General features: G+C 38.9%; 1 protein-coding gene across 1 annotated transcript; it reads left to right on the top strand.

Moving 5' to 3' along the window:
- Positions 1-42,435: 42,435 nt before the first annotated feature.
- On the top strand, positions 42,436-55,035 carry LOC107782707 (putative cytochrome c oxidase subunit 5b-like). The gene is made up of 6 exons (XM_016603637.2): positions 42,436-42,673; positions 42,755-42,840; positions 43,281-43,331; positions 54,208-54,274; positions 54,447-54,526; positions 54,660-55,035. The coding sequence occupies exons 1-6, from the start codon at positions 42,526-42,528 to the stop codon at positions 54,711-54,713; spliced, it is 486 nt and encodes a 161-aa protein (XP_016459123.1). The 5' UTR covers positions 42,436-42,525; the 3' UTR covers positions 54,714-55,035.
- The last annotated feature ends 17,054 nt before the right edge of the window (positions 55,036-72,089 follow it).

The raw sequence follows: 72,089 nt of genomic DNA, 5'->3' as shown, positions 1-72,089 counted from the left end.
TCTCATAATCTGCTCTCGGTTCTGCTGACGTACACCCTCAATCTTGCGGGCTATAACCACAACTAGCTTATAAGAAGTACCCATCTCAACCTCTCGAGCCATAGTGGCCTGAATACCAGTATGTAAACCAGCTACAAACCTCTGCACTCTCTCCGCCTCAGTAGGGAGTATCGTAAGTTCATGGAGAGATAATTTAGAAAACCTTGCCTCATAATCGGTCACTGACATCTGACCCTGCTGGAGCTGCTCAAACTGAAATCGTAACTCTTCCCTCTAGGAGGATGGAATATACCTGTCCAAGAAGATACGGGTGAACCTGTCCCAAGTCATGGGAGGAGAATCTGCTGGTCTGCCAAGAACATAAGACTGCCACCATCTACGGGCCATGTCCTCTAGCTGAAAAGTAGCGAAGTCAACCCCATGAGATTCCAATATCCTCATGTTGTGCAGTCTGTCCCTACAACGATCAATGAAGTCCTGTGGATCCTCATGTCGCTTACCCCCAAAGACATGAGGATGTAGTATAGTCCATCGGTCCAATAGTTTCTGAGGATCGACGGCTACAGCTGGCCTGGGCTCAGGTGTAGCTGCTGCCATTGGCTGGGCTCCACCCACGGGTAGTGCACCCTGGGTCTGATATACAGCAGCTGCCTGTCTATGAGCTTGCGCGGTAGGGGTCTGTGCTCCCCCGCCCGCCTGAGATGTGGCTGGGTCTGCCGGAAATAAACCGGCCTGAGTCATATTGTCCATGAACTGCAGCATACGACCCATGACATCCTGAAATCCCGGTGCAGATGTGAAATCCACCGAAGCTGGCTCTGCCACAGGCACCTCATCCTGTTCCTCAACAATGGGGTTCTCTACTGGACCCACTGGCGACATAACTGGAACAGTCCTGGGACGTACTCCCCCTCTACCACGAGCTGGAGCCCTCCCTCGGCCTCTGCCTCGGCCTCTAGCAACTAGGGGAGTAGCTCTTCCCTGGTCTGGAACCTCATTCGAGCGCGTTCTCACCATCTGTGAGAGAATAAGAGAAAGATATTTATTACTACATTAATTGCACGATGGAATATGAAGAAAGGTAGTTTCCTAACACCCTATAGTCTCTCGAAGATAAGTACAGACGTCTCCATACCGATCCGCAAGACTCTATTAGACCTGCTCATAACTTGTGAGACCTACATGAACCTAGTGCTCTGATACCATGTTGTCACGACCCAGTTCCACCTATAGGTCGTGATGGCGCCCAACACTATAGCTAGGCAAGACAACTAATAAATTAAACATATATCGATAAAATTTAAATCCAAGAAAAATATAAATACCAAATTCTACCAATGTGTGTGCCAAGACCTAGTGTCACAAGTGTATGAGCATCTAGTATATTATACAAAACTTTTAATACTGTCTGAAATAAAAATAGACAGAATGAAAAGTATAAGGAAAGACACTAGTAGTTGTAGAACGGCTCAGAAAGGCAGCTCACCACTATGCCCCTAGATAACGTGAGTGTAAGACGATAGGTCCCCCACTAGTACTTGCCTCAGGTCCTGCACAAAAAGTACAACAAGTGTAGTATGAGTACGTAAACAACGTGTACCCAGTAAGTTTCAAGCCTAATCTCGAAGTGGTAGAGACGAGATGGCCGACTTTGACACTTACTATGGTTCAATAATAATAATTGAAATACAACTAGAATATCTAAATAAGCATGATTCACAGAATTTATAATAATTTATTTAACCAGCAAAAATAATCAAATTCCTTCAAATGCAACAATTCTCAATATATTAATTAAATTCTTTCAATTCAAATAATTTTTAATTTATCAATTAATCTCATTTACAGGAATAACAATTATTTTCTTAACAAGCAGGCATAATAATTCATTAAATTCCAAGGATTCTCCAATTTATCAATTAGCTTCGCAAGCTAAAATAAGCTATTAAGGTATCGTGTAATTATTATTATTAAGCACGATTTCTGCCGAGGACGTACGGCCCGATCCAGAGTATCGTGTACACTGTCGAGGGACGTGCGGCAAGATCCATAGATGCATCTATCCTGCCGAGGCGTTCGGCCCGCTCCACAAGAAAGGAGGACATTTTCTTATATACCTCCGGAATGAGAGTATATTTATTATAAGATAAATTCAGGAGGAAGAATAATTTCTCTTAACAATTAATTAATTTAAACAGAAAATTTATATATCAAATAATATTAATTAAACAAGGAATACAATTTACACAAGTAATTCATGCTTTGAGTCCTAAACTACCCAGACTTTAGCATTAATAGTAGCTACGCACGGACTCTCGTCACCTCGTGCGTACGTAGCCCCCACAATTAGCAACAATTATTTAATTTTTAATCACCTATGAGGTAATTTTTCCCTCACAAGATTAGACAAGAGACTTACATCGTCTTACTCCAATTTAATCCACTAGAAGGCCTTTTCCACGATTATCCAACTCTGTCTAGCTCGAATCTAGCCAAAATAATTCGATACAATTAATAAAAATTATAGGAATCAGTTCTATAGAAAATACTACATTTTTAATAAAAATTCCGAAATTAATTAAAAATCGTCTGTGGGGCCCACGTCTCGGAATCCGACGAAAGTTACGAAATATGAACGCTCACTCAACCACGAGTCTACCCATACCAAAATCACCTATAACAATTCGGCCATCAAATTCTCAAATCTATCCAAGAGGGTTTTCAAACTTTTCCAACTCAATTCACCAATTAAATGATAAAAATAGTGATGGATTCGGGTAATTTAACCAATATTGAGTTAAGAACACTTACCCCGTTATTTTCTCTGAAAATCTCCCAAAAATCGCCTAAATCCGAGCTCCAAATCGTTAAAAATGGAAAATCCCATTTTCAGAACTTAAACTCTCTGCCCAGTGATTTCTTCTACGCGATCGCGAACTTCCTCACACGATCGCATAGCACAAATGTTTTTCTACCCAAACATTAACCCTACGCGATCGCATCAAGTTTCACGTGATCGCAATGCACCAGGTTCTGACTCTACGCGATCGCATCCCTCTTCACGCGATCGCGTAGCACAACGCGTGGCCTAGCTTCCTCTCAAATTTCCCCTACGCGATTGCAAATAATGATACGCGATCGCGATACACACACCGGCCAATCACAGTGAACAAATTCCCAGCTTCCCAAATTAACCCTACGCGATCGCAACCCCATTCACGTGATCGCGTAGAACAAATCCACCTCTGCCTAAATTACTTTACGCGATCGCGTATAAGGAAATCAGAAAAAAAAAATACCAGCAATTATCAGTAGTGTTCCAAAGGACAAAAGTGATCTGTTAGTCGTCTGAAACTCACCCGAGCCTCTCGGGACCTCGATCAATTATACCAACAAGTCCCAAAATATCATACAAACTTAGTCGAATCCTCAAATCACACCAAACAACGCTAAAACCACGAATCATCCCCCAATTCAAGCTTAATGAAACTTAAGATTTCCAACTTCTACATTATGTACCGAAACCTATCAATTCAAGTTTGATTGACCTCAAATTCTGCACACATGTCATAAATGACATAATGGGGCTATGTAAATTTTCGAAACTGGATTCCGACCCCGATATCAAAAAGTCAACTCCCCGGTCAATTTTCCAAACTTAAATTCCTATTTTAGCCATTTCAAGCCTAATTTAACTAAGGACTTCCAAATAAAATTCCGAACACGCTCCTAAGTCCAAAATCACCATACGGAGCTGTTGGAATCGTCAAAATTCTATTCAGGGATCGTTTTCTCAAAAATGTTGACCGAAGTCAAACTTGGCCTCTTAAAGCCAACTTGAGGAACCAAGTGTTCCGATTTCAACCCAAACACTTCCAAATCCCAAACCAACCATCCCCGTAAGTCATATATCATTAAAAGCACATACGAAAAGTTTTATTTTAGGAAATGGGGTTCTAAAAGTTAAAATGACCGGTTGGGTCATTACACAAGTAATGGGTCGAGGGCATCGTATCACAAAGGCCTATTCTGAGCGCTCATGGCGAGAGCTTTCAAAGGGCCGATGGGAGGCCCGTTCGCACGGTGAGATCTCTTTCATGAGTGATATTTGGTTCCCCCTTTTGCATGATTAAGTCCTTACTTGTTTTATTTCTTTTTGCAGGTTTACCCAAGGATGTCCAAATAAGGCCCCCATATGGTAGTGACGATTTCCCCACTAAGTCCCCTGCTCCGAAACAGGGTGAAGAGAAGAAGAGAAAAAGGGCTCCGATTTCTCCGAGCTCGGAGAAAAAGAAACTAAGGAGGAGGCTGATCCGCAAACCAAAAGAAACTTCCAGCTCCCGAATACTTGATTCGGAATCCCTCTACCAGCTCAGGAATAAGTCTGAAGAGAATGAAATTTTAGTGGCCCGGAAGCCATCGGTCCCTGAAGAACGGGTATCAACCGAAAGGTGGACGATAGAGGCCAATCCCTCCCAAACTCAAGAGGTCGATGTATCAGTGAGGGTCGAGAACTCTCAATACATCGGTCCTGCTCCACCCGGTGTCATCGATATAATAGAATTTCCTTCATTCATGGACTCAATGTTTGGTGAAACTCAAGCGGCGAAGGATCGTTCAAATGAGGGGGGTCCAAGGAGCGAATGATCCCCTCCAAAGCGTTTTTGATGGCATGGACTATATTGCCACAGAGGATGTCACCGGATTAGGTGATTTAGAAGTACCAAGAAGAAGTCCGCCCTCGGGGACAGTTAGGTCTAGCTCGAGCCTGAGATTAGTCAACTAATTCCCTGCCCCGAGTGTCGATCCCGGTGAAGCGGTCGATCATGATCTATATTCCGGAGGACGCTCGGGGTCTTTTTCGCGCCTATTGGGGTAGCTAGTTACCTTCGGTGCTTGGTGACTGAAGAAGACCATGCAAAGATGAACGAGGTGGAATCTCCATGCTTGTTCAATGAAGCACATCAGGCATTAAATCGGGTAAGGTGTTACCAAACCTTTACATTTTCTAACTTTGGTTACTTAATGATCTTAATATCTTTCCTTGTATTTGCAGGCCTCGGTGCTTCACCACGAGACCTTCCTCTGATATCGAGAAGAGTTGAGTCTCCTCGAGGCCGAAGCCAAAGAGCTTATTGAGAAATAAGACATGTACAAACTTCTCAATGAGCAACACGAGGGGGAGGTTAAGAGCCTACGAGCTGAGCTGGAGGTGGCTCGAAAGGAGCATGCCGACTTGGTCGAGCATGTAAAAACTTTTGAGGTTAGTAATAAAGAGCTATGCTCGGTGACTAACGGTCGAAATCCGCAGGTCCCAAAAAAAAATCAATCAGATCGATCAACTACGAGCTGAGATGGATGTTGTCAAGGTCGAGACCGATAAATGGAGGGGCAGGATGGATCGTCTGGCCTCGAAAAAAGAGGCTACTCGGGAGCAACTGACTTCGGCTGAGGTCCAGCTTCGAGCAACAAAGGAAAAGGTTGAGGTGCAGGCCAAAAAGGTTGAAGCGCTCAAGTCTCGGCTAAGTTCGGCTGCCTCTGATCGAAAAGATTATGGCCAGGGAACTTGAAACGGCCAAGTCAGCGGCCGCGGTGGTTAAAGACGATGCTGACGAGATGGCGGCCCAATATAAGGCCGATGTCGAGGCGGCCCAGGATCACTTTAAAGACATTGTTGAATACGAGAAGCTGCAATCATGAAGAGAAGCCCTCGGGGAGGTTCATGCTCGGGGTTTTGATCTATCGGCCGAGATCAAAATCGCTAAGGGGCTCGAGGCCGAGGCCAAGAAATTGACTTACCCCGAGGAAGAAGAAGAAGACTTAGAGGGTCCCGATGGATCCGGGGGGTCTCTATTATACGGCTAATATCGATCCATGTTTGGTCCCGGTTCACGATCGATGCCTCTCTTGACTCTGTCAATGGTTCTGACCGGATAAACATACCCCAAAGGGGGCCCGAGTTGATTATCTTCTACTCTGATCTTCTATTGATACCGGTTATGCACGTCGGCCCAAGTAACGGCCGGATATTCTATTAGGTTTTGTTTCAACTACTGTGAAGCCACCGAGCTTCTAACATTGAGCCCTTGGGTGAAAGATTGAATAGCCCAATCATCAGCAACCGGTGGTAGGTCCATTCGTTCCATTTGAAATCGGGACACGAACTCTCTGAACATCTTGTTATCCTTCTGTTTTACTTTGAAAATGTCTGATTTCCTGGTCTCGACCTTGATGGCCCCGGCATGTGCTTTTATCAAAGAATCTGTAAGCATAGCAAATGAGTCAATAGAATTAGGAGGTAAGTTGTGATACAATATCGTAGCCCATTTTGACAGGGTCTCTCCGAACTTCTTCAACAAGACAGACTCGATCTCATCATCCTCCAAGTCGTTTCCTTTGATGGCACATGTGTAAGAGGTTATTTGCTCATTTAGGTCGGTCGTTCCGTTATACTTAGCAATCTCGGGCATGCGAAATTTCTTAGGGATCGGCTTTGGAGCCGCGCTCGGAGGAAAAGGTTTTTGCACGAACTTCTTGGAATCCACGCCTTTCAATATTGGCGGTGCTCCTGGGATTTGGTCTACACTGGAATTGTAGGTTTCCACCTTTTTGTCATTGACTTCGATTTTCTTCTCCCCTGATTATATCTGTTTTGTCAGCTCTTCGAGCATCTTTATGATCTCGGGATTAGATCCCTTCATTTTTATTTGACCTTTCTGCGACCGATTCATTCTTGTGGGTGACTTCCCAGGGCGGATCGGGTTTAACTCAGCTCGGTGCACGACTTTGGTTATGTAACTGAGCTATCGTCGCATGTTGAGCCTGCAGCATTTCCCAGTTGCCGATCGGGCTCCACCTCGGACGCTATTCTCGAGGTCGGTAGGCAAGTTTGCGTCGATAGCCACATGTGAATTAGCGTCAATCGGGCTCGCGGACGGAATTTCGATGGAATCAACGGGCGGTACCTCGTCACCGGGCGCCATGATGTTATTTTTACCGTGATGGCCGGACTCATGTCAACATGTAGGGGTGCTGATTGGAAGTTCGACATATTGAGTTTTAACCTGAAATTAGAGACACTTCAAAGAACAAGTGTAAAGTAGTGTGTGTTATGGAGATTTGAATCAAATAAGCACTATTATCCTTAGTCCCACGGTGGGCGCCAAACTGTATACCCTTAAAATCAGATAACAATTGAATTTGTAAGTGGTTTTAAGGATACGTTGACTAACTTGATACAAAATGATAAATTACATTACAATTCAAATAAATAATGACAAAGTAAATGCAAACCACACGAATTGAATAGTATCAGCCTTGGAAGGTTAGCCACCCTCGAGACGGGTACGCTTCTATCGGTATCAAGATACAGAAGCACAAGAGCTTAAAGAGAAATAATAACAATGTATTGCTTTAGGATGCGTGTTACAATATGTTAAATGAATTATCAGACACCCCTTTATATAGTAGAAGAGTCCTACTTTAGGTACAATTCTATAAAAGGTAAAAATTCCTTGATTAACTGATTGTCGGTTCCTTATTGATACACGCCGAAATTCCCGCCGTAATACCCGATCGGTCACGGATATTTCGGTCTTCTGTTAGTTATGCTAACAATATTTCTTCAAGCTCGATCGAGACTAAGGCCGACTGCGGGATTACGGACTCAATGTTCTCAAAGACAGGCGTTCTGACCCCGGGTTCTACCTCGGTGGGACTTGGAGTCGATCTTCAGTCATTGGTTGTTATGTTCCGAGCCTAACTTCCATGTCGTAGGCGAGCTCGATTCCGACCGTATACAAATAGAAAATCACCTAATTTGTAGTTTAGTTTATGTGAGGCCGCGAGGGTGTTCCCCATGTATACAATAGAGATGTGGGTTCAATCCTCACTATTTTCATTCACCTTTCTTGTCCCCGTGTAATGGAATTTCTTTTGAAAAGAAGAAGAAGATAAAACAAACAAAAATTATATAGTTGAATCCACGGAGGGCTAGTTGAGTAACATTCCAGAAAAAGAAAAGGGACAGAGGAGTTGCTTAATTTGCTCTTGTCACGCCCCAAAATTCAAGGGGCCATGACCAGTACCAAACTAATCCCAACGATATTTAGTGCGTAAAACACTGAGTCTTATAACACGACTGATCTACTATCAGTAACATGCAATGGTAAGAATTTAACGACACGAAATTAATTAAACAATAAATTCACACATCATTACATTCAGAATAAGTCCTAACGTGAGATTACGGGTCAAACACCCTAACAATCCATACCAGGGCCTAAAAAACGTACTGGAGCTTCTAAGAAGTCATATATAAATGGGATCTTCACGCAAATAGCCGGCCGATTTTACTGTTTATTTTTTCTAGCCCATATATATTATACATTTGACGACTAATTTATTTTAAGTAATTAAGTGGGCTGCTATTTAAGTTAGTTCTTTTCTATACATATAGAAAGAGATAAATAATTACAGCCCAATGTGCCAAAAAGGTCGAAAGAATTCGTAAGACACGAGAGCAAAAAGAGTGACTAAGTGGGCGTCTACACATAAGAATATTCCGGAAAAAGGTAAAAAAAAATATTTAACTTAAAATGGTATTTGAAAATTAGAATTGTGTTTGGACGTGAATACAATTTGGAGTTATTTTTTAATTTTTGTGAGTGATTTTAAATGAAAATTTAGAAAAACTAATTCAACATCAAATGAAATTTAAGCCCTCATTTAGCCATACAGTTTGCCAATTTTTTTCCAAATTTATTTTGGCAAATACATGTTGTTTATAGATTTTATCCATATTTTGGAAAATTTCTAAATCCCAAAACCAGCTCAAGAGTTATTTTTGGCCAAAAATATTACCATTTAGTTTTTAAGAAAAATTTAAAAATTGTCCTAAACTTTTATATTTTATTAAAAAAATCCACTTCTGTTATTATGACTCCACTAATCCATAGCTCCCCATTTTTTTCTCATTAAACTCACGCGGTTTTCTCTTCTCTATAAACAGAAAAAAACTTTCGCCAAAGTTGTTGTGCCAATCTTAGGCAATCCACCGCAAAGATAAAATTTGAAGGTAATTTGCTAAAATCTGCTAATGTTTGTATAAATTTTCTTCAGATTTGTTTCGCTTGTTTTGTATGAATTTTCTTTGTTTTGCTTATTTTGTATGAATTTTCTTCAGAGTTATTGGGTATTTTTGATAGTTTTTAAAACTTATGGGTATAAGTCACATTTCATATATGAAATATGTTTTGAAAAAATTATGTCCAAATAGATTTTCATCTTCAAACCAAACTTTACCCAAATCAGAATTTTTTAAAATAAGTTTGAGAGAATCTATGACCAATTGCTAGCTTGAAATTTTCATGACGAAATGTTGATTCCGAAAAAAGTGTAATTTTTTCAAAGAAAATGAAAATTTTCTTATGGCCAAACGGGCCCTAAGATACTTATAGTAAGTGCAATCGACTGTCTAAGAGTTAGGATGATTTACTTTAAATAACGCATGCGCATTTCATGTAAACATGTACGTCTAAGCCATAGTCATTTAAAAGGGAAAATGGTCAAATATACCTCTCTATTTTGATATATTATTTATATTTACCCTTTATTTTATTATTGGGTCATATATACTCTTACATTTAACCAAACTTTTTAAAATTACCCTCCATCTAACGGAAAGCTACCAGATTAAAAAAAATGACATGTTTTCTTTTTTTAAAACCCCCCATTAACTCATAACACATGGCTCTTGAGCTTTGATGACCTATGGATATATGCCTCCATTGCATAGATCTGAAGATAGGCACTCCAAAAACATAATGTTGAAAATTAAAGCTCAATATATGGTGGTACTGAATTTCTATATATATATTAATAAATTGAGGGCATTATCATGCATAAATTATTTCCATTTTGTAAATGGTACTGAATCATGACCCAACTAATTATATATGGGCTGATTATTATCTTATCCATGAGGACTAACGATTTTTCGAATTTAATATTCAGATATAGAAATAAGCTCCTCTCTGGCTCTCGCTGTCACCTCAACATGACGAAGGAAGTTTAGGTGCTTGTAGCATTTTCTCATTGTTACTAAAAGTCTTAATATAGTATACAAAGTTGAATTAGAAGAATTAACCATCTATAACTATGATTAATTTCTAATGTGTAGGTCTATCAATTATGAGCCTGATTCTTCCGACATTGTTCTTGCAAATGTGGTATTTTTTTTATCTCTTTGGCCGAAGTTTCACAAAAATGATATTGATTCAAGTCATTCAGGTTAATGAGTTTTTTTGAAAAAGAAAATGGATCTTTTTTTTAATTCGATAGCTTTCCGTTAGGTGGAGGGTATTTTTAAAAAGTTTGGATAACAATAAGGGTAGATATGACTCAATAGTATAACGAATGCTAGATGTGAACAATATATTAAAGTGTAAGGATAATTTTGGCCCTTTTCCCCATTTATAAAGCACGAGGAAACATTATAAAGCGAATCATTGACCGTACCAACATTTCAAGAGGAGATTCAAGACGAATTAATAAAGCTTTTCTATCTCTTGATTTATTCTTCCATTGTTTCACGTGTGTTTGTTTGGTAATTGTTTTGTAATGGGTTGTAACTAAACGTCATATCTAGAGTTGTTGGGAACCTACTCCATTATTCTTTGATTAATATAATCATTTCCAATATTATATTGGATGTAAGGAAGTGTCAGAGGTTGACATTGAAGGGTCTAGAGGTAGAGGTAGGCCAAAGAAAAGGTGGGGAGAGGCGATTAGACAAGACATGACCTAGCTTCAGCTGACCGAGGACATGACCCTTGATAGGAAGGTATGGAGGTCGATGATTAGGGTAGTAGAGTAGGTAGTCTAGAGTGTTCATAACAGTAGTATTGGCACGCAGTCTCGCTTTCTGTTGGTAGTACGTTTTTATGACTAACCGTTGTTTTCTTTCATTGTTGATCACCTTATTGTCTTGTTGTTTTTGTTATACTTTTATATGTCTTTTTGGTACTGTCCCTTCTTGTCTATATTTTTATTAATGTGGTGCTTATGCTTTACTGAGCCGAGGGTCTATTGGAAACAACCTCTCTATCCTCACAAGGTAGGGGTAAGGTCTGCGTACACACTACCCTCTCCAGATCCCACGGTGTGGGATAATACTGGGTATGTTGTTGTTGTTGTAATTGGTTTGATTTGGTAATTGAAAAATTCAAACTTATATTAATATGTTTTTTACGAGAACACTATCATGATATCTTATCTTCCATCACGAAGATTACCACATATAACCGATTTTAAACCCAATCAAACAGTGAAGATGATTTCGAAAAATCTATATTATATTAAAAGGAGGGTAGTATGCATTGTGGTTAATCCAAGTGGCAAGCTAAGAAGAAGTCACTTGGCAATTTTAGGACAACATTAATAATTAGGAATTATAAATAAAATATAATTAATGAAAGTAATTGAATAAAATAGATCTTAGACAAATCTAATCTATATATCTATATCAATATCTATATTTATACCTATCTATATATTGATTCACTCATAGATTTTCTTATATATTAGCTAGAAATACGGAGGTCAAGAATTAATTAAAAACTATAATAAAAATATGGAAAGACGTAAATTGAGATAACCTATGACTATTATACTTTGGAGTAAGTTAAAATATAAAATAAAACTAAAATTTACTTAAGCTATTAAAGGTTTGATAACTTTAAAAATTAAAAATTTCAAGCACAAATATAAGATTTTACATAAAATGTACAAATTATTTATAAAGTAAGAGAAAAGGTTAAATAATTATTAAAAATATTTTAATAACAAGTATAAAGTCACTAATATATATGGAAAACAAATATTTTATACATAAATAAATATTTCTTATATAATTAAAAAATTAAAACTTACTAAGAACAAATTTTAACCACATGGATAAATGGCAAAAAGATTACTATGCGAAAGAATATTCATAAAATATAACTAATTCTCTCTCTCTCTTTCTCTACTATATATATATATATATATATATATATATATATATATATATATATATATATATATATATATATATATATATTTCAAATCATGCGATTTAATTTAAATTTAAACAGTTTATAGAGAGGATATAGATAACAATTTATAGAAAGGATAAAAATATCTATATCTATATTATATTAAAAGAGGGTAGTCAAGCTTAATACTAAGCTAAGTGGCGTACGGAAAAAAAAGGTCACTTGGTACTTTTAGGACAAAATCTATAAATATTTAGACAAAATCTAATATGAATGAAGTCAAATTAGATTTGATCAAATTTAATCTAAAGTTATAAATCAATTAAGATTGACTCCTATTTTTATAGTAAATAAATTCTAAAACTTTTCAAAAAGAAGAATTTCTATTTTAGTAATTATTTACTAACAACATGATCTATTTTCTTCCATTTCATAATTGTTTTATTTTAAGAAACATTATGTAGAAAACAAATAATAGTGGAACCATTATAGTAATAATTTGAGATAAGATTTTTTTTATAAAAAATATGATAAGAAAAATCACACTTTGAAATATGAGCAATAGAGTCAAAGTTATTATTGAAATATTTCTATATTTATTTGTATTGTATTAGAATGAGCATGGTAAAAATGATTATTAAATTTAAACAAGCTATTAAAAAGCCACAAGACAATGTAGTAATATTAAGTATTGAATAATATAATAGCAAAACTAAGGAACAAATAGGGGAAAAAATTAACAATTTTATCATACAAAAGAAGAAGGATAAAATTTATTTAAATTTGAGATGAGAAAGTTTTGTTTAAGTATGATAAGAAATGACATGCATGTGTATAAGGTCACCTAACTAAAGTCTAATAGATAAAAGAAAAAATTAAAAATATTGAATAATAAAAATAAATTAAAGATAATGTGAGGATATTTATACTAAGAATTACTATAAAAAATAAAATAAAACAAATATAAAATACTTAAAAATTTTATTGAAAAATTTAAACAATTTAAGATTATTTTTTTTAAGCAACTATACCACTCGGCAGCACTTTCCTAGTGGCTAATATATAAATAAAATTCCAAAATGAGTCCAAAGCTTACAAGATGTCCAAACCAAAATAGAAGTTGCATGAAGCTACTAGCTATTAAAAAGATAGAAAAGCTAAAATCTAATGAACTAGCTATTATAACATAATAAGTTGAATGCTTCCTTCTCCTATCAGTGTATGTGAATCCAATTGTCATTGAAAAATACCAAGCAGCACCTATCAAGCTCTCACCAGGCGCCAGGGTATACTGTTCATAGGCTAAAATGAATTCCAAACATCTCCACCACAGAGTTGAAGCCAGCATAGTTTTTCAAGTGTAGCTACTATATGATCTCCATATGCAGTGGACTGATTTTGTCCAAGTATTAATCATGTGCTCACTCATCAAAATTAATGTGTAGAAGAGTAGCATGGCTTTAGGCAGGCTTTGCAAGGCAAAAGCCAGGCTTGAGCTAGTTTTAGGCAGGCTTTGCAAGGTAAAAGCCAGGCTTGAGCTGGCTTTAGGCAGGCATTGCAAGGCAAAAGCCAGACATGAGCTGGCTTTAGGCCGGCTTTGCAAGGCAAAAGCCAGGAATGAGCTGGCTTTAAGCAGGCTTTGCAAGGCAAAGGCCAGGCTTTGAAACTGTGCCTTTTTGTGATCTTGTAAGCTCAGATCCTTCCCTACTAGAACCTTTAATGTAGACATCATTCTAAACATTGCTAAACCATCCTCAGATTGAGCATGAAAGCATGCTAATACCACTGAGAAATGATTCAACAATCTCCAGAAATACCATATGATAGGTTCAACATTTTCCTTAGCATTTGGACATATCAGAAGTAGGATAAATTATACGATCCAACACCTGCTTATCGCATTTTTTCTGTACACTATCAAAGCACCCCAGAATGAGCATGAGACCATGCTAATACCATTGGAAAGTACCTTAATAGCATACTGAATAAGACAAAAAAAACATGCAGGTTTGTGCAGAGTCCAATCCTGTGAAGCCATCAGTCTGGGGTTCTTTTCTTTGCTATCCTAACCCTATGGTTAGGTGATTGAGATTTGTCTAGATTGATCAATCTCCTCCCTGCACTAGGCAGTTCAGAGAATGAATGAAACTCAGATGTACCTGCAAAAGAAAATACAATGTTAGCTATAAAATCCGCCATCGAGTTGCCTTCTCTGAACACATGTTGAAAGATCACATTGAAGTTGTCTTTCATCTCTATGATTTTCTTCACATCCTGTGCAATTACCCAAGGAGGATCCCATTACCCTTCTATCACCTTCTTCATCACCAATGAATCAGTCTCTAATATGAGAGGGTGAAGATCATGCTCCACACAGTATTCCAACCCTTGAAGAATGGCCTTAGCTTCAGCTACCACATTAGTTGTCATTCCTAGGTCTACTGCCCTAGCATACACCACATCACCTTTATCATCCCTCACACAAAAGTGTAGGGAGCTAGGTCCGGGATTGCCCCTTGAGGCTATGCCTTAATATTTTCCAAGCACTGCTAACACTGAACTTGCCTGAAGGAGTTGGCATCCAGTATGGCCTATCCCAATATCCCTCACTTCCTTCATAATGCACATTTAGCATTATATGTTCTGCAATTTCCTTATTGAAAGTTTGATCTAGCAGTTGATCATCCCATGCTTCCCTTTGCCGCAGTTCTGCCACCTCCTGAAGATCTTCATTGATTGGAAAGTCTTCAGGTAATACGTGATGAAGTACACCCAATCCAGTCCAATTTTCATGCCAAATATTAGTGGTTCCACTCTTCAATTCCCATGCGATCTCATGTTCTACTTCTTCCCTAGCATTCAACATTTGTCTCCAAACATGAAACCCTCCCCTAAAATGCACCACCATTGGTAGCTCCTTCTTACAATACTTATTCCACGTGAAATTAGACCACAAAGATTTTATGGTCCTAAACCTCCACCATAGTTTAGCAAACAGTGCCCTTGAGACATCATGTAAGGACCTAAAACCTAGGCCCCCTTCCTCTTTAGGAAGGCAAAGATTTTGCCATGAAGCCCAGTGTCTGCTTCTCCCTTCTTCCTTTGTGCTCCAAAAAAAACTAGCAAAAGTCTTATGTAGATGCTCCAAGATGTTGTTTGGTGGATCAAGGAATGATAACATGTGAACTAGCATACTTTGCAACATACTAGAGATGAGTGTTGCCTTTCCTCCAAATGACAACAGCTTTCCTTTCCATGAATGCAATTTAGCCTTCACCTTCTTGATTAGATCCTCATAATAGTCCTACATCCTTCTAGTGTAAAAAATAGGACACCCTAGATATGTGAAGGGGAATTTACCTCTTGCAAATCCTGTAATAGCTCCAACTGCCTGAAACAATCCATTAGCAACCTTTGAATGCATGTAGTATGAACTCTTATCTTTGTTGATCATCTGACCTGATATCTTCTCATAGTTCCCCAACACTGCCATAATCTTGCTCAAGGAGGGAGGATGAGCAGATGCAAAGATTATCGTATCATCAGCATATGCCAAGTGGTTTAAAGGATCAGACCACTTAGGCATTCCAAATCCCACAAATGACTTGTCTTTAAAGAGCTTATTCAAAGATCTGGAAAGTACCTCAGCTGACATAATGAACAATGTTGGAGATAGGGGTTCCCCTTGTTTCACACCCCTTGTAGACTTAAAGAACCCTGAGGACTGCCCATTCACCAATACTGAATATCAGTTATTTGACATCAAGTTCCATACCATGTTGATGAAGTGCTCAGAAAATCTCATCTTCCTTAGCACATGCAATAAATACTTCCATGAAACCCTATCATAGGCCTTAGCCATATCAAGCTTGATCACCATATTAGTTGGCTATCCCCTTAACCTTATGCCAGTGACAATTTCTTGAGTCAATAAGATGTTCTCAAATATACTCCTACCCTTTACAAATCCGGATTGATTAGGAGATATTAGAGACGGCAGAAAACTCTCCAATCTGTCATGTAACACCCTAGACAAGACCTTGTTAATGAAGTTGCTCAAACTAATAGGTCTTAAGTCAGAGAAGGTCTCAACTCTAGGTTTCTTGGGCAGCAAAGATTGGTGTGAGTGATAGATTTAGGCAATGCTGCTCCTCCACAGAAGTGTAGCACCATGTTGTGTATATCAGCACCAATAACATCCCAGCATGTTTGATAAAACAGTCCAGTGAATCCATCAGGACTACTAGCACTCTCCTCACTAAGCTCAAAATTGTTGCCCTTACTTCTTCAATTGTTGGCAATCTACTAAGTTCCAAATTCTGATCCATAGTGACCATTGAAGATACATTATTGAGAAAGGAATATTCAAAAGCATCACCTTCATTTGTGAACTATTTTTGATAGAAGTCCATTGCAGCTATAGCCAATTGCTCCTGGTCTTCAATCCATACCCCACTGCCACTTTTGATCCTCTTCAGTTTCAATTTCTTTCTTTTCCATTGACATGATTGTAAAAGAAACTTGTATTCCTATCTCTTTCAGCAAACCAAGTCATCCCAGCTTTTTGCTTCCAATACTACTCCTCAATACTCAAGTATTTCTTCAATTCAGATTGAGCCTTTTGAAGCACAATCCTATTCTCAGTTGTAGGCTCTTCTTCAAACAACATCTCTTTCACCCTAACAATGTCCTCCAAAATAGCCAATTGCTTGAAGATATCATCAAATATTTCCCTACTCCATTTTGAAAGTGTTGTCTTTACCCTCTTGATATTCTGCTTGAGCATCAAAAATGGATCCCCTATGAAATCAGCTTCCCAATTCTGCCTCACCACATCCATAAATGTAGCATGCTTTGTCCAAAAGTTCAAGAACCTGAAAGGCTTGACAAAATTAGTTGTCTGCACCCCACATGTCATTAGCAATGATGCATGATCTGATCTAGTTCTGATTAGATGCTCAACTTCAATAGTTGGCAATATGTTCTGAAATGGAAAATTCACAAAAATCCTCTCCAATCTCTTGAATATACACTCAGCATTGGATCTCCCATTCCACCATGTAAATGGACTTCCTTTGTACCCTTGCTCAAATAAACCACAAGAGTTTACACAAAATACAAAATCCTCATATTCAGGAGGGTGTACTGGAAGTCCCCCTATTTTCTCATCTTCATGTAATACCACATTGAAATCCCCTCCTACCAACTATGGTAATTCCATATCACTTGCTAAGTAATACAAGTGATCCCACAATTCCAACCTCTCCATTGCTGAACATTTTGCATAAACAAATGTCATCATCATGTGCTGCCCTAGGTCATGGTGAAACACTCTCATAGTCACTTGTTGCTCAGTATCCCCCACTAATTCCCATTCCACCACTGCATCGAAGAACAACCATATTTGCCCATTAATATTTGCATAAGCAGTCTCCATATTCAACCTCCTTCTATATCTATCAATGAGTTCCTTCTTTTGAAAAGGCTCCATCAATGCAACTACACAAAAATTATTCTCCCTATTCATGTTGATCACCCTAGGAAAGGCCTGTTGTGTATTCACAAACCTTATGTTCCATATTAATATTTTGATCATCATCATTTAGATAGAGAAGATGTCCTCCTGGACATTATTCTTGAAGGTTGTGGTGGATCTTTACTCTGATTTTTCTTAGTTTTCTTACCTCCTTTAGCACTAGCTGTGGATGATAAATCCTCTTCCCTAGCCACTTGTTTGAAGTTTTGTGCAGTTGATTCATCATCTCCTTCATCCTTTATTAGATTTTGTCTCAATAAGTCTTCATCAATTGGTGTCACATTGTGTGTAACTAAATTATGTAAATGTTGTAGAGGAGTCTTAAGTGGAACATTAAGATGTAGCTGCATAATTTGATCAGTGTCAGACTCCATAGGCACTTCCTCTATTTCCCCAGATGCTCTTGGAACAATTGCCCGCTCATCAGTCCGATCATACTCCTTGAATTGTAGCTTATAGACAATGCCTAGCCCAGGAGTTACTGTAGCAGTCTGCTCTGAATGCACTGTTCTAGTGAGATCACCACCCTTCCCATTGCCCTGAAATTTGGTCTGAACCCACTATATCATCCCTAATCTTCACATTAACATATCCATCAAGTTTGTTCTCCAATGCATACACCGGAACACCATCTACATAGGCCAATATCTCTCCAGTTGCACTAAGGTTGGGGTTTACTATAGCTGCCTCATCAGGTGAACCTGGCTTTAGGCCTGGCGTCGCCAGCCTAACGCCTGGGGAGCCTGGATTTAGGCTTGGCGTCACCAGCCTAACGCTTGGTAAGCATGGCTTTAGGCCTGGCATTTCCAGCCTAACGCTTGGGGAGCATGGCTTTAGGCCTGGTGTCGCCAGCCTAACGCCTGGTGATCCTGGCTTTAGGCCTGGCTTCGCCAGCCTATCGCCAGGTGAGCTTGGCTTGTTGTCCTTCTTCACCTTGACTTTTATTGTCTTTGTTGTGCCTAACTGATCATCCTTAACCTCAACTGCATCACTCCATAAGACCTTTGTAGAGTTTACCTCATCAAGATCCTCAATCTGCCTAGAATCTTTAAATGTTTGAGATGGAATCTCATGACAAGATTGGTTTGTGGTCACATTGAGTTGTTTTAGCTCCTCATTGTTAGTCCCAAACCTTATATGAACCCAGTCGATTGTGGATTCCTTATTAGCCCTTTCATCAGTACGTTGATCACTAGGAACACTAGAATTAGCCTAAGCTAATTCTTAATCATCTTTAGGAGCTGAAGACTGAATCCCAGAAGGAATAGGGTTACCATTATTCTCATTTTCCAGCACCTTCTCGACTGCTTCCTTCTTCACACGCTTATGTTCCTGTTGAGTATTGACTTCCTTTTCCTTCTCCCGGCCCTTCTTAGCTTGCTTTTTCCCATGTTCCTTCTTCTTACCATTGCTATGATCCTCACCTTTGCCTTCAGTAATTTGTAGAGTAGGCTGATGAACTTCCTCAACCTCTAGTGCATTAAACTTGTTCTTGGTTGCAACTTCCTCAACTTTGGCCTTCCCTTTACCCTTGTCAGCTTCCTTTCCTTGTTTGTTATCAACAATGTGACCCCTATTATCTCGTTGGTATTTGTTCTTCCTTGCTTGCATCCATTCCTGCTTAGCATGATTAGTAGTAGGCTTACCAACCACCTTTCTACTAGTTAGGACCTTTGTTGAATTTGCAGCAGTCCCAATTGCATCAGAACTCACCACAACTGCCTTCTCCTTGCTTTGTTCCTCAACACCTTCTTCAAATCTCTTGTGTAATTCAGGATAAATTACCCAGCATTCTACCTCACTATGCCCCTGGTTTTTGTAAGGTTTGTAATATTTTGGCATATAATCATACTTAATCCTGATCCACTTGAACTCTTATGGTCCAAATTCATCAGCTTCTTCCACAATCTTAATACGATGAGGGAACTTACTTAACAAGTTAACTTCCACCTTCACCTTAGCACAACTAGGTCTAGTCCCATTTTGAGTGGCTAGGTCTACATGTAGTGGATTACCAACTGCACGAGCTAAGGAAAATACACATTCCTTCCCAAAGAAATTAGGAGGCAGTTCTGGAAAGCTAATCCAAGCAATGGCAATGGGAGTCTCTTCATCAGGTGTCCACCATGGATTCCATTTTGTACAACGCATCTGCCACATGTCTGACCGAGCTTTTAAATAAAAAGCTGGCTTTGAAAGAAGATGAACATAGTCCTCCAATAAAGACAGCCTAATCAACACTTGATTATCTTCAATTAAACCAACTGAACAATGGCCTTTAATCTCACATTGAATTGGAATCACTTTACGTAATTCACTAATAACAGGCTTCCCATTCAAAATATTTTCAAGAACTGCAAGTAGAAGTCCTTATTGTACGATAAATTGCTTCACTTCTTGTTTCTTCCACTTCACAACTGGTTCTCCGTGAAGGAACTCAACTAGTTTCAATGGTAGCGTAGCGAAGGTTTGCATAGGGGCATTAATGGCAGTAGGTTTTAAAAGTTTTGAATAATCCATGGATTGGGGATTGTTGTTTGTTGTTGTAGATGATTGGGCGATGGGCTGCACTGAAGCTCAGGCAGCAGTCATCACATGAGGATTGGTTGATTTGGGTGTTAAAATCTTTGAGTAATCTAGAGTTTGTGGATTGATAGTTGGTGTTGTTTGTGGTTGGGCGATGTTGGAAGAGGAAAGACCAGCCAGAAAAGATGGCTGGTCGACGGCCATCGTGGCCGTTGAAGCTCAAACTCACAGCTTTCAGCGATGAACAGTATCGAATCACTATTTTATTAGATGAACACTAAAGCGATGCTACTGTTCACTACACTGTAGCAGCGAAACAGTAGCGAAATCACTATTCGCGCACTGTTTGGCACTATTCACCGTATTGTTTTGCACTGTAGCGGTTGTTCGTGCACTATTCACCGCTACAGTGACGGCGAAATTTTGAGAGCAAAATTCTAGAGAGAGAATTTTTTTATTTTTTGATCGCATCAATTGATTCGACAATTTAAGAATTTCAATCAATAGTTTAAAAATAAAAAAATTATTTAATTTAATATCAAAAAATCACATATCTATTTATATTATATTAAAAATAGTAGTGGATAAAAATATTAAATAAAGTGAAAAGTTAATAAAACAATCACTTGAAAACGTGATAATATTACATATTAGATAATATTACAACAAAAGTAAGGAAAACCATTAAAATTCAAAAAATCTATATTGAAAATAAAAGGAAAAGACTATTTGAACTTGAGATTAAAAAGTTCTTAAAGTTATGATGAGAACGCTCAAAATACGGATATGATCTTAGAATTAAAGTCTTGCTAGATAAAGAAAAATAAAAATTTGATACTAAATTAAAAATTCAAATATACTAAATAAATATCTCATGTAGGTAAGTTCACAAATGAAAATTAAAAGCCAAATTTGTATCTTGAAACTAAAAGAGAAAATAAAATAAATGCACGTAATACAAAATATAATTATAAGAAAATTCAATAGATTTGAAACATTATAAAAGAACTTATGTATTAATTTTTAGACTTATTCAAAGTTATATTTTAAAATAAAATGTGATATTATTTTGAGTGTATGTAAGATATTTATGTAAAAAGCTAAATAAAATTTTTACTAGGAAAGAGAATGTATAAAGAGGAAAATAGAGATAGTGTGTGTAATAACCCAACCAGTCATTTTGACTTTTAGAACCTCGTTCCCTAAATTAAAACTTCATGTATGTGTTTTTAACTAATTCATGACGTGCGGGGACGGCTGGTTCGGAATATGGAAGTGTTCGGATTGAAATCGGAACACTTGATTTCTTAAGTTGGCCTTAAAATATTAAGTTTGACTTCGGTCAACATTTTGAGAAAACGACCCCGGAATCGGGATTTGACGGTTCCAATAGGTTCGTATGATGATTTTGGACTTGGGCGTATGTTCGAATCGAGTTTTGGACAATCCAGGAGCGTTTTCGGCGCTTAATAGGAACAATTAACTATTTGAAGGTTTAATGTTCTTTAAATTTGGTTTGGAGTAGGTTTTGGAGTAATTGAGGTCCGTTTGGCATTCCGAGCCTAAGAATCTGTATGGTGATTTAAGACTTGCACGCAAAATTTGGTGTCATTCCGAGTAGTATAAGTATATTTCGGCACGTTTGGAGTAAGTTTGAAGAATTTGAAAGTTTTAAGTTGAATTAATTTGGTTTGAGGTATGATCCTTAGTTTTGATATTGTTTTACACGTTCCGAGGATTCGAGCGAGTCTGTTTTATGATTTCAAACTTGTTGGTATGTTCGGGCGGGACCCCGTGGGCCTCAGGGATTAATCAAACGAGGCTCGAACCAAGTTGGAAATTGGGAGCCAAAGCTGAAGCTCCCAGCTGCTGTCAGAATCGCACTTGCACTTGGCTAGCCGCAGGTGCGAGAGATGAGCCGCAAACGCGGCTTGAGCCATAGGAGCGGCAGACTTGCCGCAGAAGCGGGATCGTAGAAGCAGGTCTTCATCCGCAGAAGCGAGCCTGGCCAGCCTTGGGTTCTTCCGCAGAAGCGGACCGTGGTCCGTAGAAGCGATGCCACAAATGCAGCCCAGGCACCGCAGATGCGGAAATACTATATGGGCAGAACCTTAAAAGGGGACGAGGCTCAGTCATTTTTAGCCTGTATTTCCTCCATTTTTGGGCGATTTTGAAGTTTTTTGAGAGAGGCTTTCAACTAGCAACTTAGAGGTAAGTAAATTCTACACACTTTGAGTTAAATATATAGATTATGGGTAGATTATAACCTGTAAATTAGGAAATTAAGGGTTTAAATGGAAAACCTAGATTTGTATAAAAATGAAATTTTAACCACGAAAATAGTTATGGAATTGAATAGAAATTTTATATTTGAATTCTTGAGATTATGGGTAACGTTTGCCTCCAAAAATTTCTGGAATCCGGGCATGTGGGCCCGGGATGAATTTTAAAAAAATTACCATTTTGGGTTGGGTAATTAATTTAATAGCCTAATTTTGAATTATTAAGCATGTATTAATTATTTTATATAATATTTGGATAGATTCAAATTTTTCGGTACCGAATTGGGATTTTTATACGACATCGTGATCGGAAGTGGATTTTGAGACAAGGTAAGTCTCTTGCCTAACCTTGTAAGAGAAAATTTACCCCATGGGTGATTTACATTAATAATTATTGCTAATTGTTGCTAATGTTAATGTCCGAAAAGTTTAGGATTCAAATCATGAATTACTTGTGATAATTGATCATTTTATTTAATTAAATTACTGGAATTATATTGTAAATTATTAAAGGAAATAGTAAAAGATCGAAAATTCATATACTTGAATTTTGTGTAAATTATTGAATTGTTAGTAGAGCTTGAACATCCTACGTGGTAATATTATAATAACTTCTCATTCCGGAGGTTCATAAGAAAATGTCATCCTTTCTTATGGAGCGGGCCGAATGTCTCGTCATTATAGATGCATCTATGGATCGCGCCGCAAGTCCCTCGGCAGTGGACACGACACTCTGGATCGGGCAGTACAACCTCGATAGAAATCATGCCTAATAATAATAATTACACGATACTTTGATATTTTAATTGCAGCTTGTGAAGTTAATTGATAAACTAGATTATTGAAATTTAATTAATTAATTATTTCTTCTTGTTAATAAAATTATTGTTGTTCACCTGGAAAATCATGTTTAATTAATTATATTCTATTATGATATTATTGACCCTTAGTGAGTGTCAAAGTCGACCTCTCATCACTACTTCTTCAAGATTAGGCTTGATACTTACTGAATACACATTGTTTACATACTCATGCTATGCTTGTTGCACGTTTTGTGCAGGATCTGAGACATGTACTATCGGAGGACCTACCAGAGCATACCCCAGATATTCCGAGACTTAGTGGTGAGCTTCTTCTTGAGTCGTTCTGTAGCCCTTGAGTCTCCTCTTATATTTGTATTCTATCTATTTTATTTCTGTAATGACCCAACCAGTCATTTTTCTTTCAGAACCACGTTCCCGTAAATAAGACTCGCCGTATGTGCTTTTACTATTTTATGACTTGCGAGGATGGTTAGTTCGAAATTTGGAAGAGTTCGGGTTGAAATCGGAACACTTGGTTCCTTAGTTTGGTTTTAAAAGGCTAAGTTTGACTTCGGTCAACGTTTTGAGTAAACGACCTCGGAATCGAGATTTGACGGTTCCAATAGGTTCGTATGATGATTTTGGACTTGGACGTATGCTCGAATTGGATTTTGGACAAACCGAGAGCGTTTCGGCGCTTAATAGTGAAAGTTAGCTAATTGAAGGTTTAAAGTTCTTCAAATTTGGTTTGGAGTAGGTTTTGGAATAATTGAGGTCCGTTTGGAATTTCAAGCCTGGGAATAGTTCTATATGGTGATTTAAGATTTGCACGCAAAATTTGGATTCATTCCGAGTAGTCTAAGTATGATTCGGCGCGTTCGGAGCAATTTGGAAACTTGAAGTTCATATTTTGATTCAATTCTTTTTTGGGGTGCGATTCTTAGTTTCGTTATTGATTTACGCATTTCGAGAGTTCGAGCATTTCTGTATTATGTTTATAGACTTGTTGGTGCATTTAGATGAACTCCCTCTAAAAAACAAAAGATCCAACCCTAGCCGCCACACTTTTATTTTTTCTCTCATCTTACTCATCTCTCACTCCTCTGATCTCACACACACCATTCTGACCAGACTCTCTCTAATCTCCTTCACAATTTACACACTAGAAGCATAGAAAAATTTGGAATCAAGTCCAGAACTAAGATTTTCAAAAGAACTCCAAAATAAAAACGAAACGAAAACAGAAGAAAAAAAAGGGATTTCAAGGCTGTTTTCAACTTCTGTTTCTTTGGCTTCAAAATTTCTGGGAATCTTAGTGCTATTTTAACGATAGAATTTCTGCCCGCTACTGTTCTGCTGTCCCTGTTCCATTGATTCACATATGCCTTTATTTGGCTATTTTGAGATCTTCATTTGGCTGTTGAGGTATGACCTTGATTTCAGTCATGTAATTGTTTGATTGGATGATGTAATGCTATGAATTTGCAATAATCTTCTCTGTTTCATGTGTTCAAAATGTTTTCCAATATCACTTGCCAAACTGATTTATTTTTGAATCACTTGAGTGCATGAAAGTAGTACAGATCCATGTAGAAAAGGTGCTTTGATGTTGCACAAGCATTCATATTGTAATTAATCCGTGCTCCACATGAATATGATGTTTATTCAAAGTAGGATTTGAAAGTGACATTTTCAGGCTAATTCGAGAATCTAAATGCAGTTAGTGTCAATTTAGGAATTTGATTAGTGTTAAACGGGCTTGGAATGATAAAATAGTTGTGAAAGAAACTATTCATGCAACAGTTGCTTCCAAATTGAATCCGTTTCTAGTCTAAAGTTCGATTGTCTCTATTGTGTAGTCTTGACCACAATTTAATAGCCTAAATGTCCATGACTTAAAGCCATTGGTAACTAACCTTTCCTTTTCCCCATTAGCTCTCTTTACGTGACTATGACAAATTGAGGCTTTAGCGCAAAACTGTGACCGAGGAAGTGAGCTTTGAGACGAGGTAAGTCTTTTGTTTAATCTTGTGAGGGGGAAATTACCTCATAAGTGATTAAATTAATAATTGTTACTAATTATGGGGGCTACGTACGCAGGAAGGGCGAGTTATTGCATATGCTTCACGTTAGTTGAAGCCCCACGAGAAGAATTTTCCAGTACATGATTTGGAGTTAGCTGCAATTGTTCACATTCTTAAGATTTGGAGGCACTATATTTATGGGGTGTCTTGTGAAGTATACACTGATCATCGCAGTTTGCAGCATTTGTTCAAGCAGAGAGACCTAAATTTGAGGCAGCGCAGATGGCTGGAATTACTGAAAGATTATGATATTACTATCCTATATCATCCGGGCAAAGCAAATGTGGTTGCAGACGCCTTGAGTAGAAAGGCGGAGAGTATGGGTAGTTTGGCTTTCATTTCAGCAGAGGAGAGGCCATTAGCTTTGGATATTCAGTCCTTGGCCAACAGACTTGTGCGGATGGATATTTCAGAGCCCAGTCAAGTTCTTGCATGTGTTGTAGCTCAATCTTCACTATTTGAATAGATCAAGGCTCGCTAGTATGATGATCCACACTTAATGGTTCTTCTAGTAATGGTACTACGGGGTGGTGCTAAGGAAGTTACTATTGGAGCGGATGGTGTTCTGCGACTCCAGGATCGTCTATATGTTCCTAATGTGGATGAACTGAGGAAAAAGATCCTGGAGGAGGCACATAATTCTTGGTATTCTATTCATCCAGGTGCTACGAAGATGTATCATGACTTGAGGCAGCATTATTGGTGGCGACAAATGAAAAAGGACATAGTTGAGTATGTAGCTAGGTGTCTAAATTGTCAGCAAGTTAAATATGAGCACCAGAGGTCAGGTGGCCTACTTCAGCATATGACTATACCAGAGTGAAAATGGGAACGCATCACTATGGACTTTGTAGTTGGGTTGCCGCGGACCTTGCGGAAGTTTGATACAGTTTGGGTCATCATCGACAGGTTGACCAAGTCGGCACACTTCATTCCGGTTCTGACTACGTATACTTCAGAGAGGTTAGCCGAGATTTATATTCAGGAGATAGTTCGGTTGCACGGTGTGCCAATTTCCATCATATCAGATAGAGACCCTCAGTTTACTTCATGTTTCTGGAGAGCAGTACAGAGTGAATTGGGGACCCGTGTAGAGCTCAGTATAGCCTTTCATCCGCAGACCGACGGGCAATCAGAGCGGACAATTCAGATTTTGGAGGATATGCTCAGGGCATGTGTGATTGACTTTGGAGGTCAATGGGATCGTTTCTTGCATTTGGCCGAGTTTGCTTATAACAACAGTTACCAATCTAGCATAGAGATGGTTCCATTTGAGGCTTTATATGGTCGGCGATGTCGCTCGCCCATCGGATGGTTTGAGACCGGTGAGTTTAAGTTATATGGTACTGATTTGGTGAAAGATGCCTTGTAAAGTTGATTCAGGAACGACTTCGTACAGCACAATCCAGACATAAGAGTTACGCATATCAGAAAGCACGTGATGTATCATTTATGATGGGTGAAAAAGTTCTCTTGAAGGTTTTACCGATGAAGGGAATCATAAGATTCAGGAAGAAGGGCAAGTTGAGCCCAAGGTTTATAGGCCCATTTGAGGTGTTGAGACGAGTTGGGGAGGTTGCTTATGAGCTTGCATTGCCTCCCAGCCTATCGGGAGTTCATCCGATTTTCCATGTGTCTATGCTCCGTAAGTATCATGCCGACCTATCACATGTGCTAGACTTCAGCACAGTTCAACTAGATAATAGTTTGGGCTATGAAGAAGAACTAGTTGCAATTGTTGATAAACAGGTTCGCCAGTTGAGATCCAAGAGGATTTCTGCAGTAAAAGTCCAGTGGAGGGCCCAAACAGTCGAGAAAGCGACTTGGGAGGCCGAGGAGGACATGCAGAGCAAATATTCACACTTATTTAGCGCTCCAGGTATTATTCTAAACCCGTTCGAGGACGAATATTTGTTTAAGAGGTGGAGAATGTAATGACCCAACCGGTCATTTCTACTTTCATAACCTCGTTCCCCTAAATAAGATTTCTCGTATGTACTTTTACTATTTTAAGACTTGCGGGGATGGTTAGTTCGGGATTTAGAAGAGTTCGGGTTGAAATCGGAACACTTGGTTCCTTAGTTTGGCTTTAAAAGGCTAAGTTTGACTTTGGTCAATGTTCTAAGTAAATGACCTCGGAATCGGAATTTGACGGTTCCAATAGGTTCGTATGATGATTTTGGACTTGGACATATGCTCGAATCGGGTTTTGGACAACCCGAGAGCATTTCGGCGCTTAATAGTGAAAGTTGGCTAATTGAAGGTTTAAAGTTCTTCAAATTTGGTTTTGAGTAGGTTTTGGAGTAATTGAGGTCCGTTTGGAATTTCGAGCATGGGAATAGTTCTATATGGTGATTTAAGATTTGCACGCAAAATTTGGTATCATTCCGAGTAGTCTAAGTATGATTCGGCGCGTTCGGAGCAATTTAGGAACTTGAAGTTCATATTTTGATTCAATTCGGTTTTGGGGTGCGATTCTTAGTTTTGTCATTGATTTATGCATTTCGAGAGTTCGGGCAGGTCCGTATTATGTTTATAGACTTGTTGGTACATTTAGACGGACTCTCTCCACAAAAAAAAAAGATCGAACCCTAGCCGCCACACCTTTTTCTTTCTTCTCTCATCTCACTCATCTCTCACTCGTCTGATCTCACACATACCATTCTGACCGGACTCTCTCTAATCTCCTTCACAATTTACACACTAGAAGCATAGAAAAATCTGGAATCAAGTCCAGAACTGAGATTTTCAAAAGAACTTCAAAAAAATACGAAACGAAAACAGAAATAAAAAGGGGATTTCAAGGCTATTTTCAACTTCTGTTTTTTTGGCTTCATAATTTCTGGGAATCTTAGTGCTATTTTAACGATAGAATTTCTGCCCGCTATTGTTCTGCTGTCCCTGTTCCATTGATTCACATGTTCTGCCTTTATTTGGCTATTTTGAGATCTTCATTTGGCTGTTGAGGTATGACCTTGATTTCAGTAATGTAATTGCTTGATTGGATGATGTAATGCTATGAATTTGCAATAATCTTCTCTGTTTCATGTGTTCAAAATGTCTTCCAATATCACTTGCCAAACTGATTTACTTTTGAATTACTTGGGTGCATGAAAGTAGTACCGATCCATGTAGAAAAGGTGCTTTGATGTTGCACAAGCATTCATATTGTAATTAATCCGTGCTCCACATGAATATGATGTTTTTTTAACGTAGGATTTGAAAGTGAGATTTTCAGGCTAATTCGAGAATCTAAAAGCAGTCAGTATCAATTCAGGAATTTGATTAGTGTTAAACGGGCTTGGAATGATAAAATAGTTGTGAAAGAAACTATTCATGCAACAGTTGCTTCCAAATTGAATCCGTTTCTAGCCTAAAGTTCGACTGTCTCTGTTGTGTAGTCTTGACTTGAATAGCCTAAATGTCCATGACTTAAAGCCATTGGTAACTAACCTTTCCTTTTCCCCATTATCTCTCTTTACATGACTATGACAAATTGAGGCTTTAGCGTGAAACTGTGACCGGGAAGTGAGCTTTGAGACGGGGTAAGTCTCTTGTCTAATCTTGTGAGGGGAAAATTACCTCATAAGTGATTAAATTAATAATTGTTGCTAATTGTGGGGGCTACGTACGTATGAGGTGACGAGAGTCCGTGCATAGCTACAATTTATGCTAAAAGTCCGGGTAGTTTAGGACTCAAATCACGAATTACTTGTGTAAATTATATTCTTTGTTTAATTAAAATTATTTGATATATATATTTTGAATTGTTAGGGGAAAATATTAAAAGATGAAAATCTCATATGTTTAATTTTCTGTTTAAATTAATTCATTATTAAAAGAAATTATTCATCCTCTCGAATTGATCATATAACAAATATACTCTCCTTCCGGAGGTACATAAGAAAATGTCATCCTTTCTTGTGGAGTGGGCCGAATGCCTCGGCAGGATAGATGCATCTATGGATCGTGCCGCACGTCCCTCGGCAGTGTACACGATATTCTGGATTGGGTCGTACGACCTCAACAGAAATCGTACTTAATAATAATAATTATACGATACCTTTTATTTTAATTGTAGTTTGTGAATTTAATTAATAAATTAGAAATTGTTGCATTGTAAGGGATTTAGTTATTTCTGCTGGTTAAATAAAATTATTGTTAACTCTGTGAATCATATTGATTTAGATATTCTAATTTTACTTCCATTATTATTATTGACCCTTAGTGAGTGTCAAAGTCGGCCATCTCGTCTCTACCTCTTCGAAATTAGGCTTGATAGTTATTGGGTACACGTTGTTTACGTACTCATACTACACTTGCTGCACTTTTTGTGCAGGACCTGAGACGTGTGCTATAGTTGGACCTATCGGCGCGCACCCGCGTTATCCGGAGGCTTAGCGGTGAGCTGCATTCTGAGCCGTTCTGCAGCAACTAGTGCCTCTTCCTGAATTTTTATTCTGTCTATTTCATTCCAGACAGTATTTATAATTTTTGTATAATCTACTAGATGCTCATACACTTGTGACACCAGATCTTGGCACACACATTGGTAGAATTTGGAATTGGTATTATTTTCTGGAATTTAAACTAATTGGTATCTTTTATATTCTCTTTAATATTACTAGTAAAAGAATAAAAGTTACTTAGAAAATTATTTTGAAAATAATTGATATATGTTTAATTTATTTGTTGGCTTGTCCAACGGCGACGTTGGGCGTCATCACGACCTATAAGAAAAATTGGGTCATGACAATATGGTATCAGAGCACTAGGTTCACGTTGGTCTCACAAGTTATGAGCAGGCCTAATAGAGTCTTGCGGATCGGTACGAAGACGTCTGTACTTATCTTCGAGAGGCTATAAGGTGTTAGGAGACTATCTTTCTTCATATTCCATCGTGCAACTAATGTAGTACCAAATATCCTTCTCTTATTCTCTCACAGATGGTGAGAACGCGCTCTAATGAGGTTCCAGACCAGGGAAGAGCTACTCCCCCAGTTGCTAGAGGCAGAGGCCGAGGGAGGGCTCCATCCCATAGTAGAGGGTGAGGACGTCCCAGGACTATTCCAGTTATGCCGCCAGTGGGTCCAACACGGAATCCCATTATTGAGGAATAGGGTGAGGTGCCTGTGGCAGAGCCAGCTCCGATGGATTTCATATCTGCACTGAGATTTCAAGATGTTATGGGTCGTATGCTGCGATTCATGGACACTATGACTCGTGCCGGTTTATTTCAGGTAGACCCAGCCACATCTCAAGCGGGCGGGGGAGCACATACCCCTATCGCACAGGCTCATGGACATGCAGCTGCTGTATATCAGACCTAGGGTGCACTACACATGATGGAGCCCGGCCAGTGGCAGCAGCTACACCTGAGCCTAGGCCAGCTACAGCCGCTGATCCGCAAAAACTATTGGACATATGGACTAGACTACATCCTCCTATCTTTGGGGGTGAGCGACATGAGGATCCCCAGGATTTCATTGATCGGTGCAAGGATAGACTGTACAACATGAGGATATTAGAGTCTCATGGGGTAGACTTTGCTACTTTTCAGCTAGAGGGAAGAGCCCGTAGATGGTGGCAGTCTTATGTTCTTGGCAGACCAACAGATTCTCCTCACATGACTTGGGATAGGTTCACCCGTATCTTCCTAGACAGGTATATTCCACCCTCCCAAAGGGAAGAGTTGAGGTTTCAGTTTGAGCAACTCCAGCAGGGTCAAATGTCAGTGACCGGTTATGAGGCGAGGTTTTCTGAGTTATCTCGCCATACACTTATGATACTCCCTACTGAGGCGGAGAGAGTGCGGAGGTTTGTTGCGGGTTTACATACTGGCATTCAGGCCACTATGGCTCGAGAGGTTGAGATGGGTACTTCTTATGAGCTGGCTGTAGAGATAGCCCACAGGATTGAGGGTGTACGTCGGCGGAGCCGAGAGCAGGTTATGAGAAATAAGCGGTTCAGGTATTCTGGAGAGTTCAGAGGTACTCCGTCTGGGGGCAGAGATCAGTTCGTGAGAGGGCAGTCCAGCAGGCCCCCATATCCAGCACCACCGCCTCCTCGAGGTGCTCCAGTGCGACCCTATCTCAGTGCTATACCAGAGAGTTCTTATCGTCCACCAGCTATTCAGGGACCTCCCAATGGGTATTCAGTTCCCCAGGGCCAGACTCTTAGTCAACAGCCCATCGTACCAAAGAGTTGTTACGAGTGCGGGGATCCCAGTCACATACAAAGATTTTGCCCTAGGTTTCGGGGTAAATTAGTGCAACCGGGTCAGCAGCCTATGATTACTGGACCAGTTGCTCCACCAGTAGTCCGACCACCAAGAGGTGGAGGACAGGTGGGTAGGGGCCGTCCTAGAGGTAGAGGCCAGTCAGGTGGAGGCCAGCCAGTTGGCGCTCCATCTCGGTTCTATGCTTTTTCGGTCAGACCAGATGCAGAGGCCTCAGATGCCGTGATTACAGATATTATTTCTGTTTGCGGCAAAGATGCCTCAGTATTATTTGATCTAGGATCTACGTATTCATATGTGTCATCTCTATTTGCTCCATTCCCGGGTATTTCTCGTGGGTTCTTGAGTACTCCTGTTTATGTGTCCACTCTTGTGGGCGATTCTGTTATTGTGAACCGGATATACCGGTCCTGTATTATTACATTCCGTGGTTATGAAACTAGAGCAGATCTTAAACTGCTCGAGATGACCGATTTTGAAATTATTCTGGGCATGGACTGGTTATCTCCATATCATGCTATTCTAGATTGTCATGCCAAGACTGTTACCTTGGATATTCCAACATTGCCTAAGATAGAGTGGAAGGGTTCGTTTGTTAGTTCATTTAATCGAGTTATTTCTTTTATAAAGGCTCAATACATGATTGAGAAAGGTTGTTTGGCTTATCTAGCCTATGTTCGGAATACTACTGCAAAGACTCCGGTTATTGATTCAGTGCCTATAGTTCGGGAGTTCTCCAATATATTTCCTTCAGATCTTCCAGGTATGCCACCTGATCGTGATATTGATTTCTGTATTGACTTGGCTCCAGATACCCAGCCTATATCTATTCCACCGTATGGCATGGCTCCAAAGAATTGAAAGAATTGAAAGAACAACTTGAGGAGTTACTAACCAAAGGGTTCGTCAGACCGAGTGTATCGCCTTGGGGTGCACCGGTGTTATTTGTGAAGAAGAAGGATGGAATGATGCGAATGTGTATTGATTATCGCTAATTGAACAAAGTCACTATTAAGAACAAGTACTCGTTGTCGCGTATTGATGATCTATTTGAACAGTTGCAGGGTGCTAGGGTATTCTCTAAGATCGACTTGATGTCGGGGTACAATCAATCGAAGATTCGGGATTCGGATGTTCCGAAGACTACTTTCCGAACTTGATATGGTCATTGTAAGTTTCTGGTAATGTCCTTCAGCTTGACTAACGCCCCATCAACGTTTATGGATCTGATGAACAAGGTATTCATGCCATATATTGATTCATTTGTCATTGTCTTCATTGATGATATTTTGATCTACTCGTCCAGTAAGGAGGAGCATGAGCAGCATATGAGAGTAGTGCTTTAGACGTTGCGGGAACAAAAACTATATGCTAGGTTCTCTAAATGTGAGTTTTGGCTAGAGTCTGTAGCATTTTTGGGGCATATCGTATCGGGCGAAGGTATTAAGGTTGATCCAAAAAAGATTGAGGCAGTTCAGAATTGGCATCATCCCACTTTGGCGACTGAGATCAGGAGTTTTCTGGGATTGGCAGGTTATTATCGTCGATTCGTGGAAGTTTTTTCATCTATTGCAGCACCTTTGACCAAATTAACCTAGAAGGGTGCTCCGTTCTGATGGTCTGATGATTGTGAGGTGAGCTTTCAGAAGCTCAAGATAGCATTGACTACATCACCAGTGTTAGTGTTACCTTCCGGTTCGGGAATGTATAAGTGTATTGTGACACTTCACGTGTTGGCTTGGGTTGTGTATTGATGCAGGAAGGGCGAGTTATTACATATGCTTCACGTCAGCTGAAGCCCCACGAGAAGTATTTTCCAGTACATGATTTGGAGTTAGCTGCGATTATTCACGCTCTTAAGATTTGGAGACACTATATTTATGGGGTGTCTTGTGAAGTTTACACTGATCATCGCAGTTTGCAGCATTTGTTCAAGCAGAGAGACCTAAATTTGAGGCAGCGCAGATGGCTGGAATTACTGAAAGATTATGATATTACTATCCTATATCATCCGGGCAAAGCAAATGTGGTTGCAGACACCTTGAGTAGAAAGGCGGAGAGTATGGGTAGTTTGGCTTTCATTTCAGCACAAGAAAGGCCATTAGCTTTGGATATTCAGTCCTTGGCCAACAGACTTGTGCAGCTGGATATTTCAGAGCCCAGTCGAGTTCTTGCATGTGTTGTAGCTCAATCTTCACTATTTGAACAGATCAAGGCTCGCTAGTATGATGATCCACACTTAATGGTTCTTCGAGTAACGGTACTACGGGGTGGTGCTAAGGAAGTTACTATTAGAGCGGATGGTGTTCTGTGACTTCAGGATCATCTATGTGTTCCTAATGTGGATGAACTGAGGAAAAAGATCCTGGAAAAGGCACACAATTCTCGGTATTCTATTCATCCAGGTGCTACGAAGATGTATCGTGACTTGAGGCAGCATTATTGGTGGTGACAAATGAAAAAGGACATAGTTGAGTATGTAGCTAGGTGTCTAAATTGTCAGCAAGTTAAATATGAGCACCAGAGGTCATGTGGCCTACTTCAGCATATGACTATACTAGAGTGGAAATGGGAATGCATCACTATGGACTTTGTAGTTGGGTTGCCGCGGACCTTGCGGAAGTTTGATGCAGTTTGGGTCGTTATCGACAAGTTGACCAAGTCGGCACATTTCATTCCGGTTGTGACTACGTATATTTTAGAGAGGTTAGCCCAGATTTATATTCAGGAGATAGTTCGGTTGCACGGTGTGCCAATTTTCATCATATCAGATAGAGACCCTCAGTTTACTTCATGTTTTTGGAGAGCAGTACAGAGTGAATTGGGGACCCATGTAGAGCTCAGCACAACCTATCATCCGCAGACCGACGGGCAATCAGAGCGGACAATTCAGATTTTGGAGGATATGTTCAGGGCATGTGTGATTGACTTTGGAGGTCAGTGGTATCGTTTCTTGCATTTGGCCGAGTTTGCTTATAACAACAGTTACCAATCTAGCATAGAGATGGCTCCATTTGAGGCTTTATATGGTCGGCGATGCCGTTCGCCTATCGGATGGTTTGAGCCCGGAGAATTTAAGTTATATGGTACTGATTTGGTGAAAGATGCCTTGTAAAGTTGATTCAGGAACGACCTCGTACAACACAGTCCAGACAGAAGAGTTACGCATATCAGAAAGTGCGTGATGTATCATTTATGATGGGTGAAAAAGTTCTCTTGAAAGTTTCACCGATGAAGGGAATCATAAGATTCAGGAAGAAGGGCAAGTTGAGCCCAAGGTTTATAGGCCCATTTGAGGTGTTGAGACGAGTTGGGGAGGTTGCTTATGAGCTTGCATTGCCTCCCAGTCTATCGGGAGTTCATCCGGTTTTCCATGTATCTATGCTCCGGAAGTATCATGCCGACCTATCATATATGCTAGACTTCAGCACAGTTCAACTAGATAATAGTTTTGGCTATGAAGAAGAACCAGTTGCCATTGTTGATAAACAGGTTCGCCAGTTGAGGTCCAAGAGGATTTCTGCAGTAAAAGTCCAATGGAGGGCCCAACCAGTCGAGGAAGAGACTTGGGAGGCCGAGGAGGACATGCAGAGCAAATATTCACACTTATTTAGCACTCCAGGTATTAGTCTAAACCCGTTCGAGGACGAATGTTTGTTTAAGAGGTGGCGAATGTAATGACCCAACCGGTCATTTTTACTTTCAAAATCCTGTTCCCCTAAATAAGACTCCCCGTATGTACTTTTACTATTTTATGACTTGCGGGGATGGTTAGTTCCAGATTTGGAAGAGTTCGGGTTGAAATCGAAATACTTGGTTCCTTAGTTTGGCTTTAAAAGGCTAAGTTTGACTTCGGTCAACGTTCTGAGTAAACGACCTCGGGACCGGGTATGATGATTTTGGACTTGGGCGTATGCTCGAATTGGGTTTTGGACAACCCGAGAGCGTTACGGTACTTAATAGTGAAAGTTGGCTAATTGAAGGTTTAAAGTTCTTCAAATTTGGTTTGGAGTAGGTTTTGGAGTAATTGAGGTCCGTTTGGAATTTCGAGCATGGGAATAGTTCCATATGGTGATTTAAGATTTGCACGCAAAATTTGGTATCATTCCGAGTAGTCTAAGTATGATTCGACGCGTTCGGAGCAATTTGGGAACTTGAAGTTCATATTTTGATTCAATTCAGTTTTATGGTGCGATTCTTAGTTTCGTCATTGATTTACGCATTTTGAGAGTTCGAGCAGGTCCGTATTATGTTTATAGACTTGTTGGTGCATTTAGACGAACTCTCTCCAAAAAAAGAAAAAAGATCCAACCCTAGCCGCCACACCTTTTTTTTTCTTCTCTCATCTCACTCATCTCTCACTCGACTGATCTCACACACATCAATTTGACCAGACTCTCTCTAATCTCCTTCACAATTTACACACTAGAAGCATAGAAAAATCTGGAATCAAGTCCAGAACTGAGATTTTCAAAAGAACTTCAAAAAAATACGAAACGAAAACAGAAATAAAAAGGGGATTTCAAGGCTATTTTCAACTTCTGTTTTTTTGGCTTCATAATTTCTGGGAATCTTAGTGCTATTTTAACGATAGAATTTCTGCCCGCTATTGTTCTGCTGTCCCTGTTCCATTGATTCACATGTTCTGCCTTTATTTGGCTATTTTGAGATCTTCATTTGGCTGTTGAGGTATGACCTTGATTTCAGTCATGTAATTGTTTGATTGGATGATGTAATGCTATGAATTTGCAATAATCTTCTATGTTTCATGTGTTCAAAATATTTTCCAATATCAATTGTCAAACTGATTTACTTTTGAATCACTTGAGTGCATGAAAGTAGTACAGATCCATGTAGAAAAAGGTGCTTTAATGTTGCACAAGCATTCATATTGTAATTAATCTGTGCTCCACAGGATTTGAAAGTGAGATTTTTCAGGCTAATTCGAGAATCTAAAAGCAGTCAGTATCAAATCAGGAATTTGATTAGTGTTAAACGGGCTTGGAATGATAAAACAGTTGTGAAAGAAACTATTCATGCAACAGTTGCTTCCAAATTGAATCCGTTTCTAGTCTAAAGTTTGATTGTCTCTGTTGTGTAGTCTTGACCACAGTTGAATAGCCTAAATGTCCATGACTTAAAGCCATTGGTAACTAACCTTTCCTTTTCCCATTAGCTCTCTTTACGTGACTATGACAAATTGAGGCTTTAGTGCGAAACTGTGACCGGGAAGTGAGCTTTGAGACGGGGTAAGTCTCTTGTCTAATCTTGTGAGGGAGAAATTACCTCATAAGTGATTAAATTAATAATTGTTGCTAATTGTGGGGGCTACATACGCACGAGGTGACGAGAGTCCGTGCGTAGCTACTATTTATGCAAAAGTCCGGGTAGTTTAGGACTCCAATCATGAATTACTTGTGTAAATTATATTCTTTGTTTAATTAAAATTATTTGATATATATATATATATATATATATATATATATTATTTGATATATATATATTGTGAATTGTTAGGGGAAAATATTAAAAGATGAAAATCTCATATGCTTAATTTTCTGTTTAAATTAATTAATTATTAAAAGAAATTGTTCATCCTCTCGAATTGATCTTATAATAAATATACTCTCCTTCCGGAGGTACATAAGAAAATGTCCTCCTTTCTTGTGGAGCGAGCCGAATGCCTCGGCAGGATAGATGCATCTATGGATCGCGCCGCATGTCCCTCGGCAGTGTACACGACACTCTAGATCGGGTTGTACGACCTCAGCAGAAATCGTGCTTAATAATAATAATAATTATATGATACCTTTTATTTTAATTGCAGTTTGTGAATTTAATTAATAAATTGGAAATTGTTGCATTGGAAGGGATTTAGTTTTTTCTGTTGGTTAAATAAAATTATTGTTAACTCTGTGAATCATATTGATTTAGATATTCTAGTTTTACTTCCTTTATTATTATTGACCCTTAGTAAGTGTCAAAGTCGGCCATCTCGTCTCTATCTCTTCTATATTAGGCTTGATACTTATTGGGTACACGTTATTTACGTACTCATACTACACTTGCTGCACTTTTTGTGCAGGACCTGAGACGTGTGCTATAGTTGGACCTATCGGCGCGCACCCGCGTTATCCGGAGGCTTAGTGGTGAGCTGCTTTCTGAGCCGTTCTGCAGCAACTAGTGCCTCTTCCTGAATTTTTATTCTGTCTATTTCATTCCAGACAGTATTTATAATTTTTGTATAATCTACTAGATGCTCATACACTTATGACACCAGGTCTTGGCACACACATTAGTAGAATTTGAAATTGGTATTATTTTCTGAAATTTAACCTAATTGGTATCTTTTATATTCTCTTTAATATTGCTAGTAAAAGAATAAAAGTTACTTAGAAAATTATTTTAAAAATAATTGATATATGTTTAATTTATTTGTTGACTTGCCTAGCTGTAGCGTTGGGCGCCATCACGACCTATATGAGAAATTGGGTCATGATAATTAGACAATATTTAAAATTTTGTATAATCTACTGGATGCTCATACACTTGTGACACCAGGTTTTGGCACACACACTAGTAGAATTGTAGATTTAATTATTTTAGTTGGGATTTAATTTATCTTATTTTCTCATATCTTCTTAAGTTTTGAAATTTCGAGGAGTTTGATTATTCGGATAATTTTTAAAGAAATGAATATATTTTTAAATCATTAGTTTACTTGCCTAGCTGGGATGTTGGGTGCCATCACGACCTATAGGTGAGTTTGGGTCGTGACCGTGCGAGGATACTTATATTTTTAAATTTATTTAAAAATAAATAAATAAAATTATTAAATAATACTCAAAATATTATTAATATATTTAAATGATGAAAGAGATCCGAGTAAGAGAATAATAGTGTAAAAATACATTAAATTTCAAGAATAAAAAAATTATACATTTATTGATGATTATTAAAAGTGTAATAACCAAGACATTAAGTCAATTTATAAGCTAATAAAAAATAACATTACATTATAACAATATTAAGTAACAAATAATGCAAAAATTATAAGCAAGGAACAAAAAAGAGAAAACAAATATGTCTAGAAATGTAGAAGGATAAGACTTATTTGAATTTGAAATAAAAAATAAAGTGTTAGTAAGAATTTTGTTAAAATAATATAATTTAATGTGCTCAAATAAGACAGATCACAACGTTACATGTTTAGTATTCTTTAATATTGACCGTAAAATATAATACAAGGGTCAAAATTAAGGGGTTGCATTATTAAAATATAAAAAAAAGAAAACAGGTTATCCGCTATGAGATTTTAAAAATGGTTTCGTGTCCTGCTTCTTAATTAAAATCAAATAATTATTTATAATTTCTATATAGATGGTTTAATTTTAAGGTTTACACATAATCCAAATACCCCAAATTGTAATTTATTACACATAATCCAAATACCCCAAATTGTAATTTGATAAGGTTTATGTACGTACATCTCGCGGGTAATAATACTAGTATTCTCTAATACTAAATATTTTTCACGAAGAATATTTACTATGAAAGCATTTTACGTTAGACTGAACAGTGAACACATGTTGAAAGAATTGTTTGGGAAGCATATATGCTATCCTAAAGTTCTAGATATCTAGCTAAGAAAAAATAATAAAATAATGGGAAGTAATATGAGAAACGGTCATTCCGCACTAGTTTTTGATGTTGTATAGGGCAACATAATCTTATGGAGTCAGGAAAAAATCTAAAATAATTAAAACGAACTAAAATAAAGCCACTCTAAAGTCTAAATAGAAGAACAAAATTGAGAAAGTGAATAATTAATGTGTAATTGCAGAAAACATGCACCCATCTCTATGAAGATTTCAATAACCTAAAAAACACGGTTGTATATGTTCTAATAATAGTAGAATGAAAAAATAACTCATGGCCACTTAAATTTGTACTTTTGCTGATTGAACGTGGTCTTCGCTCTTTATGACATGGATGACACGTTATATACTAAGCTTTTTATTCTTTGATATGTGTAAAATGTGGGGCCTACTTTTAAAAAAACACAATTTACCATATTTTAAATTTATTTTCTTTTCTTTTCTTTTCATCTCTTCCTCTTCACCATAGCAATAGTGAACCTTCTAAGACATAACCTTCAATCATCAGTGAGAACCACAAATTGAATACAATAATAGTGCTTAGGAGGTGTCCAAACTGGCATAACAACTTCGAGAATGCGGGGAAGGGTCACCATAAATGAAAATGAGATATGTGGGTTCATCAACGCCATCACCAAACAGTGGCTAATATTTCTGGTGGAGTTGGCCGGAAGAACGATCTACAGAGAACAAACTTACTTTTCTATAAATTTAATTTCAGATGTTTGAGAAGTGTTTGTAGTGTATTTGGGTGTTATCTAAGAGAGGTGAACAGAGATAAGTAGACGCTGGTGAAGTATTTTAGGCCATAAGCTCCCTCTTTTATGGTAAAATATGATGGTGGTCGTGTGCTGATTTTTGTGGTGGTGCTTGCCGATTATAGTCGTCTGCGATGAAGGTTCTGGTGGTCTTAGATTTAAGGTGATTTTTAATGGTCAAGATTGAAAATATAGGTTGTTGTGGTAGAATTTTTTCTTATAAAACTTTTCCGATGGTCAGGAGGATGATGTAATGGTATTGATTTGATGGAGTTGTGGTGGTTTTTTAAAGGGTAAGATTGGATAGGAGAGGTTTGTGGACGGAAATGACGCCGGCGGGGAAAGAGCAAAAATTCAGGAAAGGGGAAAAAGGAGGATAAGGGAAAGAAAAGTCGAGCAGGGGCGTAGGGGTAGGGAGTAGATTCTTTTCCTTTTCCTTCTTTAGGAGTTTTTTCTTTCTTTTTTAATCTTTTCTTTTGTAATTGATGTTTTCTTTTCCCATTTTTAGTATTTTTTCCACCAAAATTCTATTCTAACGCGCTTTATCAGTGTGATTGTCACACACTTAGGCCACGTCAACCCGTTGTTGCCACATAAGTATGGTAAACGGTCAAACGTGTTTATTTGTATTCAATCCATCAAGTTGATGTATTAAAATGGGAAAGATATAAGTTTTTTTATCGGGTTCGCAAACTGATACAAGTTTAAGTAGCCACGAGGCCATTTTGCCTAGTAAAAACTATGCTTGTTTTAAACATAAGGAGGTAAGGTTAGCATATTTTTCTCCTTCATGTAATTTTTTCGGTTGGAGCTATTAATTGAAAAACGGGAAAAGGTTCAAATTTGACTCATTGAACAACTTGTTCTTTATTAAACTTTTCCCCTTAAAACCTAATGAAGTTCAAACTCGAGGGTAATTTTAAGCAGAAGTTAAAAAAACTTAGGGTAATTTTTTTTAAAGAATTTGAATATGTGAAATCCATCCATTTCATATCGGAGCTCAATTTAAAAATGAGAAAATTACACATAAATACAACTCATACACATATATTGCAACTAAATGGCCCGTATTTAACTTTATAGAGTTGTAAGTTGTAACCCAAAAATAATAGGCTAAAATTCAATATTCAACTCCAAATAGGTTCTCGAAATTACCTTTTAATTTATTCTTATAAAAAATACTCAAGATTTTAATCTTATATTCAAATTAGTAATTGTGACTCAAACATTATTTCAACAAACCAAATCTATTTTGGGGGTAAAAATTAGATTTTTAAGGTAATCCGTCATTGTTGAACAAGCTTAAATAAGTGATTTTCAATTTCAAATCTGGCTTTATGAGAAATTTAGAGTGGATGTTTGTTTAAACTTGTTAGAAATAGTATAAGGGGGCTGTATACAAAATTTGAAGTCATTTAATAAAGATTTGGACAGGTCCACCATTGTTGAACAAGCTTAAATAAATGAGTTTAGTATTCGACTCCGGTCTTGTGAGAAATTTGGAGTTGGGTGTTAGTTAGACTTGTTAGAAATAGTATAAGGAGATTGTATATAAAATTTGAAGTCATTTTAATGGAGATTTGGTCTGGCTTTGAACAAGAATTGCAACTGAAAATCGTGAAAGAAGTTCGTCTACATATACTTGTATAAAGGTGTATAATAGTTTATAAGAGGTGTTTATACACCCATATACACTATTATACAAAATTATACATCATTATACAAAAACTAACTTCGTCTTCTTCCTTGATCCTCTTCTGAAATTTAACTTAAATCTCAAATCTACTGCAAAGGACTTCACATTTAAGTTTTGAATTCCTCTTGATATTTTCAATCAATTGGAGCAACACTCAATCCAAACAACTAACCAACTCTAAAAACCCAAATCTAAAATTTAACTCAAAGATTAAAAAGAGAAATTAAAAAACTAAATATTCTTAACAAAAATATTCTTAGTTTTAGCAGTAAGCTTTTCTTGTAGTACCATCAAACATAATGGGTAACTTGACCAACTACATTTAACTCCATAGCTTTTAGAAGTAGTGGTGTAAGAAAACAGATTTTGAAATAGGGTGTGTTAGCTATGCTTTTACTAGTCCTTTCAAAATATGAACAATATAGGCTAGGTCGGGAAAAATCAGGGGCGGATCCACCCTATTATACGTGGGTTCCCGTGAACCTAGTAGCTTTTGCATATACCCTGTATATGTATTAAATAATTAACTAAATATTCATAAATATTTAGTTGTGAACCCAGTTAGTTATTGTATATTTACTTAAGGTTGATATATAAACCCATAAACTTTAAATTCTGGATCTAACTCTAAGTAAAACTTAAAAATATGAATCATTTTTAGTTATGATGTGAAGTCATATGTATTTTCTTGTAATTGTAGTAGTCTTTAGTATAAATGCAGGAATGAATCAAAAATTTATTCGATGGCAAAATTAAGCAATTTCTGATTTGTATAAGGCCAAAACTGACCTTCTCAAATAAAATAACCCATTCAATGAGGAAGGTTCCTTTTTTATTTTTGAAAACACTCTCTCTCTCTCTCACGCACACAGAGCAGCATTGAGTGAGTCTACCGGCGACGAAAGAACAATGCGGAGGAGAGTGGTTTCGTCGCAGCAGCTCCAATATGTGCAAAGACTCCACAAATGGGGCGCAGCATTTCGGTCCCTCAACTCTTCTCCCTCTCCCTCCACTACGCCGTCGTTTCAGCAAACCACTACCCTCTTCTCCCATTCCGGTAATCCCCTTTATCCCTCTTTATCTCTACATTTATTATTACTTTGAATTGAAACTGAATTGACCCTTGAAATGAGCACAGAGTTTCTATCAAAGAACAAGAGAGTTGAAGACTTAATGCCAATTGCCACTGGGCATGAGCGTGAAGAACTTGAGGCTGAGCTTCAGGTATATATATCCACGTATGTTTAGACCAGGACTAATCAGCCTGTTTGGTTTGGATTTTATCTGGTTCAACCTGTATTCTTGATTAATTAGATTTTAGGTCTTATTTGGGTTGCATTCTGAGAATAATTTTGATTAGGTAACTGATTATTATAATGTTTTGATTAAGATTTTTTCAGCTTTATAAGCGGATAAGTCATTTTTCATTAAACGTGAGTTTTATGTACAGTAAATGAAGATGATTTTGTTGATGGAAGTGGTGGTTTAATTGAAAATACTGATTAAGCGAGCTAAAAGAATCCAAACCTCAAATTTATAATTGGAATCAGTATGTAGAATTGAACACTTCTATTATTTTGATTGAACTGATTTTTCTTTTTATCGAGTATTGATATTTATTAATTTATGAAATGACGTTCTGACTAATTGGGTTTTGAATTTAGGGGAGAGATATTTTGGAGATGGATTATCCAGTTGGACCATTTGGTACCAAGGTTAGTATTTGTTCAACCTTTGTTTTACATCTTGAAGTAATTCTTATATTGGATATTAATATTTGTGGTGTTCTGAGAGGTTAAGATTAAGAACACAAGATATGAAGGTTTCTTGTAGTTGATTAACATATGTGCAACTGTTGAACTGTAGGTTACATGTGCAAGATTATTTAGTGTGTGTGTTATGACAGGTAAGGTTGATCTGCAGACCAATTAGGTGTTGGTTAGACTAGACTGAGTAACCCAATTCAGTTGTGACCTCTTGAGTTCAATTGAGCACTTTGAAATGGGACTGCATAAACCCAGAGGATTAGCGCATGTGGTTGAGTGATTGTGGCTACCTTAAATTGGAGAATACTAAGCTTGACTGCCTTTAAAGGAAAATTCATTTAAGATACTTGACTTTGTCAAACAGGTTTATATTTTATTCATCTATAAAAGTCCACAACTCTTTAATATTGGTGACTTTGATTAGCTGAATACATATTTCACTTGCCCCGAGTTAACTCGTACTTAATTCTATTTTTTGGACTTTAACAAAAGCAGTATATATTTCCGAGACAAATTCTGTGGTGAAATTCCTTCCAGTGAAAAGTGAAGTATGCAGGAGCTCATTCTTTAACTTCACTGCTTTTTTGTTTCCCCTTTAATGGGCCTTAGGGGGTGCAAATCCGAATAAGTCGAGGCCCCAATAGGGGTATGGGTGGAAAACCAGGAAAAAATAATCAGAAGATAATGATCAATATGTATGTTGAACATTTTGATTACGCTCATCATATATGAATCTGTCGCCTATGATCTCTTTCTTGCTTGAGATACTGTATTTTTTGGGATGTGAATCTAACGTCTCTTCTCCACAGCACATGTGATTCCAAAAACTGATTATGCTTCTGTCACAAACCAAGCCCATGGAACGTATTGTTCGCTTTGGTCCTAGGCCCGCACGGATTTGCATTTCGGGCTACTAGCCCGTTTGGATAGGCTTATTTCACGTGCTTTTAAGCCAAAATAGTTTTTAAGCCATTTTGTAGAATTCCTAACTTATGGCTTAAAATCTATTTTGGCTTAAAAGTCACTTAAAATAAGCCAATCCAAACGGGCTCTACGCCGCATCGACAGGGGTGGATCTATGGGTATAGGGACGGATCACGTGAACCCATGCTCCTCTCCCTAGGCTATGTGCATCATTGGTTATTTTTGGTAGATGTATTTATATTTTAATGTGTGCCCCATGCTCAACAGAGCTCTTTGGTGCACTGGCTAATGTGTGCCCCTTTGACTCCTAGGTTGAGGGATCGAAACTCATGCCCTTTTTTTGAATTAAATTTTTTTTTACTTTCTTTCTTTCTTTCTTTTCTATTTCTTTATTTTTTCCATTTGTTCTTTTCTCGTTTAACACTCTTTGACCTATTTTTACTAGGTTCCAATTTTCTATTTCTATTTCTTTTTCTTCTTCTGTTCCCCCCCCCCTTTTGTTCTATTCTTTTGTGTTTACTCTTTGAGATTTTTTTAATTTAATTTCAATTTTCCTATTTTTATTTGGGTTCTTTTGTTTGCCTTTTCTTTCTTTTCTTTTTATGGTTTATTCATGAAGTTTCAAAACTCAAAACAAATCGAGATTCTAATTTAGTGTTGAATCTCTATAGTTTCAAGTTTCCTCTTTTCTTCATTTACCATTCTGCATTTGAGTTGTATAATTTTGCTACATAAAACTAAGATATTTGTACCTATAAATAATAATGTCGCTATTGATCATTTTCAATGTAGGAAAACTATTCAAGGACTGATGAAAATAAAATAATTTTTTTTTGTGATAGTGATATAAACTATAGCTTACTCGTTCAAGTTCTAGCATGGTAATAAAATCAAATCAAACGACGAATTAAAACGGGTAACTAACATTGTGTAAGAATAAAAAAAAGAAGTAATAGTGCACCCATCCTCTTGAAATCATGGATACGCCTCTGCGCATCGAGCCCCAAAAGCGCGCGTACCATGTGAGCTTGTGTCATGCCTTATAAAGGTCTTCACCTTCCTCTCCCATTCCGATATGGGATTCGCCTAAGGTGATATGTGCACCATTTCTTCAGAAGCTTGTTAGCCTAGTTTAAAATTCCGAGATTTAGAACTACAACTCTTAAACGAGACAATAAAGAAATTAAGGTGCAACTAAATAGCTTTAAAGTGCAGCTAGATAGCTTGACGGAATCAATGGGGCATGTGACCAAATTGGTTGAAGGTTTGGTACTTCAAAACCAGCTACCAAATCCGCCACAACGCCTACAACCTCCACCACCAAATAATATACCCGTGCTACCGCCACATATACCACTTCGATATCCACTAATTCAACTACGTAGAGCAAGATATATTGAGCAAGTTGAAGAGGTTGAAGTTGACCAAAACATAAGAGTACCAAGGTACCATGCCTAATATGATAGATAATCAAGGGAAGGAAAATGACGAAATTGATGAAGACCAATATCAAAGAAGCGAGGACCAAGCATTGGATCCGCAAATTGAGGAGTTACTACCGAAGTTTTATGATGATCCATTAGAGAACCCAACTATGTGTGTCATTGACTTTCCGCCTTTCAGAGATGCTCAACACAATATTAACTTGATTGTTGACTCTATTGTTCCAAACAAGGCAACATATTGCATTAATTCTAAAGTCCATAAAAATATGCTAGAACAAGAGGAAAAATTATCTACAAAGAAGTGGATAAAGGAGAGTTTGAGGTATATCGGAGAAACAAAATGTCTTCACCTCATAAATATATATGGCCATCATCAAAGTGACTGTTGGTGTTCAAGTATAGCAATTGATGCAGTCTCAAGAAGAGCGTTGATCTATATGTTTAATTCAAAGCTTGACATAGAGTTAGTTAAGTTTCATGAAGTTCTGACACCAATAACTTCATATTGTAAGCTGAAGTTTGCGAGTCTACATAGAAAGATTACATGGAAAAGGTTTGGTAGAAAGTTAAAAGTTAGAAAGTGGGATTTAGTTCGACCACATGCTAAATTTGCTTACAACATGAATAAGCTCTATGATAAGCTAGCAAAGTGTAACTTGAAACTTGGTGAGTGTTGGGTCCTCACTCTTTGTTATAGCAAATTTTGCGCCATTTATGGAAGCTGTTAGACTCGAGGACGAGTCTTTTTCAACTAGGGGAGAATGATGCAAGATCAACAAGGCCAAGAATCCAAGTAATTCAAGAAGTCCAAGAATCCGTTCAAGATTAAAATTTCTTTTCCGTAAAGATTAGGATTTCTTACTTCTTGTTTCCTAGTAATTTAATTCTTGTTTTAGTAGGATTATATTTGTAGTTCTAGTCAAACTAGGATTGTTAGTTGGTAGTCCATTCCTACTAGGATTCCTTTTCCTATTTTAGTTAGGATATATTTTCTTAGCCTTATTCTTATTCTAGTTTAATTAGGATTAGTTTTTCTTAATCTTATTAATTTTACTCATTGTAAGGCCTATTTAAAGGGTTCAATATGCTGAAAATAAACATCGGTGATTAGTTTTTCTCAGCTCTTGCTTCAAAAACGTAATTTATCTTTTATTTCATTCTTCCTCCTTTATTCAACGCTTCTTGCAGTTTTGCGGGATTAAAGAACGAGTGAGTAAGGTTCTTTTCATCTTACATTCTTCTCTCGTGAGTACAGGGATAGGAAGAAGGATCTGCATATGGTATTTATTAACTTGGAGAAAGCGTATGACAAGGTCCCTAGGGAGGTGCTCTGGAGATGTCGGGAGGCAAAGGGTGTGCCGGCAGCTTACATTACAGCGATCAAGGACATGTATGATGGAGCTAAGACTAGGGTTAGGACTGTGGGAGGCGACTCATAGCATTTTTCGGTTGTTATGGGGTTACACCAAGGATCTGCGCTTAGCTCGTTCTTATTTGACTTGGTGATGGATGCACCAACACACCATATTCAAGGGGAAGTGCCATGGTGTATGTTATTTGCTGATGACATGGTTCTGATTGATGAGATGCGAGGCGGTGTCAATGAGAGGTTGGAGGTTTGGAGACAGGCCCTCGAGTCTAAGGGTTTCTAGTTGAGCAGGACTAATACAAAGTACCTGGAGTGTGATTTATCTTTTATTTCATTCTTCCTCCTTTATTCAACGCATCTTGCAATTTTGCGGGATTAAAGAACGAGTGGGTAAGGTTCTTTTCATCTTACATTCTTCTCTCGTGAGTACAGGGATATGAAGAAGGATCTGCACATGGTGTTTATTAACTTGAAGAAAGCATATGACAAGGTCCCTAGGGAGGTGCTCTGGAGATGTCTGGAGGCAAAGGATGTGCCGGTAGCTTACATTAGAGCGATCAAGGACATGTATGATGGAGCTAAGACTAGGGTTAGGACTGTGGGAGGCGATTCAGAGCATTTTCCGGTTGTTATGGGGTTACACCAAGAATATACGCTTAGCCCGTTCTTATTTGCCTCGGTGATGGATGCACTAACATACCATATTCAAGGGGAAGTGCATGGTGTATGTTATTTGCTGATGGCATAGTTTTGATTGATGAGACGCGAGGCGACGTCAACGAGAGGTTGGAGGTTTGGAGACAGGCCCTCAAGTCTAAGGGTTTCAAGTTGAGCAGGACTAAGACATAGTTCCTGGAGTGTAAGTTCAGCGCTGGGTCGAGGGAATTAGGCATGGACGTGAGGCTTGGATCACAGGTCATCCCCAAGAAAAGTAGTTTCAAGTACCTTGGGTCGGTTATACAGGGATCCCCAAGAAAAGTAGTTTCAAGTACCTTGAGTCGGTTATACAGGGATACGGAGAGATCGACGAGGACGTCACTCACTGTATAAGGGTGGGGTAGATGAAATAGAGGCTAGCATCTTTAGTCTGGTGTGACAAGAAAGTACCACCGATACTCAAAGCTAAGTTTTATAGAGCGGTGGTTAGACCGGCCAAATTTGTATTGGACAGTGTTGGCCGGTTAAGAACCCTCATATCCAAAAGATGAAGGTAGCAGAGATAAGGATGTTGAGGTGGATGTGCCGGCACACTAGGATGTATAAGATTAAGAATGAAGATATTCAGGAGAAAGTGGGCGTGGCCCCTGTGGATGACAAGATGCGGGAAGCGAGGCTCAGATGGTTCGGGCAAGTGTAGATGAGAAGCCTTGATGCTCCGGTGAAGAGGTGAGAGCGGTTGGCTTTGGTGGGTACGAGAAGAGGTAGAAGGCGATCTAAGAAGTATTGGGGAGATGTGATCAGGCATGACATGACACAGTTGCAGATTTCCGAGGACATAGCCCTTGATAGGAAGATCTAGAGGTCAAGCATTAGGGTTGTAGATTAGGGGTAATCGAGCTTTTTCTACTTCATACCGGGGGTGAGGCTGGTTTGATCTTAGACGGCTTGTGGTTAATATTGAGTCCACACTATCTTATCTGTTTTTTATAGCCCCAGGTCTTAATTACTGGTTATTGTTATTGCATGTCATCTATTTTATGATTTTTATGATGCTGTTACTATCTCTATGGTTTCTGTTGACGATACTGATGAATTGTCTCTTTTTGTTTTATTTTCACCTTCTGCCCCATCAGGGTAGGAATAAGGTCCGCGTACACACTACCCTCCCCAGACCCTAATTTGTGGGATTTTATTGGGTCGTTGTTGTTGTTGTTGATTCTTCTCTCGTGAGTTGGAAGAACGTTTTCGCTACTTTTGTGAAAACCTTTAGCGGGGTGCTTATGTTTTTCTCTCTTCTTTGTGCTTGAGAGGTGCAAAACCTTGAAAGTACATCCCTCATCAGCCTGTCCTTCGTCATGGGCTTTACATTTACCCCCTTCCCCCGGAACTCAGCGACCTCGCTGAGATTTGCCCCACCATCGTACCAAGGGAGATTCGGCTCTGATACTATATTTGTCACGACCCAAGCCCATGGAACGTATTGTCCACTTTGGGCCTAGGCCTGCACGGATGTCTTTCGGGCTACGCCACATCGAACCCCAAAAGCGCGCGTACTATGTGAACTTGTGTCATGCCTTATACAACTCTTCACTTCCCTCTTACCCATTCCGATGTAGGATTCGCCTAGGTGACACGTGCACCCCTTCTTCTAAAGCTTGCCAGCCTAGAAGCCTGCCGGTCCATCTTGACTCGCCTTTATCAGTCGGCCCTCCGTGAGCATCACAACTTCCCTCAATGTGAAGATTATGCTGCCTATGAAGTCTTTCCATCCTTTTATAATATTTCTCCAAATTCCACACCCAAAAGGAGGTGCGATGTTTTAGTCTTCCACCCCGTTTCAAAATTTCACACATTTTTGCTATCACCTTCCTTCGTAGAGCGTGCTCCTCAATCCTGAATCTCCATAACCATTTTTCTAATACGACCTTGTTGAAAAACTTAGAGATCTTTCATCCCTAAGACACCTCTCCCCCAATTTCGTTGGAGATGTAACGTCCTCTTAGTTGACTAAGAGAAACTTCCTAGCCCCATTTGTGGAGTCTTATAGGAAGTTCCTTTGGAGCCTTCCAATTTACCCGTGACATTCCTTGGTGCGGCAATGACATAAAATACATAGGGATGCTCGACAGAGTCTACTTCCTTCCCTCCTTTTGATATATACCTCTTTTGATATGATGCTAGCCTCTTTTAAACACTCTTAAACACCAGGCTCCATGTTGCTTGGTCTTTATTGGGAGCATGCAAAGGTAAGCCAAGATAATTGGTTGGAACTTGGAAGAGCTCCAACCCTATAATCGAGCACGTGTGCTAATCGCGCAGTATTATCCATGTCACGACCCAACTTCAACTATAGGTCGTGATGGCGCCTAATGACGCCGTCAGGCAAGCCAACATTGATTATCAATTTATTTACTCATTTTGTTACTTTCAAAATCATAATCTCCATTACTTAAATAGTATAGGGTAAAATGATAATAACTACGTGAACTACAATAAAGAACAACCAGTGGGAACCCCCAAAACCCGGTGTCACAAGTGCATGAACATTTTCTAAGGAGTACAATAGTAATACAACATCTGTCCCGAATGTAATAAGACAAAATAAATTAATCAGTACAATGGAGACTCGGTGGACTGCGGTGCGTAGCCTGGAATGCAGCTCACATGAAGTCTCCTCAACAGGTGCGTCTACGCGCCAAGGTGATCATCAAGTGAAACTGTCAGATCTTGCACATTTAGTGCAGATGTGCAGCACGAGTACGTAAATCAACGCGTACCCAGTAAGTATCTAGCCTAACCCCGGAGAAGTAGTGACGAGGGGTCGACATCGACACTTACTAAAGGTCCAATAAAGCAATATAATAAAACATAAGCAGGTATGAAGCATACGACAATGATGGGGTAAATCTGAAAATACATAATCTTCCAATTACTTCTTTTAAAGCATAAATTTCTAGATCTTGTATTCTACCTTAACAGCTCAGAGAATGTCAAGTGTCAAACTTAAATAATAAGGAATACCATATAAAACGCCAGGCATTAATGGAAGGTTTATCTCGTGAATATTCGAACTAATAGAATTATAACGCACGATTTTCGCCGAGATCGTTCGGCCCGATCCAGAATAATGTGTACACTACCGAGTTGCGGCACGAACCATAAATGCATCTATATACTGCCGAGGCGTTCGACCCGCTCCACAAGAAAGGAAAGAAGTTGCCGAATTACGAGACACGTGTTTACAATACAGTATATGAGCACATAACGAATATAATCTTTACGCTTCTCAAATAACTCGCCCACAACTCAAAGTGTTAAAGCTCGGCCTATTATACATATATTTATTTCTAAATCAACTTCAGTTATAACTTTAATTAATTAAGCCAGCAGAACGAGTTCAAATAATTTAATTATTACATGATAAAGTCCTAAGTCTACCCGGACATAAACATGCTTTAGCTACGTACGGACTCTCGTCACCTCGTGCGTACGTAGCACCCACAACTAGTTGCACATAACAATAAATATCACCAAGGGGTAGTTTCCACCTCACAAGGTTAGACATAAGACTTACCTCGCTCCGAAGTTCCATAACCGGCTCCTACGCCATTCAAACACCTCAACCCGATGCCCGTCTCTTCAAAACTAGTCAAACAAATGTGCATTACCCATAATTAATCAATTAATAACAATCCCCAACTCCGCTCGAAAGGTTGATAAAGTCAACCATCGGTCCCATGTGCCCGGATTCCGAAATATTTTGAAGATAAACCTTACCCATAACACCACGAACTCAAATATATAATTTACTCCTAATTCCATGTCCAATTTCGTGGTCAAAATCCTAAAATACCAATTTCTAGGTTTTCTACCAAAATTCCAAATTTCTACTAATTCTCATGCTTAAATCCACATATGAACCATGTATTTAACTCACAATGTGAAGAAATCACTTACCCGATAATAGATGATGAAGATGACACTCCAATATTGCTCCAAAATCGGCTCCCATGGACAAAATGAAGTGGAAATGAGCCAAACCCTTATTTTAAAAACCACATTGCCTAGCCCGACCTTCACACCTGCGGCCAAACAGTCGCACCTGCGGACAATTCCATCGCAGGTGCGGTTTCCTCTAAGGCCAGGCAAATCCGCATCTACGGACACAACTCACGCTCCTACGCTCCCGCACGTGCGAAGGTCGCCCGTTTCTGCTACCCCAGCTGCCCAGCTCGCATTCCGCTTCTGCGCTCGCGCACCTGCGCGTCCTTGGTCGTTTCTGCAGCCCAGGCCTTCTTGGCCAACCTCCGCTTCTGCGCTTCTTCTCCGCATCCGCGGCTTCACAGGTGTGGACATATCCTAGCACCTGCGCTCCAGATTTCCCCCACTAAATATCGCACCTGCGATTGCATCCTCGCACCTGCGTGACCGCACCTGCAGCCACTCTTTCCGCAGGTGCGATTGCACCAGATTTCAGCAGCAGCAGCAGGTCCTCAAATTCCAAGCTCGATCAGTTTTCGATCCGATCCGCAACCGGGGTCCCCCGGGACCCCGTCCAAAGATACCAACACATCCCAAAACACGACACTGACCTAGTCGAGGCCTCAAATCACGCCAAACAACATCGAAACTACGAATTGACGATCGGGATCCTTTTTTAAACTTTTCAAACTTCCAAACTTCGACGAACGCATCCGATTCATATAAAAACATTCCGGAATGACGCCAAACTTTGCGCACATGTCACAATTCACGATACGAACCTATTCCAAGGCTCGGAATCCAAACGGATATCGGTAACACCAAAGCCCACTCCAAACCAAACTTAGAAAATTCTTAAACTTTCAAAATGTTAACTTTCCATAATAAACGCCGAAATGCTCCCGGGTGATCCGATACTCAACCCAAACATACGCCCAAGTCCGAAATCATCATTACGAACCCATTGGAACCTTCCGATCCCGGTTCCGAGGTTGTTTACTGAAAGTCAAACCTTAATCAATTCTCCCAAGTTAAAGCTTCCGAAATTAGAATTTTCTTTCCAAATCAATCCCGAACTTCCCAAAATTCAATTCCGACCACACGTACAAGTCATAATACCTGAAGTGAAGCTACTCAAAGCCTCAAACCGCCGAACGACGCGCTAGAACTCAAAACGACCGGTCGTGTCATTACAATCCACTTCACCTATTGGAATAATCTCACACTTCTTGAGGTTGATCTAGGGCTTGCACATCCTCGTACCACGTAAGAACCCTTCCAAGAAAATTTAACTGGTAAATTTTTGCTTCACACAAAACAGAAGTGTCATCTGCGAACATGAGATGTGAAACCCTTGTCCCCTGATTGTTGCAGAGTAGCCCCTCAAGTGACCAGTTACCATAATTCTATCCATCATTGTAAGTTTTTCAAATACCAAGATGAATAGCATGAGAGGCAACAAGTTCCTCTGTCTCAAGCTCCTCGAGCTGCTAATGAAACCCCATGGGCTCCCATTCACTAGGATCGAGAGTGACAGTTGATATGCAGAACTTGATTCACTTTCTCCTCCTAATTCTGAATCTCATCTTCAACATTATTTAGTCTAAGAACTCTCGATTCACATGATCCTATGCCTTCTTAAGATCCTGTTTACGCAAGATCTCCGACTCTCCCTACTTCCTTCTGGAGCCAACCACTTCGTTTGCCACCAAAGCCGTGTCTAGCATTTGTACGAACCCATTCTGAGATGTAACACTGTCTCATCCAACACTTTCTTCAATCTACTAAAAAACTTCTTAGATATTATGTTGTAGATGCTTCGCGCTAGACTTATAAGCCTGTAGTCCTTAATATTCATTGCTCCTTCTCTTTCCGATATGATGGCTATGAATAATGCGTCGAGACTTCTTTCGAATTCTCCGGTCTCCTTTTCTTATGAGACATTAGAACCAGCTATAATTTTTCAATTTTTTGTGAACTTTAATCAGTTCAACGCGAACCTAGTTTAGTGATGCAAAAGACATCCCACCTATGATAGTCAAGTTCACCTCCAAGAATTAACTGCTAATGCAAAAAAAAGAAAAAAGAAGAAAAAAAAAGGAGCTCTGTAATGACTGTGATGGTGATTACTTTGGATTACTGCCTTTGTTCTATCACTATCATGTTTTGAGGACAACCAAAATTCAAGGTAGACATTAGTCTCTTAATTTCTTATTACACATAACTAACAATTTTCTGCTAACTCTTTAATGTCACTTCCTTGAACAATACAACTCCACAAGAGTATATCTGGAATCTGGTATAATATTAGATATCTACTTTAACTACCTTTTGTGGAAGTCACTTTATGTAGCATAATTTTAGTACTTTACTCAGCAACAGCATGTTTTTAAGTATATTTTCAAACACACGAGAATACTAACTGAACTATACGCCTTTTCCATAGGAAGCACCTGCAGTTGTTAAGTCTGTCTATGACAAAAGAATAGTTGGATGCCCTGGTGCTGAAGGAGGTTGGTTAGCTCTTCGTTTTTTCAAACTGGTGTTTTTATTTGGCTATGAACAAGGGGGGCTTTTTAGCTTTCTTGTTCTCCCTCCCCTGCTTTTCTTCTGCATACATTAACATAAATGTACTGAAGAAACCTCATTTTGCTGAATCTATTTTGGCCTTTTCTTTTTCAACAGAAGATGAGCATGATGTGGTCTGGTTTTGGTTGGAAAAAGGCAAGCCTCACGAGTGCCCTGTCTGTTCTCAATACTTCAAGGTAGGTCAGAGGTCACACTACTACAATCTGCAGATGCATGAATCCTTCTGAAGTGTTCAAGAAACATTTTACTGATATTGGATTTTTCTAAATTACACCTACACAAACTAACTACTTGATTTGATATTTACAGCTAGATGTTGTTGGGCTTGGAGGGCCTCCCGATGGGCATGGAGATGATCACTAAGTTGAGTTATAGGTTTTGGCATTAGAAATAAACTCATTTGAGGATGAGGAGAATATTGACGGCTGGAAAACACAGACTGTTTCATACTTAATGAAGAGGTCAAACTTGAAACTTTAGCTAGTGAACCTCAGTAAATTTACATTGATTTTTTGCTTCCATGGACTAGTCATACCAGAGGCTGGATTTTCTTTTAACCTGTCCAAATTATTCTTAAATAATGATTGGCTATTTTTTGTGCCAACTTCAAATGTTTTACTAGTTCACTACTGCTGTACCTTCTTTACTTACATTTGATTATATATTTGATTCATGGTTGTGATAATCATTTCTATTCATCATTGTAATGTTGTTGCTTTAATTCCCAACTGAGCAACATATAAGTGAAATGACAACCTATGAGGCACCATTCAGCTTCATGTTCCTTGCACTTTGTATGTTGTTTAAATGCCCGTATTGTTAAATGAACAGCTTTTGGTGTCTTGTCTCGTAGCAACTGATTTAAAGAGCATAAAAATGTCTAAGGTGCTATTGATCCTTTTAAGAATATTTCACTAGATCTGACTCATTTTTGCTTTATAGAACCTCAATATACGATGAGGAATATAAATTGTTTTATCTCCTTGCCATGGTATCGATATTAAGTAGTAGCACAAACTCTATAGGTCCAAGAGATATTTACTGCTCACTCAATGCGTCAACAACCTTGGAATTTGATGAGGTTGGTATATTTTAGTGATTCATTAGTTGACAAACTTGGTTGTAAAGTGTCGGTTGGCTTATTGTCCTTGGATTGGTGTGAATACTTGGTTGTGAAGTGTCAGTTGGCTTATTGTCCTTGGATTGGTGTGAATTGTGATACTAAGACTGCATACTCTGTTGCTGACTATATCTTCTGATTAAATTACAATATAGGCAAAGAACTATGCTATCATCGAAGTCCCATGTATTGGAATTGCCGACGATGCGAAATATCCATTTCTTTAGCAGAGACTGATTATATTGGCTTCTTATGCAAACGAATTTGTTAAATATCCTGTAGGTTGAGAATCCAATGATAGAAGGCCATCGTCGGTATTGTCATTATATTGTTAAGTTGATGTTCTCATGCCCCTTAGGTGTTCAAAATAGAGTAGTGCATTCATGAAAGAAGATTAATCCTCTACAAAACCTTCAGAAAGGAGTTGAATCATCTGAATAAATGGCAAGTATGAGGGCACGGGAGGTAATTGCTGAATGCCTTAGTTCATTACAATCTGAATCCCATGAAAATCAGCAGAAAGCTCTGCTAACCTTAGCTTCAATCACAAAGGTGAGCCCTCAAAATAGGAACTTGTTAGCTCAAGCAGATGGTTCCATTTCTACCTTGCTCAGCCTATCCATGTCTCCCTCCTCTTCAACCATTCAACTTCTCGCGCTTTCCATTCTCTTCAACCTCTCACTCAATCCTAATCTCAAGCAGTCACTAGCAGACATGGATAAGATCCTGTTTCTCAACTCTGTGATCCTATCCTCAACTTCAGCTGAACCAAGTAGGATATCAGCATCACTACTCTGCAGTTTGGCAATGCTAGATAAGAACAAGGCAAAATTTGGAGTGGCTGGAACCGTTGAGGCTCTCGTAAAGGCAATCTCGAGACCAAGAGGCCCTGCTTCCCATCACTTCCTAAGCACATTGGTTGAACTGGTGCAGTTTCATGGGAATTGCACGGTGGCTGTCCGAGCGGGGGCAGTTCCGATTCTGATCAAATTAGTAGAAAGTTCTGATTGTGAGGATCTTGCTGGAACATCATTGGCTATCCTATGCTTGCTTGCAAGATTTGAAGAGGGACTAACTGCTTTGAAAGAGACAGACCAAATTGTGCTATCAATGTTGGAAATTTTGAAGGGAAGGTGCATGTTGAGTAAAGAGGGAGCTGCTGATATTCTACTCCGTTTATTTGATGAAAGTGAGGGATGCATAAGAGATGCTCTGAGGTTGCCTGAGTTTTCATCTGTGATAGCTGATCTTTCTGTTAGAGGGTCAGTGAGAGCTCGAGAGAAGGCTAGTTTTCTCATGAAGAAACTAATGGAAGCTAACGTGGATATTGTTTATGGCGTTATTGGCGACAAAACCGCGGCATATTTGCAATGGTAGGAGTAGCTGCAAGGCAGAGGCAGATACAAGAAATGAATTTGATGGATCCAATATTTATATTCTCGGCACTGAATTTGTTGCAGTTTTGAACGTATGGGTTTAGAACTTAGTAGTTGTTGAAATTTTAGTGATTTTCGCGTAAAAAATTATATTCTGTTATAAAAATATTTGGTCCAGTTGAACCCGTTTGGACTATATTGCATCAGCCCCTGCATGTCGGATGTTGTGTAAGTTTACTTCATATGTTCTTATACACTTTGTCCATCAATCAAGCAATTCATGGAGATTCTTTACAATTCTTAGAACTTTACAAAGAAGACTTCAAAGCTCAACTTTTCTAGCAAGGTATTTCAATTGCTCATCAGGCTAAAGTTTGCAAAAATCTAACAAGGCACTATTTAAGGATCATCTTGGGTTTTAAGTTAAATGTGAATGGTTAACCTCTTAAAGTTAACGCAAGTCTCATATTTAAAAAACGTTATGCACTTGAGGATAAATTTTCAAACAAATAAAGTTTACCTATGTTTACCCGTAAAACGGTACAATTGAATTTGTGATGTGGTTTATAGAAAAACGATTCGATTTGATAAAAAAATGATCAATAAATAGTACAAAAATAAGATTAGTGATTGAGATTAAAAGGAAAGTAGCAAGCCTGATTCTGAGCCCGGTCTTTCCTAGAGAAAGAATAGTAATAATGATAGAACAATGATAAAAATGCTTTTGATTGAGCTTGAAACAATATGTTATAGCTTTTGTGCGCATAATCTATCCTCCCCTTACAAGAGTTACGAATCTGATATTTATAGCTATTCCTAGGGAGACAAGATCCTAAAATCAAGCTCTTTTTGAATGTGAATAAAAGCGTTATTGATGGGTGCATAACGTCAGGCTTTGAATGTAAATATTCTCTGTAACGGCCGTACGTTGAATGCTATCCGATGTCCAAACTTTTGTGCTTCTATTATTGGTCATGTTTCCTTCGGAATTCATCTTGTACCGGTTACACACTTTGCACCTGGTACTAGTTATCTTCTTATTCATCCTTTGCTTGTCTTCGGTTTCACGTGTTATCCCATCATACGGTCACCTGTTACCAATCAATTTTACCCAATACAGATAGTCCCCTTACTTTTCGATGACGCAATTCAACGTTACCGAAAAATAGATAAGAATTCTTTTCTTGGCGGGAAAGTTCCTGAACAGTTTTTGACATTTGAAAGGACACATGTCTCCTCACATTTAATACTCCGAACACGTGTTGTCCCGTGATTAAGCAAGTATTTTCACCGGGTTTCGAGGTAATCATGACCACAAGTTTTGCTGTCTATATCTTTTTCACTACTTATCATTTTTACTTCACTTTTACTACTCTAACAATCTCTCTCTTTCTCTGAATTTCTTTAGGACTTTTTTACAGCCTCCAACTTTCTTAGCAATAACATCTTTATCAATCTTCTATCATCATGTCTTAGTCTTCTTACACTGCTTCTTTTTGGGAACACTGGTCTTCTCTTCGGTGGAGGTCCGAAGAGGAACAAATCCAAATAGGCTAACGCTGAGTCTGAACCCCCAACTATTAACACCATCATTCCACTCCATCTTTAGCACCTCATCCGATCTTTAAGAACAAAACCCATCTGCAAATTTCCAAAGCCACAGGTTTTGGCCAATTTTCAAGTGCCTCTCCTCATTCGCCCTTCTAGTATCCCTACCGTAAAGGAGGACTGCAACTACCCCAATGTTAAAATCCTTGCCCCAGATATGGTAGAGCGAGTTACCTACTCCAGGGAAGGGTTTACGTATGTCTACACATATCTCTTTACTTTGGGTCCCTTCTCTTTGGGGTCGAGTGAAGGGCTCGACCCAATAATTTTGGAATTTTGCCACCAATATTAGGTCTGCTTAGTACAAGTAGGTCCATCCGTATGGCGGACGGTGGCCTTACTTCGTTAATTATGCACTGAAATCGGAGAAACCCTAACTCTTACACATATGATTAATCTTTACTCCCCTAAGTTTTTCCGTGGAGGAGTATTAAACTTCAGCAAACGGGGTACCACGCCCTTCTCACCAGTGTAGACGATGATAACGACTGTGGATGAATGGAACGGTTCGTTGTTATTGCTACCATGGACATTATCCCGACAAAACTCCAACTTTTCCCGATTCGTGGAATCAATTCCCTAAGTATTTGGATATTTATTTCCTTTCTTCGTAAAAATAATAATTTTTTGTTTTGTTGAATTTCTCTTTTTTGACTTCATTCGTTTCAGCTACGTGTTGGGAACCACAACGGGTTCCCGGTCTGGACCGATGGGTTCAGAAAATTCTGGATATTACGACTCTGAAAACCCATCGGTGAAAGGAAACAGCTCCCAAGTACAAGTAGAAGGCCAAGCACCATGGTAAGCCAAAGGCTTTCTTTCTTTTATCCTTGTTCGAACATAAGAAATCTCATGAATAAATCGCTAACTCTATTTTTGTCTTACACAGGGCTTCCGAGGGGTTCCGTCATCTACCCCGATGTCGATACCCTTGATGACCCCGAGGAGGCCAGGAGGGTGTTGCAAAAAATCTTTGCTAGAAGTAAAGCTCGTGGATCTGCCCGAGCCTCCAGTGAAGGTGCCTTCTCTCGGATTCCCCGGTCCGAGAACAAGAAATCGAAGAAAAGATGTTCCACCTCGGCTAGGACTCAGGAGAAGAGAGTAAAGAAAATACCATCCGAGCCGGCCATAGTGGTCCTCGTTGACAAAGGGGAAGCCAATGATGAAAAGGTTCCCCTTCAAAGGAGAAAATGATCTGTATTAGCTCAACTAGATGCTCAGCCGGGGGAGCTTCAAAACCCATCGTCGCATGACGTTCAGGCACTTTGGGGTAAGATGGGCTTGGTTGAGAATGCTAACTCTCGCTTCTCGGCCCCCATTGTTGTCTCCGGTCCAAGGTGTTCGGATTTGAGCTTATTCTGCCTTCAACCACTGATCAAGCAACAATCACCATCCCTTCTGCCAAACCTACTTCTTCTCCTTCTACACCAACAATGTCACATCTACCGACACCAGCTGCTCCTTCGCCACTAGCACTAACTGCATCTCCTCCACCGACATCAGCTGATCAAGAAAGGGATGCCTATCCTCCTCGGTCTCCTAACTATGGTAACTTGGGGATCATCTATGTTATACCTTCTTAAGATCCCCAAGGAAGGCGAAGCTCCACTCTTTCGATTTTAAAGGAGTGTCATCTCCTGTCCAGGCCGGTGAAGCTTGCCAATTATATGAAGCCGCTGGCTTCGGCGAAGGAATGGAAGAAGATGGGCTCCCTTTATGGGGAGTTCCTGATAAATAATAGCATGCATTGTTCGGCGCAGGTACCATACTAGCTTCCTCCGATCTTAAATTTAAACTTTTCTTTTTAGGCCCCCGAAGGCGTAATTAAAACTACCCCGAGACTGGACCCTTTTACGTTAGAGGCTCCATCCATAAACAGGGTCCATACATTGAAAATAGTCTCCAACATTACTTCCTTAGCAGCCATAGGCATTAATCCTGTACTGAAATCAGCGAAAACTTGCGACTTAATTGCAGTCCTTGGTTTATACTCGATGTCGAATTCACTAACTTCGACCGCCGATTTAGCCAAACTGCCTGACAGCTCAGGCTTGTGAAGGACATTTTCTAAGGGAAAGGTTGTCACAACGGCTATCGGGTGACACTGAAAATAAGGCCTAAGCTTTCGAGAGGCAACTACTAGAGCCAAGACAAGCTTCTCGATGTGCGGATAATGAGTCTCTATTCCTGAAAATATTTTACTAACTTAATAAACATGAAATTGCATACGTTCTAATTCTCTGACCAAAACGACACTTATCGCCACTTCTGAGACCGCTAGATAGATCAGCAACTGCTCGTCTTCTCCTGATTTTGACAGTAACGGAGGTTGGACATGTATCTTTTCAGGCCGTTCAGTGCCTGTTGCAATTCTGGAGTCCATATGAAGTCATTCTTCTAATTTAGAAATTAAAAGAAGTGATGGCACATTTTCGAGGACCGTGAGATGAATCTGCTGAGAGCCGCCAACCTGCCGTTTAGTCTTTATACTTCCTTCACACTTGCCAGTTGGCCTGGAATGTCCTCGATAGCTTTGATTTTTTTGGGATTTACCTCGATCTCCCTTTGTGAGACTAGGAACCCCAAGAATTTAGCGGAACCAACCCCGAATGCATATTTCTCCGGGTTGAGTTTCATGTTATGCTTTCTCAAAATGTCAAAAGTCTCTAGGAGATGTTTCAAATGATATCATGCATTCAAAGACTTGACTAACATTTCATCAATATATACTTCAATTGTTTTGCTTATTCAATTCTCAAACAATTTATTAACGAGCCTTTGATAAGTAGTGGCTCCAACGTTCTTAAGCCCAAAAGGCATCACATTATAGCAATATGTGCCAAAGTTTGTTATGAGAGAAGATATTTTTTCCTGATCCTCCGGGTTCATCTTGATCTGATTGTACCCTGAGTAAGCATAAAGGAAACTCATTAGCTCGTGCCTGGGCGTAGCGTCAATCATTTGATCAATGTTCGACAACGAGAATGAGTCTTTAGGGCACACCTTATTCAAATCCTTATAGTCTACATATATTCTAAATTTGTTATTCTTTTTTGGTACTATAACTACGTTGCTAACCATTCTGAATACTTTAACTCCCGGATCGAACCGATATTGAGTACTCATGTTACCTTTTATTTAACAAACCTGTTCTCGACCTCTGCTATCGGGCATTTCTTTTGCCTTTTCGGTGGAAAGATTGAATCTAGACTTAGCTTGTTTACCGCTACCTCCAATGGGATACATGTCATATCCGAGTGCGACCACGCAAAGCAATCACTGTTAGCTTTAAGTAAATTTAGAAATTCTAACCTGAGCTCGGTATTTAATCTTGTTCCCAGATGAAAATTCCTTTCCAAAAACTCTTCAGATAAAGCCATTTGTTCGAGTTCTTCCACGGTCGACTTGGTCGCATCCGTCTCCTCTGGTACCTGAAAATATGACAGAACCTGGTAGGATTCCGATGACTCCTCGCCTTTATTGTCTTCATTCGGAAAGGGTGAAGTCATCGGTTCCTATAATTGCTATTTGTTGGAGTCTTTCCCCTTGATGCTGGAAATAGTCACCACGTTCATCTCCCTTGCTGCCGGTTGGTCGCCTCTTATTTGCTTGATTCCTTCTGGCATCAGAAATTTTAACAGCTGGTGATATCTTGAGGGTACAACCTTCATCTCGTGTATCTACGGCCTCCCGAGGATCACATTATATCCCATATCGCCATCTACCACTTCGAATGTGGTGGTCTTTGTTACACCCTCAGCGTGAGTGGGTAGCAGAATCTCTCCCCGGGTTTTCACACTTGTCAAGTTGAAGCCACCTAGGAGATTTGTCGCCGGAATGATATTCCTAGTTAGTTTTGCTTGCTCTGGGACTCTCCATTATATGATGTTGGCTGAACTTCTTGGATCAACCAAAACAAGCTTAATTTTGAAATCTAAAACATTGAGAGAGATTACCAAAGTATCATTGTGTGGCTGAAGAAGTCCGTCAACGTCCTCCTCTGTGAAGGTGATGTCATCCTCTGAAGGTTACCAGACTCTTTTATTGTGAGTCACCGATATCTTTCTTTTTCTTCGCTACTGAAAAAGTTACCCCATTGATTTTGTTTCCCCCAAAAATCATGTTGATGGTCATCCAAGGCGACCCTACTGTTGTCTTCGATGGCTCCGCATTGTCCCGGCTTCGGCTATAATTGTTTTTGGAGTGATCACTTAAAAACTCTCTAAGATGGCAAATATTTAGCAACGTTTCCACCTCTTCACGAAGATATCGGCAGTTCCCGGTTCTATGGTCGTGAGTCCCATGAAACTCACACCATAAACTAGGATCCCTCTGGTTAGGATTCGATCGAATTGGTTTCGAAAACCGTGCTTTTTTTTTTTTATGTTTATCATCGCCGACACCAACTCTACCAAGCTGATGTTAAAGTTATAGTCTGATAACCTAGGATATCTGGAATTTCGGGATCCCGACTCCTCTTTCTCTTGTAACGTCCTGTTATTCCGGCCATGATCCATCCTTTTTGTCGGAAGCTGACCTATCCGACGACTGAAACCCTTTGATGTTACGCCCATTGTCCCTCTCGTACGGCAAAAAACAACCTTTAGAGGACCTCTGATACGCATTAAAGTCACTTTTAAACCTATCTTGATTTTTATCGCAACCTCATCCTTTGGATGACCCCGAAGAACCGAGTTGGTCGTCTTATATCCTTATCTTCGATTCATAGTGATTGTGGATATCTGCCCATGTGGTTGCCTGCAATTCAAGCAAACTCTCTTTCAATTTTTGGGAGGCATCAGAACTCAATGGATTGAGACCCTTCGTGAATGACTGCGCTACTCATTCACCTGGAACCGCTGGTAGTAACATCCTTTGTTTCTAGAAACAGATTATTAATTCTCGTAAAAGTTTGGATTCTGCTTGCGAAATTTCGAATATGTCCGCCTCTCTAGCCTGGACCTTTCTTGCTCCAGCGTGGGACTTAACGAATGAATTTGCAATCATCTTAAAAGAATCAATTGAATGCTCGGGTACGAGGGAGTACAATGTCAGGGCCACCTTCGTGAAGGTTTCACCAAACTTCTTCAACATAACCGACTCGATCTCATGTTGAGCTAAATCATTTTCTTTCATCACCGTGGTGTAGGCTGTGATGTGCTCTTGCGGATCCTAAGTCCCATCTTATTTTGGTATGTCCGACATCTTGAATCTCTTTGGAATTAACTCTGGTGATGCACTTGGCTTAAACAGCAACTGCGTGTACTTTTTTGAATCCAGACCTTTTAACACTGGTGGCGCGCCCGGGATCTGATTTATCCGAGCGTGAAAGTCCTTCGTATTTTGATCCATCCGCTTGTTCATTTCTCTCATGAATATCATGAGCTCGATTTTGAAAGGATCACTCCCATTCTCATTCCCAGTTCACTACCTGTCCTTCTGGCTCCGTTGAAGCCGACTTCCCCTATTGGGGTGTTGTTATCGGTTCTCTGAGCTGTTTGATTTGTGGGAGCACTAGGAGGAATGAGCCCCTCCCATTCGCGTTATTGGAAGCATATGACAATGCTTGTTTTAACTCCGTCATCACTTGATCTTTCCTTGAAAGGTGATCCATGATTGCTCTATGTTGCTCTCTCAGGAGTTTAATCGTTTTTACAGCAAGTTCATCATCCGCATCATCGGGGGTTGGGCCCCGCACATGCCGAGGGTACTGACCTTCACGAACCCGGGTTTTTTCATCCCTTTCATTGCGGGTCTCGCTAATGGAATTATCACCCTGGGATAGTTCTTTCCTTTCACCGTGTGTTCCCGCGTTGTGGGCGTTGTTGACTCCATTATTAGCCATATCTGATTTTTACTAAGGAAAGAACCAAAATTCGTTAGTAATAAATGAATGGATCCAAGCAATTATGCAGTTGTCTACGAATTGAGATTAAAAGGAAAGTATCAAGCCTGATTCTGAGCCCGGTATTTCCTAGAGCAAGAATAGTAATATTGATAAGAATGCTTTTGATTGAGCTTGAAATAGTATGTTATAACTTTTGTGTGCAGAATCTATCCTCCCCCTACAAGAGTTACCAATCTGATATTTATAGTTATTCCTAGGGAGACAAAGATTCTAAAATCAAGCTCTTCTTGAATGAAAATAGAAACGTTATTGATGTGTGCATAACGGGTAGGCTTTGAATATAAATATTCTCTGTTACGGCCACACATTGAATGCTATCTGATGTCCAAACCTTTGAGATTCTTTGATTGGTTATGTTTCCTTCAAAATCCATCTTGTATTGGTTACACACTTTGCACCCGGTACCAGTTATCTTCTGACTCATCCTTTGTCCGTATTCGATTCCACAAGTCATCTCATTATACGACCATCTATTACCAGCCAATTTTATCCCATACAACCTACTTCCAAAGCTAACATAACTTAAATTATTTAATAATTAATAAACTTTGTTGGTATATGTGGCGAATAGTTTAAATCTCGCGATTATAATAAGATACAATATTTCACTGAGGAGATTGCTTGTAGAATAACAGTTTGATATGATGTCCAATGGTTTGCGTGAATTTTTTAAAATCAGATATTGTTGGGATTACTTTAATTAAAACAAATATTTAGTATTTCAATATTTTCTAAGTGGATCACTATGATTACATCCTGAGTTGAGTTATTTCAAACTTTGGTACCCTATATAGTAGAATTTTGACACAACTGGAACGAGGTAAGAACGGGCTCATTTATTTGTGAAACACGAGAGGGTTGTAAATAGGGTAAAATATAAAATTAGCCGGTTAATCAAAATTAATTGCATTTGCTAGTAAAAAATATTATATATATATATAAAACACATATATACAAAATATATATATTTTATCGGCTATTAGTTTGAGCTACTAAGATACATTTCTCTTATAAATAGGGGCTAACCTCTAATTTTTCATGTTTTACGGAGTATTTAACCTATTTTCTAAGCAAAAAATTTGCGTGGCGTGGCCCTATGCTTGCCTGGTCTTTAAAGAATGTCCCCCCTTTTGACTTTGGCGTCAAAATAGTCCTTGCATGTGTATTAGGCGACCAAATGACATAGACGCACCTCCGGATATAAGCCTATGTTTTTATTTAAGTAAGTTGATTATGTGAGAGCTGAAGGTATGCAATATGGTAAAATTCACAACTAATTTAAATATATTGGTAGAATGCATTTACTTTAAATTCTATCGTGTAGTCATAGTTATAAAGTTGAATAAACAATTAGTTATCTAGTAGAATACTCTACCAAATGAACTATAGTGATATGATCAATATAGTTAAAAGTTATATCTTTTTGTTATTGTTGTACACAAGTTAAAAAATATGACAATCAGGTAGAGTAAATGTAATAAGTTAAAGAGGTACCATTGGTGAAAATTGGTAGAGTTTATAAGACAAGTAAATTGAATAAGTTTAATGAGGTGATATTGGTGAAAACTAGAAATCATAATGTAACGATCCGGCCGGTCGTTTTGACTATTACAACTCCATTCCCCCATTTATTGCTCAATTTATACTTTACAGTTATTATGTGTCTTGCCGGGGTGATTGGTTCGGGTCCGATGAGATTTTGAATGAATTGGAACACTTAGTTCCAATGTTTAAAGTTTAAGTTGAAATAGTTGATCGGATGTTGACTATGTATAAACGACCCCGGAATAGAGTTTTGATGATTCCAATAGCTCCGTATGGTGATGTTGGATTTAGGAGCGTGTCCGAAAAATTATTTGGAAGTCCTTAGTTAAATTAAGTTTGAAATGGCTTAAAATAGAAATTTAAGTTTGGAAGTTTGACCGGGGAGTTGACTTTTTGATATCAGGGTCGGAATCCAATTTTAAAAATTAGAATAGGTCCGTTATTTTATTTATGACTTGTGTGCAAAATGTGAGGTCAATCGAACTTGATTTGATAGGTTTCAGCATCGAATGTAGAAGTTGAAAATTCTTAGTTTCATTAAGATTGAATTGGGGTATAATTCGTGTTTTTAGCGTTGTTTGATGTGATTTGAGGTTTCGACTAAGTTCGTATAATGTTTTAGTACTTGTTGGTGTATTTGGTTGAGGTCCCGGGGGCCTCGGGTGAGTTTTAGAGGGTTAACGGATCAATTCTTAGACTTGGAATTTTGCTAAAATTTTCTGATGTCTGTATCTGGTTTCCTTATACGCAATCGCATGAACTAGTCCGCGATCGCGTAGGCCTGTGAAGTTGTGCATCGCGATCGCATGGATAGGTCCGCGATTGCGTAAGGTTAAAACTGGTCAGGGGCAAACTGTGCTTCGCGATCGCGTGAGATTGTCCGCGATCGCGTAGAGCAAATGACTGGGAAGAGAGTTTAAGTTCTGAAATTGGGACTTCGTCCCATTTTTCATTTTTGACGATTTGGAGCTCGGGGAGAGGCGATTTTCGGGAGATTTTCAAGAAAAATAACGGGGGTAAGTGTTCTTAACTCAATATTAGTCAAATTGACCGAATGCATGGTTGTTTTAAATATTTAATTGGTGAATTAAGTTGAAAAATTTAGAAAACCCTCTTGGTTTAATTTGAAGATTTGAGGGTCGAGTTGATGTCGGAATGTGGTAAAATTTATATGGTTGGACTCGTGGTTGAGTTCATATTTTGTAACTTTTGTCGGGTTCCATAGCAGAATAAAGCATTATACGGTTTAAGGTAAGTAACAGTTCTAAATTTGGTTCTGAGGGTATGAAATCCCGGATTATGTGCTATGTGATCGGTTTTGAGGTGAATCACATGCTAGGTGACGGGCGTGTGGGCATGCACCGTAGGAATTGTGACTTGGTCAAATTCCATGAAGCTGTGTAGTTGAATAATCTGTTGTTATCTGTACATTCTCCATATAGTAGAGAAATTGAACCACAAATCATGTTTAGATTATGTGTTGGCACTGTAGGGACCCATAGAGGTTGTGTACATATCAAATTATCTGCTAACTTATTATTTTGTAATCAGTCACAGTTTACTTATTTATTTTATCTCAGTCTCTATTGTTCCTTATTGATGCATTTTATCATTTCTGTTGGGGCTGATTTTTATGATTATTGAGAGCCCGAGAGACTGGAGAGATTTATGACTGAGTAAGGCCGAGGGCCTTATTGTGAGATATTGATATTATAATACGTGAGTTGTCCATGCAGCACGTGAATTATCCGTGCAACACGTAAATTATCCGTGCGGATCCAGATATTATACTATAGCACGTGAGTTGTCCGTGCAACACGTGAGTTGTCCATGCAGATACAGATATTATACTATAGCACGTGAGTTGTTCGTGCAACACGTGAGTTATCCGTGCGGATCCAGATTGTCACGACCCAAAATTCATTAAAGGTCGTGATGGCGCCAGACACCGCTGTCAGGCAAGCCAACAATAAATACTCAATTTGGTTCTCGTTTTTTTTTAAAATATTTTGAAATCATATTTTTCCTTCCATTAAATAATAAGAGATGGAATTTACAAGATAACTAATAATGTTTTCACCAAATTTCAATACGGGACAACCCATAATCATCCCAAAACCCGATATCACAAGTGCATGAGCATCAAATAGGAAGTAAAATGATATACAACATCTGTCCAGAATACAAATTTAGACAGGAGAAATATAAATACTCTGAAAGAGACGCTGCTGGTTGCGGATTGTAGTAGAGAGTGCAGCTCACCTAAGTCCCCGCAATAACCGCGCCTCCCCACAAGGCCTCTAAATATATATATATATATACCTGCACAAAGAAATGTACAGCAAGTGTAGCATGAGTACGTAAATCAATGCGTACCCAGTAAGTATCCCGCCTAACTTCGAAGAAGTAGTGATGAAGGATCGACTCGGACACTTACTATAGGCTATAATTAATATACCAATGATATAATTAAGCATGGATCATGTAGAACGGCTATAAGCCCAATATCATGAAATAAGTAAACAATTCTTTTGTTAATAAGAAATTTCTCCAAATTCATTTTCATCATTTAACGATTTATATCTCAGGCCAATGAAGCAATATCAATTATTATAGTTTCCAAAGCAATTAATACAATCATGCGCAAGTCATGCCGAGGTCGTACAGCCGGATCCAACATATAAATATAAATTGTGCACTGCCGAGGGTCGAACGACACGAACCATAAATGCATCTATTACCCCGCTCGCGGATCATACATGCGATGCAGTCAAATATAAATTTATTAAGTTATTATAATATTCCTAAATTTCTTTTCGAAAATACGAAGTCCAAATGAAAACTTTTTGAAAACTTAATTTCCTCAATTTAAATTCTTCTCAAGACAATTAATACGCAAACCTCAATCTTGCTTCTTTTCAAGGCAAACAGTAACCACAAATCAAATAGCAATATCAACAAGGCAGGATGTAAACCTAAAACTACCCGGACATAGGCATAGCTAGTACCTACGTACGAACTCTCGTGACTTCGTGCGTACGTAGCCCCCGTAAGTAGAAGCATACATTTAATCAATTCACCTCCCTCTTACAAGGTTAGAAAAGAAACTTACCTCGCTCCGCAATTTCATAACCGGTTCCAAAGCCTCTCCAATAACTCAAACCGATGCTCGTCGCTCCAAAACTAGTCAAATAAGATGCAACCCAATCAAAATATGCTCAAATACTCATAATTAATCAATTTACAACAATTTCCAACTCTGCTTGAAAAGTCAATAAAAGCACCCTCGGGCCCACGTGCCCGAATTTCGAATTTTTTTGAAGATAACCATTACCCATAGTCTCACGAACTCAAATATATAAATTATTCTCAATTCCATGCCCAAATTCGTGGTCAAAATCTAAAATACCAATTTCTAGGTTTTTCTTCAAAATCCCAAATTTCTACAAATGTTCATGACTTAATCCATGTATAAACCTTGTATTTAACTCACAACTAGAAGAAATTACTTACCTCTTGATGATGATGGAACCCCCTCTCAAAATGCTCTCAAAAATCGCCTAAGTCCAAGTGGAAAATAAGGGAAATGAGCTAAGTCTCGGAATAAAAGCCCTTGGCTCTAGTCGCAGATGCCACATTTGCGACAGGGGGGTTCGCAAATGCGACCTTCGCAAATGCGACCCTTGACAGAGTTGCCTTCATTGCAAATGCGATACAGAGTTCGCAAATGCCAATTCTTCAGGCTTCGCAAAAGCGACCATATTGTTGCAAATGCGATCCATTCCCTCAACAACCCATGTTTGCAAATGCGAACACTGCCTTGCAAATGCGATGGTCGCATTTGCGACCAAAACATCGCAATTGCGATCATACCAGAACCAGCAATCCAACTTCTTAACAAAACACTCTGAAGCCACTCCAAAACTCACCCGAGCCCCCGAGACTCCAAATCAAACACCTACACAAGTCTAAAAACATAACACGAACTTGCTCGAGGCCTCAAATAACATCAAACAACGTCGAATTTATGAATCGCACCCCATTCCAAGCTTAATGAATTTTAGAACTTCAAACTTCTACATTCGATGCCAGAACCTATCAAATCACGCCCGATTGACCTCAAATTTTGCACACAAGTCATAATTAACATTACAGACCTACTCCAACTTTTAAAATCAGAATCTAACCTCGATATAAAAAAGTCCACTCTCGGTCCAACTCCTAAAAAACCTTTAAATTCCAGCTTTCACCAAATAACCTTAAAATGACCTACGGACCTCCAAATCCACATCCGTATGCGCTCCCAATACCAGAATCACCATACAGATCTATTCCGAGGCTCGGAATCCCAAGCGGACATCAATAACATTGAAATGCACTTCATCCCAAATTTAGGAAATTCTTCCAAAGTGCCAACTTCCACAATAGGCGTCGAAACGCTCCCGGGTCATCCAAAACCCGATCCGGACATACGCCCAAGTCCAAAATCATCATACCAACATGTTGGAACCTTCCAATCCCGATTCCGAGGTCGTTTACTCAAAAATCACACTTTAGTCAATTCTTCCAACTTAAAGCTTCCGAAATTAGAATTTTCTTCCCAAACTAACTCCGAACTTCTCAAAATTCAATTCCGACCATACGCGCAAGTCATAATACCTGAAGTGGAACTACTCAAGGCCTCAAATCGCCGAACGACGCGCTAGATCTCAAAATGACCGGTCGGGTCGTTACATTCTCTCCCACTTAAACATACATTCATCCGCGAACGTGCTAAGAACTGCTCTGGAGTTGTCCGAAATCACTGTTTAATACCTCGTGCACCTACCCGTGCTACCACAACCTATCTGAGCACATTGGCTCAAGCAAACCTAAAAATCCTCCCTTATATTTAGGCAAATAAGCCTTAGAGCCAAATTCCAACATCTGAAATTCCTCTACCAGTTATGTTTCCAACATACGAACGTTGTATTAATCACTACACAATGCACCAATATATGTTCGCATACCTTCGCGGAATCCACACCATGCACCGCATAATTCACATGACCATAATAACATCCCTTGATAAGAACAGCCGAAAGCCCACGAATCTGATGCTCACAACACACCTCATGACTCATATAAGTCATGTTCCAACTCTTGTAATACTGCCACGGCAGAGAAGATGTGTAGAACTCATAACCACCTGCCGAATCAAAATTTATGGAGTCTCTCCTCTCGACAAGAACCATTACCTCATTATAGACCGAATAACAATATTTACTCTTTAATATGCTTCATATAAATCTGATCGCACTGATCCCAGGTCCAATAATCTCATCTCACCCAGCACAAGATGCTCAGGCAGTAAGCCACCTCAAACACTGCCAAAAGTCTCATATGATGCACAATGTGCCAACAAGCTTCAAACTCGAAGGTGATACATAAGGAAACGAACTCTGGAAAGATCTACTCAACCCACGTAACTAATTTAAACAACTGAAAAGATGTTATGAACCTTCCTCGAAAAACGAGAAGCAAAACATACAATGATAGATATGGAAAACTGTACTCAATATCACACTGTTGCGGTGTGCAACCCAATCCACACATGATACCCGTGGCGGCGTGCCACCCGATCCAAACAACATATCCATGGCGGCATGCCACCCGATCCAACCATATACCCGTGGCGGCGTGCCACCCGATTCACACATAATAATCTAAAGAAAATACACATCGAACCGTAACGCTTATACTCATAAAATATCAGAATATCAACCATAATCACGCCAAGTGCATAATACAAATCCTGGGGAGACGGGTAGCATCATACGCTATCAAACTCAAGCATGACTAAGGTGCGATATATGATCTGCATCTCGAGATCCATCCTGCTCACATAATACCACAAACTATACGGGATCTCAATACGAGTGCGAATAATTTAACCACCTTACAACTCACCTGGTATACTATAGATTACACGGAATAGTTGACGATAGAAATAACATCCAAGGCCCAAAGACCCTTCCAAAAACAACGCTATGCTGAGATGAGCACATACGGCCTGATATAGAGCCCATATTAACACTTTGATCCATCCACGAAATTCAAACCGATTCTGATCATACCATGCTTGGCTAAATAGCCTCTCAAGGACCCATACTGACCTATTCACGACACATAAGAACAGTCGT

Source organism: Nicotiana tabacum, chromosome 23 (genome assembly GCF_000715075.1).
Source record: "Nicotiana tabacum cultivar K326 chromosome 23, ASM71507v2, whole genome shotgun sequence".
NCBI lineage: Eukaryota > Viridiplantae > Streptophyta > Magnoliopsida > Solanales > Solanaceae > Nicotiana > Nicotiana tabacum.
Note: the sequence above shows the minus strand (reverse complement) of the source record. Positions and strands in the feature narration are given on the sequence as shown.

What these genes read in the sequence shown, in the direction of transcription:
- LOC107782707 (XM_016603637.2), top strand. Translation starts at nt 42,526, where the DNA reads ATGCGGAGGAGAGTGGTTTCGTCGCAGCAGCTCCAATATGTGCAAAGA. An exon ending in TTGGACCATTTGGTACCAAG is followed by an intron (nt 43,332 to 54,207) that starts GTTAGTATTTGT and finishes CCTTTTCCATAG; the next exon opens with GAAGCACCTGCAGTTGTTAA. An exon ending in ATGCCCTGGTGCTGAAGGAG is followed by an intron (nt 54,275 to 54,446) that starts GTTGGTTAGCTC and finishes CTTTTTCAACAG; the next exon opens with AAGATGAGCATGATGTGGTC.